Source organism: Mus musculus, chromosome X, assembly GCF_000001635.26.
Source record: "Mus musculus strain C57BL/6J chromosome X, GRCm38.p6 C57BL/6J".
NCBI lineage: Eukaryota > Metazoa > Chordata > Mammalia > Rodentia > Muridae > Mus > Mus musculus.
In genome coordinates, this window is record NC_000086.7 from 132,143,992 (window position 1) to 132,216,080 (window position 72,089).

The 72,089-nt window shown below is 37.0% G+C and overlaps 2 pseudogenes; both read right to left on the minus strand.

Annotated features, from left to right (window-relative positions):
* On the minus strand, window positions 25,218-26,128 carry Gm7058 (predicted gene 7058; annotated as a pseudogene).
* Gm14981 (predicted gene 14981) lies at window positions 43,325-44,360 on the minus strand (annotated as a pseudogene).

A 72,089-nucleotide genomic window follows, 5' to 3' on the forward strand; every position in this document is an offset into this window, starting at 1 on the left:
TCCCTACACACATGTAGCAGATTTGCAGCTTGGTCTTTAGGTGGGTCTGGAACAACTGGAATAGGGGCAGGGAATATCCTAAAATCTGTTCCCTGTCTGTGGGATGTGTTCTTCTATCTGGGCTGCCTTTTCTGATATCAGTTGGACAGGAAGCACCTAGCCTTTCAGAGATTTGATATGCCAGGGTTGTAGGGTTACTCAGGGGGCCCCACCTGCTCAGAGGAGAAGGAAATGAGGAATGGGGGGGAAGGATTGTCAGACAGGAATACCAGTATGTAAATGGAATAAATAATTGGCTTGGGTGTCTTCTGTCTTCCACAACGCACATGTAGACATGGATACAATGCACATACACAAGCAAACAAGTCCAAAGATTGATTGATAACTTCTTTTAAAAGAAATGGGAATGGAGTTACGCTCAAAGCAAAAGGTCAGTGTGGAAAATAGTATAGCAGTCATTAACTGAAGTACATTTAGTATGTTTTGAGTATATGGGACTATATGTAGATTGATATAAGCTGATAATGCACAGGTGAAGTTATCCAATTGGAAGTAGGTATAGTGGCTATTCCTGGTTGTCAACTTGACTCTATCTGGAATGAACTACAATCCAGAATTTGAAGGCTCACCTTTGCTCCTAATCTGGAGGCTGGGAGATAGAAGTTTCTGACCTGGATCTTGGCATGGAGATCTTGAGGCATAGTGGCTATGAATCCCAGAAGATTAAGACAGGAAGATCTCTGAATTTGAGGTCGTCTGCGACAAAGTATGTCCCAGATCCAGGCATGGTGGGCCACACCTTCTAACTGGAGAAGTACATAAAGACATTGGAAGAAGGAAGATTGATGCTCTTCTTTGCCTGCTTGCCTTGTGGGACTGAGCAACTGCTAGATTCTTGGACTTCCATTCACAGCTGCTACTGACCTTTGTTGGGGAGTTGGACTACAGACTGTAAGTCATTAACAAATTTCCTTACTATATAGAGACTACCCGTAAGTTCTGTGACTCTAGAGAACCCTGACTAATGCAGTAGGTATCTCAGCAAGCACTTAAAGCAGTTTTGGATAAGAAGGTGCCATGATACTCCAGAAACAGAGAATTTGAATTATAGTAACAAGAGAGAAGAGAATGAGAATATGAAAGTAGATGTTATAAAAATAGTCTCCTTATACTTTTCTACCAAAGCCGCTGAACTCAACTAAATTATATCTTGACCCAAATTTAACTTCAATACATTTATCTTTCCATTATTATGCAGTCTGAAACATTTATTGGTAAAGTAACATCAGTTTCCACTGTTCTTTAGGAAGACTAGTTAACACAATGTAAACGTGAGCTAAATGCTCATTATTCTTCAGAAAGGGCTTTTGGCTATTCTAGGTCAAATAACCAAAAACACCTAAGTCATCATTTATTGCCTGTTTTTGTTTTTTATCATGCTTCTCACTGTCAGAGTTACATTATTTATGTGTTCATAATCTATTATTTTCCACTGAAATGTGACACTGAAATACACTTAATTTTTCCCATAATAGGATATGTCTGACACCCCTATGTGCTCAATACAATATCATATATTAATATAAACTATAAAGTACTCAACATTGCATTTCCATTCATTTATTTATTCAAACTCAAATTAATGAACTGTCATTTACCTTCAGTTATACTAATTTCTTCTAGTTCTTAATGTTTCTTAAATTTCCATAGTATGTTTTTCAAATTTATTAATGTCTAATTAGAATATAATAAAATTAATCCATTTTCATTGTGAAGTTTAATATGTTTTGACAAACATATTCACTTGAATAAGCACCAAGCCAGTTATTGTCTTTTTCAATTAGTTGTCCCCATCCTGAAATAGTGGTAAAAGTGACAGTACAGATTTTCATAATTAGAGACTAATTTTACTCCTTCTCAGTCTTCAAGTGAAGTATGTATTCTTTGTATCTGATTTATTTTTTTATACACTAGTGGGCTTATTTTAAAAATGTTTTTAGTGAACACAAGTTTTCGTTTATTTGTTCAGAGGCCTCTGAGTAGGCTTGCTCAATAAGGAACTAAAACAGTCTCCCCAAATGGTTATAGTTTATGTGCTAACAACAATATATGAAACTACCATCTGTTCCTCATCTTCACTACCATTTCATGTGGCTACATTTTAATTTTTATACACTCCAGTCCATTCTAGTGCATGAATAATAATACCACAATGTGATTTCATTTCATTTTTCTAAAGAGCAAAGATGTTCAACATCTTTTCATGTACTTATTGCTCATTTCCTCATCTTAATTTGTACAAAATCTGTTCAAATAATTGCCCTTTAAATCACTAGATTGTTTCTGTAAGACACATAACAACATTCCTCCAAGTTGTCTATATCGTAATCCTAAAAGCCCATAAATACCTTATATTGCAAATAAGTTGTCAGATGTGATTAAGTTAAACACTTTATCATTTGCATATTATTCTAAATTATTCCAAAACACCAATTTAGTCATGGTTCTTATAACAAGAAGAGGATCAGTGTTAGAGAAGTTGTGATCATAGAGAGAGGAGACATTGATTATATTGGAGATGCTATACTGATAGCTTTAAACATGGGGTAAGTTATAAGGTATAATGTCTTATTCAATATGTGTATATAATTTGTAATGGTCAGATTATGGTAATGGGCATTTCCATTGTTTAAATATTTACTATATATTTGTATTGGTGCATTTTATATCTGCATAACCAGCTATGTTGAGATAAATTATTTATTATTGTCAAGTATGGATATTCTACAATGTTACAGAGTATTAGAAACACTTACGCTTGTCCAATTGATCCCATGTAGAAATTAAAGACCTACTTTTCTATTTTAAGATATGTTATTAGCTCATTTAATGTTCTATTTTTGATTATATTTGGTACATATCCACCCTCCTCTGCTATGTATTCAGCTTTGTGACCTTGTTTTTGAAAACCAATTACGACCATTTTGTGTTGCTCATATTTCACATATTCTTGGGTGTGCGGCTTTCCACTGAAGCATGGTCAACTCAATAGTGTCTAGAATCTTAGAGAAAACTGGTTCTCCACTCCCAGAAGCTAACAATTCCCAGTAATTCCATGGCTATGTGTCTTAGGGTTTCTATTTCTTTGACTAAACATTCTGACCAAAAGCAACTTTGGTTGGAAAGGGTAATATATCTATATCTATATCTATATCTATATCTATATCTATATCTATATCTATATCTATATCTATATCTATATCTACATCTACATCCACATCCACATCCACATCCACATCCACATCCACATCCACATCCACATCCACATCCACATCCACATCCACATCCACATCCATATCCATATCTATATCTATATCTACATCTATATCATCTATATCTATATATCTTTTACATCCACATCACAGTTCATCCTCAAAGCAAGTCAGAGCAGGATCTCAAGGCAGAAGTCTGGAAGTAAAACTAGATCCACAGGCTAGGGAGTAAAGTTCCTTGATTGCTCATCTTGTTTTTTTATACAGTCACGGACCACCAGGCCAGTGTTGGCACTACCTACAAATAGATGGGCCCTATCAATCATCAATCAAGAAAATTCACAAAAGACTTTGCCACAGAACAATCTGGAGAGGTTATTTTGTTAATTGACATTCCATCTTTCCAAATGGCCCTGGCTTGTGTCCAGCTGACATAAAATTTAGTAGTACACTATACGTGGGATTTCATGACCCACTCTTATATCCATGCTGGTGTTGCTCTGTTTTGGATTTGCACAGTTCATGTGCATACTATTGCCCTTCTATGACTAAAAGCTACTCACTCCTTCCTTGTAATTCTACACTGCCTCTTTCTTTCATATTGCTTGATCTTTCAGTTATACACGAGTATTACCTTAACTCTTAATGATTATCACTGTTCTCATAGAACAATATGTCTCTCAATCCTCATCTGAGAAGTTACTATTTGTAGTAGATGGTTAACACAATGAAGAACAACTGACCATGGTGTAGAATATAAGAGACTGTAAAAATGTTTAAACCTGAATAGAAATATATACCTCACCTATGCTTCCAAGTATCTCTGCTTTCTCTTTTATTTTTAACATGTTTTTCTACTTTCCTTTTTTATTAGCTACCTTTTTAATTGCTGGGATAAAACATTATGACCAAAGCACCTTATAGAAGAGAGAGTTTATTTTGACTTGTGGTTTCATGTTGGGGGAACAAAGGCATAGACACAGGGTCAGCCATGGTGGCAGAAGCTAGGAAATTAAGGCTTCACATCTTGAATCATGTGAAAAAACCAGAGATAGCAAACTACAAATGCCCTAGTTCTTTAAACTCTCAAATCTTGCCTCCAATGACAGACTTCCTCCAACAAGGCCACACTCCCTAAGCTTCCCCAACTAGCACCACCAAATGGGGACAAAGCACTCAAATGTTGAAAATTATAGAGAATGTCTCATCTGAACCACTCTCTTTTTGCAATCTTTTTCAAGTTTAACATTACAAAGATGTCCTACTACTTTTTCACATATCATACAAGCTTTGTGTTTTGCTTTTCTGTTCATTCTGAGTTTAGTTCTATAAGCAATATAAAATAGTATATGAAATGCTATAGATAATATGCACATAACTAAGTGTGGATATGTTCCAATAAAGTGTTTGAACACTAAGACTTGATATATTTTCATGTGTCATAATCTTTATCTTTTTTCAGAATTAAAATGTAAATATAAAAAATATTTTTAAATCTCATAGGCTATTTTAAAGTGAATGAGCCACAGTTAGGACGATCCTCCTTTGTGACTAAATTGTGAAAATTAGTTATAAATGTCAATTCTGTTTTCAACATTGCTTTAAGTAGTCATACATATTTTGTAACATACAAAGATGATTCCTTTATATTTAACTTACATATTTTTGGTTTTGGTGGTTTACATTTCTGTCATTTTGATTTTTCAACAACTATCCTCTCCATTCATCCAGAAAAAAAGTTTCTTTAGCATTTTTATAGTGAAGGTCTATAAGAATTATGTTAAAATTTTTGTGCATGAAAATAATCCTAGTTTACCTTTATACCTCAGTATAATTTTGTTTTATGTGGAACTCTGAGTGCAATTCGTATTTTTGGGTTTTCTGGTTTTGTGATTTTTTAGATACTTCTAGAAAGATGTCACTTGAGATTATTTTGGGTTCCTTTGTTTCAAATGATAATTTCATCGAGTGGTTAAATAAATTTTACTGAACATGTAAGACTTGAGTTTTTATAATTTCAAATTGTCTTCTTCGCCGTGCATGGTGGCACATGCCTTTAATCCCAGCACTTGGGAGGCAGAAGCTGGCAGATTTCTGAGTTTGAGGCAATCCTGGTCTACAAAATAAGTTCCAGGACAGCCAGAGCTACAGAGAAACCCTGTCTCAAAAAACCAAAACAACAAAAAACAAACAAACAAAAAACAAATAAAAAACAAAAAAACAAAAAAAACAAAACCAAGCAAACAAACAAATTTTCTTCTTCATCTTTAATGTTTACCAAAATGTCTGATATATATGTATGTATATATCATACTATTCATTGTTGGTTGGGGTTTATTGAAACTTGTGAATCTAATTTTTTTCAAATGCAAAAATTTTGTATTTTCAAATACTGTCATTAAAATTCTCTTCTAGTTTTATTCTCTTCAAATTGCATGAATGTTAAAGAACTTGATGGAGCTTTATAATTTCTCAATTTCTTTGGTGTTTCTATTTTCAATATTTTTTGTCGTCTTAGTTTTTGTATCAGATAATTTACATTTCTCTAGCCACAAATTCACTGATAATTTTTCTGTCATCTGTTTTCAAGACTTTCAATGAATTTGTCTGTTTGAGATACTGTATACTTAAATTCAAACAATTTTGTTTAGATTTTTTCTGTTTTTATCTTATCCATTTTAACTTATTATAGGTCTAATATATTTTGAGACCCAGAATACATATATAATAGCCAATTTTAATTACTGTACATGATTGCAACAACTTGACCATACATATTTTTTAAGTTCTTACCTTTTTAATTTTTTGATAGTTTCATATAAGCATATATGTAACCATATTCATCCTTCTTTCTTCCTCCTAACTCCTTCCTGATACAGTCCTACCTTTCCAAACTCTTTCAAATTTGTATCTTTTCTTTTATTAATTAGTCACTTAGACTAATTTGTGCTTCCTATGGAATCCTGTGTGGGGCATATCTCTACTAGAGCATGATTGATCAAGCAGAGTTCATACCCTTAGAAAAAAACCTTCTTCCTCTCTAAGAAGCTATCAACTATCCATAATTCCACAGTAAAGGGTATTGTCTCATGAATCCACTCCCCCACCCATGCTAGAATATTGACTGGATCTTGTGTAGGTCTATGAAGGCAACGAAAGCTGATGTGAGTTTATGAGTACAGTGGTCCTGTTTTGTCCAGAAGACACAGTTACAGTCTGGCTCTACCAAACCCTTGGCTCTTAAAATATTTCTGACAGTCTTCTGAGATACTTTATGAGTTTTAGAAGAATGGGTAGGATATGGATATACCATTTGTGACTGAGAAATCCACAGACATGAATTCTTTGCATTTTGACAAGTGGTATCATTCTGTTAATTGTGTCTATGGCACAGAGACTTTTGTGGCAAGATCTGAGCGCTACTCTATATCATAAGTAGAGATACATGAATTTGGAGGGCTGTTTTATACTATATTGATTAAAAAAATAATACTAGTAGTTTTATCCCTGGGACCCAGGAGCTCCCCATCTATTGAGTAGTGGCCAGATTTACAGTACCAGGTATGTATTTCCTCCTGAGAGTAGTCCTTAAATTGAACCAGGAAGCAGTTTTTTACTCCCTTGACATTCCTGCCTCTATAGCACCCATGAGAATATTTTGTGATCTCTTCATTTTTGTAGCTCACAGCATCACAGTTGTGTAAGACTGTTAACAAATGTTATTCCTATCAACCTATGTAGCACCTCACAGGGCTATGAAAGTTAGCCAGCAGGGATAGAGCTCCACAGTCAGGATCAATTTGATTTTTCCATGTCTTGTAACAAAGGTGTGCGGGGGGGGGGGGGGGTTAGCAACAGTTTTACCACCAAGCCATTATGGGCAAACAAGAACAATGACAATAATCTGTGTTGCCTTGGGATTTTCTAGAACATTTTCTAGTCAATTTTAAAACCTTCTTACACAGAATTGGGGGAATCTGTCTTCTGACTTTCCTGCCTTATAGATGTGACCACTCACTTTCCATACTAAAATTTTATTTTGTTTTAGAGAGCCAGTGAAATTGAATTTTCTATCTGAATTTTATCTACGTAACATAACACAGATTGGATACTGATTTTTATTCTTAAAGATATTAAAACCAGGTATGTTTATCAGTACAGTATCATCTTCCAAACTTTAACATCTAATTAAAAATAATTTAAGTAAATGTGTTTTCAAAGCAGTATAGTTCCACTAGAAAGTAATTACATCAAAAAAGGGTATTTCTGTTTTTTATAAATTAAACTTTGTTTTGTAACAGGATTATAGGAATGTTAATTTGTACATAATGATTTTATTTTCCTATATAAAATTTGAAGTAAATGTTGATAGCCTGTCATATTCCTGAAAGAACAGCTCTAATGATCTAGGCTGCAAATGTACTACAATGTACTAGGAACAAGAACCAACTGGACATCTTTACTCCAAATCAATAAATGTCTTTAAAGAAATAACTGGAAAGAAACTGAAAGAGATTCTAAATTTTGTTGCCTTAGGTTAGTAGTGAAAAATTTGATACTTTATCTTGATGGGCAGGTGGCACTTAGCAAATTATTTCAAATTCATTGTTCTACAAATTTTATTCTAGACATATAGTAAATTATTTAAAATATAATCTCATTAGATTTCAATATAGATTAAGATAATAAAATAGATTATTGTGAAAACTTGCATGGTCAGGAATTAGCTTAGAATAGAACTCCTCAAAATTGTCCTATGATCTTCTCATATGCTATAGCACACGTGCATCCATTTTCTTTCAATAAATGAATATAGTAAAGGTTTGTATAAGAAAAAGTCAAACCTTAGCCAGCAATTTGAGATCTAGAACTTATTTCAATGGGTATGTAAACACATTGTCTTCAGCATTTTCTCAGCTTCCGATAATTTGGTCTACTTTTTTCCTAGTTAGATTGTCTAAATCAGATTGGCCTGTTACCATATTTGCAAGTAATGGAGATGACTGTTGATTCATATGGAAAAGTCTAGCCTATTATGGGAGATGATATTAATTGTTGGGCATATTGGTCTCTGATAAGTAGGAAAACTAGTCATGCCATCCTGGAAGCCAGCAAGGAAGAAGCATTCCTACACGTTTTCTGTCTTGACTTCCCACCCTACTTTGCTCAATGATATATTTCTACTTGAAAGTATAAGCAGAAATAAAACTTCTCATTCCCTGGGTTATTTTTTTTCATTGTATTACTCATTGCAAAAATACGAAAGCAATCTGGAATGCTGTTTGTTGATGTAAATAATTTTCTACACATCTTCAAACTTGGACCATGTGCTGGTAAGTTTTATGTCAACTTGACACAAGTCAAAGTTATCTGAGAGGAAGAATCTTTGATTGAGAAAATGTCTCCATAAGATGCTGGATATAGAGAATTTCCAAAATTAGTGATCAATGAGGAATGGGCCAAGCCCATTTTTGGGTGTTGCAATCCCTGGGGTTGTAGCCCTAGGTTGTATAAGAAATCAGTCTGAAAAAGCCATGAGGAGTAAACCAATAAGCAGAAACCCACCAAAGCCTCAACATCAATTGTCTTCTACCTTCAGGTTCTAGCCATGTTTAAATTCTTGTCCTGACATCCTTCAATGATGGACAGTGATAGGTACGTGTAAGCCAAATAAACCACTTTTCTCCCCAACTTGCTTTTGGTCATTTTTTTTTAACATAACAATACTGATTCTAACTAGGTCAGTCTTCTTCTTGTTTGTTATAAAAATCTTCAGGTAGTTAAATGGAATAGACTTGAAGACCCAGAAATGAACCCACACACCTATGGTCACTTGACCTTTGACAAGGGAGCTAAGACTATCCAGTGGAAAAAAGACAGCATTTTCAACAAATAGTGCTGGCATAAGTGGCAGTTATCATGTAGAAGAATGGGAATCAATCCATTCTTATCTCCTTGTACAAAGCTCAAATCTAAAAGGATCAAAGACCTCCACATAAAACCAGAGACACTGAAGTTAATAGAGGAGAAACTGGGGTAAAGCCTCGAAGATATGGCCACAGGGGGAAAATTCCTAAACAGAACAGCAATGGCTTGTGCTGTAAGATCAAGACTTGACAAATGTGACCTCATAAAATTGCAAAGCTTCTATAAGGCCAAAGACACTGTCAATAAGACAAAAAGGCCTCCAACAGATTGGGAAAGGAGTTTTACCAATCCTAAATCAGATAGGGGACTAATATCCAGTATCTACAAAGAGCTCAACAGGCTGGACTCCAGAAATTCAAATAACCCCATTAAAAATGGGATTCAGAGCTAAACAAGGAATTCTCAACTGAGGAATACTGAATGGCTGAGAAGCACCTGAAAAAAAATGTTCAACATCCTTAATCATTAGGGAAATGCAAATCAAAACAAACTTGAGATTCTACCTCCACCAGTCAGAATGGCTAAGATCAAAAATTCAGGTGACAGCAGATGCTGGCAAGGATGTGGAGAAAGAGGAACACTCCCCCATTGCTGGTGAGATTGCAAGCTTGTACAACCACTGTGGAAGTCACTCTGGTGATTCCTCAGAAAATTGGGCATAGTACTACCGGAAGATCCAGCAATACCTCTCCTGGGCATATACCCAGAAGATGTTCCAACTGGTAATAAGAACACATGCTCCAGTATGTTCATAGCAGCCTTATTTATAATAGCCAGAAGCTGGAAAGAACCCAGATGTCCCTCAACAGAAAATGTGGAACATTTACACAATGGAGTACTACTCAGCTATTAGAAACAATGAATTTATGAAATTCTTGGGCAAATGGATGTATCTGGATGTATCCTTAGTGAGCTAACCCAATCACAAAAGAAGTCATTAGATATGCACTCACTGATAAGTGGATATTAGCCCAGAAATTTAGAATACCCAAGATATAATTTGCTAAACACAAGAAAATCAAGATGAGGGAAGATCAACCTGTGGATACGTCATTCCTCATTAGAACAGTGAACAAAAAAAAAAAAAAAAAAAAAAAAAAAAAAAAAAAAAAAAAACCATGAAAGGAGTTCCAGAAACAAAGTTTGGAGCTAAGACGAAAGGATGAACTATCCAGAGACTACCACAGCCAGGGATCCATCCCATAATCAGCCACCAGACCCAGACACTATTGCATATGCCAACAAGATTTTGCTGAAGGGACCCTGATATAGCTGTCTTTTGTGAGGCTATGCCAGTGCCTGGCAAATATAGAAGTGGGTGCTCACAGTCATCTATAGGATGGAACACAGAGCCCCCAATGGAGAAGCTAGAGAAAGCACCCAAGGAGCTGAAGGGGTCTGCAACCCTATAGGTGGAACAACAATATGAACTAACCAGTATCCCCAGAGCTCATGTCTCTAGCTGCATATGTAGCAAAAGATGGTCTAGTCGGCAATCATTGGGAAGAGAGGCCCCTTGGTATTGCAAAGTTTATATTCCCCAGTACAGGGGAATGCCAGGGCTAAGAATTGGGAGTGGATGCGTTTTGGGAGTGGATGCGTTGGGGAGCAGGGCTGGGGGAGGGTATAGGGAACTTTTGAGATAGCATTTGAGATGTAAATAAAGAACATATCTAAAAAAAAAAAAGAAAAAAATCTTTTCCTGGGCTTTCTTAATAAAAGATCCTCAGGGATTGCCTTCCTTTTTTTAATTTCTTGATTGAGGCTTCAGCAGTAGTGGTACTCTTTACTTCATTCAATGATTCTCCTAAAAAATCTGAAGAAAATGTCTGCATAGTGAAGTTAGTTATTTTTCAAAAAGAGTCAGAGTAAGTGTGATAGATAAAGGATAATGCTGTCATTGATACGTCAAAATCTTTCTCCAGAGGGCAATGTGCTTATGATGCTTGCATTGTAAAGTATTAATATATCTGGCCCCACAGCATCTAAATGTCAGTAGTAATCCCAGTGTTTATTGGAAAATGCATATTCTCAAATATCTCTGCAGCTTAATAACTCCCTGGTGTATGAATCACTGGTAACCTCTGTACTTGTCAACAAACAATAATTGAGTCATTATTCTTTAAAATAAATCAAATTCAATTAATTCTCACTGCAAACCACATAATACTCATTACTCAATCTCTGTTGAAAAGTACATGTGTACTTCTTAAATATGACCTCTTATTGCCTGTTGGGCATAGGTATTGCATATATTATTTAATCAATGATAATTGCTATTGGACTGATAGCATGTGTGCCATTTGGCTATAGAAAGTCAAGGGGAAATTATGGTTAAACTTATTCATCTCCCTCTATTACAGGTAAAATGAAAATTGAACAGTGAAACTGTAACTTCTTGCTGTCATTTTCTAGATGATCAGCATCATTAATGCAATATTTTTAGGCTACATATTTGTTATTGGCCATCTTTTCATTGCAATTCCTAGGACTTCAAGTCAAATTGTTTCTAAAGTTCTCTAGGATCCTTTTTTCTTTCAATTACTTTTCCAAGTTCATAAGATCTGAACTTTTAAATGGATAATAATTTAAGCATTAGGTCATTTGAAATTATTACAACCTAATATGGAACCCCACAGGAAAACTTGTTCAAATATTTCTAGTGTTGTATTCAGAAGAAATTTCTTTTTCTTTTCAACTTTAAATAAACAGCGCAGATTCTGAGTTTTGCCAGGAAAGTAGCCAATGAGACAGTTGCCTTTGGTTGGAAGATAAACTTACCTGCTGGTCCTTTATCAGCCATCATGCTATTGAAGCTAATGTTGCTGGTCAGGAAATATGTGTTTTACAATTAATATGATTTGATGTTATTAACCATTACATTATAAATTTCAATTCATTTCAAAACACAAGATTAAACAAATCTTCATGACTGTGAATGGTAAGTAAAAAGGTTAAGAGACTATGCCGGGCCCTAGCAAACACAGAAGTGGATGCTCACAGTCAGCTATTGGATGGATCACAGGGCCCCCAATGGAGGAGCTAGAGAAAGTATCCAAGGAGCTAAAGGGATCTGCAACCCTATAGGTGGAACAACAATATGAACTAACCAGTACCCCTGGAGCTCTTGTCTCTAGCTTCATATGTATCAAAAGATGGCGTAGTCGGCCATCAGCGGAAAGAGAGGCCAATTGGACATGCAAACTTTATATGCCTCGGTACAGGGGAACGCCAGGGCCAAAAAATGGAAGTGGGTGGGTAGGGGAGTCGGGGGCGGGAGGGTATGGAGGACTTTTGGGATATCGTTGGAAATGTAAATGAGGAAAATACCTAATTAAAAAAAGGTTAAGAATCAAAGCCTATTTCCTAGCTTTTATTGGTATGTTCATAACCAAGAAAGATGTCATATTTAATAGTGAAAATTCAAGCAAATAAATATAGCATGGACCATTATTTTGAATAATTCTTTAGAATAAACTAAGTATACATCATTATAGGGAAAGAAATTTGATAGAATTCCTTAAATTTAGAGTAAAGACAGTAGTTCATGCATGCTAAAAATGATTGATTATTGTATTCATTGCTTCAAAGACTTCTAAATCACTCCATTTTTAGTTACAATAGAAAAAGAGAAGCCATCATATCACAAAATATTGTAGAATGTATCTTCATTTATTATTATTATTATTATTATTATTATTATTATTATTATTATTGCTAAAACAAGTTACCAAGAACTTAGTGGCTTACAATCACACTGATTTTTGGCACATGACCTTGTAGGTTGGCAAGCACTATGTCAGTACTCATTGAGCTAAAAACAGCTGTTAGCAGCATGTCTTCCTTTTCTGGATAATTCAGGAGACAACTCATTTATTAATTTACTTATTTCAGTTTCTAGAAAGTACCAGCATTCCTTGACACTTTGTGTCTCCGTCAATCATCAAAGCCTGTAGTGTATCATTATCTGACCTTTATCTGACACTGACTCCTGTCTTTCTCTATCAATAAGAAAGTTTGCATCCAAGTACATCCAGGAAACATAGGTTCAATACTTTATTAAACATTTCAGAATTAATCATATCTTCCAGATTGCCTTTACTATACAGGGAACATATCTAGCTGAAGGAATGAATATGAATATTTTTTTCAGATGGAACATTATCTTTACTACAGAATAAACAAAGGCAGACTATATGGAAACACTTTTCTTGGGATGTGAACAGACCCCGTTGATAGATCATTTGTATAGCATGTGCAAATTATTTAGATCAATTTCAAGCACCACAAGAGGAAAATAATAATATAAAGAATAATGTCTGTGGTTGAACTTTTCTGTAATTTTATTTTCAGAAGTTGGAATATGATAAACTATTTCCCAGCTCAGACTTATTATTTTGAGTTTTAATCTATTAATTAACATCTACTAATCATTCTCATGCATGGGCCATAGTGTGATAGTTCAGCATATGTTTATAATAGGTTCTAATATAATCAAGGTAATTAGCACTTCTTTTTTTCTCCATAATTTTTTGTGATTGTGATCTTAAGTTTCCACAATTCTAGTTCTTAATATATCATTTAAAAAGCTGTCATGATGAACAACACTCTTCTCAATGATACCTTGGTCAAGGAAGGAATAAAGAAAGAAATTAAAGACTTTTTAGAGTTTAATGAAAATGAAGCCACAACGTACCCAAACCTTTGGGACACAATGAAAGCATTTCTAAGAGGGAAACTCATAGCTCTGAGTGCCTCCAAGAAGAAACGGGAGAGAGCACATACTAGCAGCTTGACAACACATCTAAAAGCTCTAGAAAAAAAGGAAGCAAATTCACCCAAGAGGAGTAGACGGCAGGAAATAATCAAACTCAGGGGTGAAATCAACCAAGTGGAAACAAGAAGAACTATTCAAAGAATTAACCAAACGAGGAGTTGGTTCTTTGAGAAAATCAACAAAATAGATAAACCTTTAGCTAGACTCACTAGAGGGCACAGAGACAAAATCCTAATTAACAAAATCAGAACTGAAAAGGGAGACATAACAACAGATCCTGAAGAAATCCAAAACACCATCAGATCCTTCTACAAAAGGCTATACTCAACAAAACTGGAAAACCTGGACAAAATGGACAAATTTCTGGACAGATACCAGGTACCAAAGTTGAATCAGGATCAAGTTGACCTTCTAAACAGTCCCATATCCCCTAAAGAAATAGAAGCAGTTATAAATAGTCTCCCAGCCAAAAAAAGCCCAGGACCAGACAGGTTTAGTGCAGAGTTCTATCAGACCTTCAAAGAAGATCTAATTCCAGTTCTGCACAAACTTTTTCACAAGATAGAAGTAGAAGGTACTCTACCCAACTCATTTTATGAAGCCACTATTACTCTGATACCTAAACCACAGAAAGATCCAACAAAGATAGAGAACTTCAGACCAATTTCTCTTATGAAAATTGATGCAAAAATCCTCAATAAAATTCTTGCTAACCGAATCCAAGAACACATTAAAGCAATCATCCATCCTGACCAACTAGGTTTTATTCCAGGGATGCAGGGATGGTTTAATATACGAAAATCCATCAATGTAATCCATTATATAAATAAAACTCAAAGACAAAAACCACATGATCATCTCATTAGATGCAGAAAAAGCATTTGACAAGATCCAACACCCATTCATGATAAAAGTTCTGGAAAGACCAGGATTTCAAGGCCCATACCTAAACATGATAAAAGCAATCTACAGCAAACCAGTAGCCAACATCAAAGTAAATGGAGAGAAGCTGGAAGCAATCCCACTAAAATCAGGGACTAGACAAGGCTGCCCACTTTCTCCCTACCTTTTCAACATAGTACTTGAAGTATTAGCCAGAGCAATTCGACAACAAAAGGAGATCAAGGGGATACAAATTGGAAAGGAGGAAGTCAAAATATCACTTTTTGCAAATGATATGATAGTATATATAAGTGACCCTAAAAATTCTACCAGAGAACTCCTAAACCTGATAAACAGCTTCGGTGAAGTACCTGGATATAAAATTAACTCAATCAAGTCAATGGCCTTTCTCTACACAAAGAATAAACAGGCTGAGAAAGAAATTAGTGAAACAACACCCTTCTCAATAGTCACAAATAGTATAAAATATCTTGGCGTGACTCTAACTAAGGAAGTGAAAGATCTGTATGATAAAAACTTCAAGTCTCTGAAGAAAGAAATTAAAGAAGATCTCAGAAGATGGAAAGATCTCCCATGCTCATGGATTGGCAGGATCAACATTGTAAAAATGGCTATCTTGCCAAAAGCAATCTACAGATTCAATGCAATCCCCATCAAAATTCCAACTCAATTCTTCAACGAATTAGAAGGAGCAATTTGCACATTCATCTGGAATAACAAAAAACCTAGGATAGCAAAAACTCTTCTCAAGGATAAAAGAACCTCTGGTGGAATCACCATGCCTGACCTAAAGCTTTACTACAGAGCAATTGTGATAAAAACTGCATGGTACTGGTATAGAGACAGACAAGTAGACCAATGGAATAGAATTGAAGACCCAGAAATGAACCCACACACCTATGTTCACTTGATCTTCGACAAGGGAGCTAAAGCCATCCAGTGGAAGAAAGACAGCATTTTCAACAATTGGTGTTGGCACAACTGGTTGTTATCATGTAGAAGAATGCAAATCGATCCATACTTATCTCCTTGTACTAACGTCAAATCTAAATGGATCAAAGCACTTCACATAAAACCAGAGACACTGAAACTTATAGAGGAGAAAGTGGGGAAAAGCCTTGAAGGTATGGGCACAGGGGAAAAATTCCTGAACAGAACAGCAATGGCTTGTGCTGTAAGATCGAGAATTGACAAATGGGACCTAATGAAACTCCAAAGTTTCTGCAAGGCAAAAGACACCGTCAATAAGACAAAAAGACCACCAACAGATTGGGAAAGGATCTTTACCTATCCTAAATCAGATAGGGGACTAATATCCAACATATATAAGGAACTCAAGAAGGTGGACTACAGAAAATCAAATAACCCCATTAAAAAATGTGGCTCAGAACTGAACAAAGAATTCTCACCTGAGGAATACCGAATGGCAGAGAAGCACCTGAAAAAATGTTCAACATCCTTAATCATCAGGGAAATGCAAATCAAAACAACCCTGAGATTCCACCTCACACCAGTCAGAATGGCTAAGATCAAAAATTCAGGTGACAGGAGATGCTGGCAAGGATGTGGAGAAAGAGGAACACTCCTCCATTGTTTGTGGGATTGCAGGCTTGTACAACCACTCTGGAAATCCATCTGGCGGTTCCTCAGAAAATTGGACATAGTACTACCGGAGGATCCAGCAATACCTCTCGTGGGCATATATCCAGAAGATGCCCCAACTGGTAAGAAGGACACATGCTCCACTATGTTCATAGCAGCCTTATTTATAATAGCCAGAAGCTGGAAAGAACCCAGATGCCCCTCAACAGAGGAATGGATACAGAAAATGTGGTACATCTACAAAATGGAGTACTACTCAGCTATTAAAAAGAATGAATTTATGAAATTCCTAGCCAAATGGATGGACCTGGAGGGCATCATCCTGAGTGAGGTAACACTTTCACAAAGGAACTCACACAATATGTACTCACTGATAAGTGGATATTAGCCCAAAACCTAGGATACCCAAGATATAAGATACAATTTCCTAAACACATGAAACTCAAGAAAAATTTAAGACTGAAGTGTGGACACTATGCCCCTCCTTAGATGTGGGAACAAAACACCCTTGGAAGGAGTTACAGAGACAAAGTTTGGAGCTGAGATGAAAGGATGGACCATGTAGAGACTGCCATATCCAGGGATCCACCCCATAATCAGCATCCAAACGCTGACACCATTGCATACACTAGCAAGGTATTTAGCTCATTTACATTTCCAATGCTATACCAAAAGTCCCCCATACCCACCCACCCCCACTCCCCTACCCACCCACTCCCCCTTTTTGGTCCTGGCGTTCCCCTGTACTGGGGCATATAAAGTTTGCAAGTCCAATGGGCCTCTCTTTGCAGTGATGGCCAACTAGGCCATCTTTTGATACATATGAAGCTAGAGACAAGAGCTCCGGGGTACTGCTTAGTTCATATTGTTGTTCCACCTATAGGGTTGCAGTTCCCTTTAGTTCCTTGGGTGCTTTCTCTAGTTCCTCCATTGGGGGCCCTGTGGTCCATTCAATAGCTGACTGTGAGCATCCACTTCTGTGTTTGCTAGGCCCTGGCATAGTCTCACAAGAGACAGCTATATCTGGGTCCTTTGAGCAAAATCTTGCTAGTCTATCCAATGGTGTCAGCGTTTGGAAGCTAATCATGGGATGGATCTCTGGATATGGCAATCACTAGATGGTCCATCCTTTCGTCATACTTCCAAATTTTGTCTCTGTAACTCCTTCCATGGGTGTTTTGTTTCCTATTCTAAGAAGGGGCAAAGTGTCCACACTTTGGTCTTAGTTCTTTTGAGTTTAATGTGTTTAGCAAATTGTATCTTATATCTTGGGTATCCTAAGTTTCTGGGCTAATATCCACTTATCAGTGAGTACATATTGTGAGAGTTCCTTTATGATTGGGTTACCTCACTCAGGATGATGCCCTCCAGGTCCATCCATTTGGCTAGGAATTTCATAAATTCATTCTTTTTAATAGCTGAGTAGTACTCCATTGTGTAGATGTACCACATTTTCTGTATCCATTCCTCTGTTGAGGGGCATCTGGGTTCTTTCCAGCTTCTGGCTATTATAAATAAGGCTGCTATGAACATAGTGGAGCATGTGTCCTTCTTACCAGTTGGGGCATCCTCTGGATATATGCCCAGGAGAGGTATTCCTGGATCTTCCGGTAGTACTATGTCCAATTTTCTGAGGAACCGCCAGACTGATTTCCAGAGTGGTTGTACAAGCTTGCAATCCCACCAACAATGGAGGAGCGTTCCTCTTTCTCCACATCCTCGCCAGCATCTCCTGTCACCTGAGTTTTTGATCTTAGCCATTCTGACTGGTATGAGGTGGAATCTCAGGGTTGTTTTGATTTGCATTTCCCTGATGATTAAGGATGTTGAACATTTTTTCAGGTGCTTCTCTGCCATTCGGTATGGGGCTCAGAACTGATTTACTAGTTTTAATGTAGTAAATATTTATGTTGTTCTAGCAAATCTGTGGTTGTAGACTCCTTTCTAAAGTCTATCACTTCACTCACTTCAGGAAGCTGTATACATTTCTAGTACCAAGCATGATTTTTCTCATATGGAGTGGGTCTTAAGTCCTATTAAACAGCTGTTGGTTGCCACTGACAAGTCAGTACATCTTCTTTAACCTTAATGCATATTTTCATATATTAAAATTAATGTATTTATTAGAACTATTAGAATTAAAATTCCCTGTATGTTAACCAACATTTATGCCATGTCTAGGTTTAATATGAATGCTTTTATGTCTCTTGGCAGTATGTTTTGCTTCTGAAATTACAATTTTGCAATTATTTGATATTTTATTTTTTTTGTAATTTTTCAAAAGCCAAATCTTTTGAGTAGGACAGTAGAAACTGAGGTCAATGATTTTGATGGCAGATATCATTGCTTTAATATTACTTAGGAAGGTGCTTGCTGTTAATTTGGAGAAACACTTGGCCCTCATTTCTTCACCTCTTTTCTCAGCTTCCTTCTGTCTATGTTCTTCTATAGAATTAATATACTAGTAGTTCTGTGGTTCATGTTATTATAATTAGGAATTGGGATGGACTTGTTGCTATGGTTACTCTTTTGTAGGCTTTAGGCTCTACATTCTTTTAGTGATACCTTGTGTTTAGAGTGGAAACTGGATTTTAAGGATGATTTTATCATTATGTGTTCCTCCCTCAGCCATTGCCTTTCCTTTATGTGACTTCTGTGTCTCAATTTTGCAGCTTTTTATAACAGAGACTGCAAGACTTCTCCATTGTTCTGACTGAACCCCAGCTTTAGGCCAGCAGTGTTTCCCTAGTTTCCAGTAGAGGCTCCTTTCTCCATGTTCCCTGCTCCTAAGGCAGTGATTCTAAAACCTGCATGTATTTTGCAGCTCACCCCAGAGGTAGCAGGTTGTTGTTTTTTCTCATTTCCTTTGTGATCCCCTAAGGACAATGGTGTTTGTTGGTCTTTTCTACCTCTACTGCGTGCAGTAAAATCTTTTGCTCCCAGGGCTGATGAGAAGGAAAGTCCCCATGGAGTTTTGTACTGTTCTGTCAGGATCTGCTGTGCCTCATTCCCACTTCTATACTTCAAGCGAGACTTTCTTGGAACTTTAAAACTTTTTAGCAAATTTCTAGTTGAAGCATGAAGCAAAACCCTGAAAAAGAGTATATACTCCTCTGTTTGAAACCCCAAAGGCTTTTACATTGCAGGCCTCTGTTAATTCTAAATCAGGCATCCTAAGAAAACTCAGAGATTTCAGGGGCTGCCTCCTTCCCTTGTCAGTCAGTGCCTTGTCTGTCTCTCCCTGCAGACATGTGTGTTTCTTCTGACTGACTTTCAGTATGTTTTCAACTTTCCATGTTTAGCAGTCTGATGAGTTTCAAGAAAAATTTCAAATTTGCTCTTTTTGACTTTCACCTTTGTAAAGTTGGGAGTGTAGATCCTTCTGGTCGTTTTTACACACACCTTCTTTATACTTAGCAGAAATATAATTCGAAATTGCCACTTTGAAGCAAAAGAAATCTTTTTTTTCCCTTTTGCTTGAGTCAGAGTCACTTTATAAATTCCATAGACAACTGTATCAGAAATACTTATGTGCTGACAAAAAATAAAAATCATCAGTCTACTGCAAACTCAATAACTCAATAAAACTGAAAGAGAAGACCAAGAATAAGAACTTCATTAAAAAGTCCCACATTAATCCTATGTACTCAGAAATGAGAGAGGCTTCGGCAAATAAAGCAGATATAAGAGGAATGTTCAAGCAGCTATCTGTTGATTTTTATTTCCAAATTTCTGTTTTTCTGTCTTTCTAGGTTTCTTCTTAAAGGGGCATGGCAAGTGGCATGAATGTATCTCTTACCACAGAATGTCAGGCGTACAGGAGATAATAGCAAGCCAATCTGAAAATCAAGACTATTTCACTGGTTGTTGAGCCACATTATATTAGTAATAAAGATGAATATGCTTTTTCAAGTGATATATTTTCAGGGACATAGATAGAAATGGAGTCTGGCTTGCAAACACCAGAATACAGTCTAGGATTCATATAAATTTTATTGGATTCACTGAGGAGTCAGCTTATATGCGTTTTTCTACAAAAGCAAAACATGGTTGCCCAAAGTAAACTAATTAAACTGAAAGAAGGGGAGGGCACGTGGTTTCTACAGTAAACAAGAAATTTCTGAATTTTTAAATTAATTATCTGAAAGAACAATATCCCAAGAATTTTGTGGTCATATCAATACAAGTCCATTCTCAAATTATTCTTCATCCATTCATTTACAGAGAGAAATACTGTGAATGATGGGGAATGAGATTGTAGATTTAAAGCTTAGATTTGAAGAGTAGCATTAATATTCCTGACAATTTCTAAAGATGCAAACCTCTATACAAATTTAACTTTTTATACACATACACTCTCTATTTACAGATATAACAAATATATATATATATATATATATATATATGTATATATATATGTATATGACAGATTAAGAAACACAAAGCATTTCTTTTTTAAAAGTGTTCTTTTTTATATTTTATTAGGTATTTTCTTCATTTACATTTCCAATGCTATCCCAAAAGTCCCCCATACCCTCCCCCCCACTCCCTTACCCACCCACTCCCACTTTTTGGCCCTGGCATTCCCCTGTACTGGGGCATATAAAGTTTGCAACTCCAATGGTCCTCTCTTTCCAGTGATGGCCGACTAGGCCATCTTTTGATACATATGCAGCTAGAGTCAAAAAAAAAAGGGGGTGTTCTTATTACAGAGAGGCAGAGAGGTTTCTTAGTTTACTCTCGACTCAAATGTTGCTAATAATACTCTTTAGATGGATTTGTATAACAAAACCACCAAAAGGGTATCATTTGACAAATATAATATGTATATTTCCCTCCTCTAATTTAAACAAAGGATAATAAATGAAATTTTATACTGAATTTTGGCAAAATAGATCATAATATATTTCTATCCTTGATACAGTTACAGTCTTGGGTAAGGGCAACTATTGATAATATAGGTTTGTTTTTTTCTTTCCTAGTAGATCTGTTTTGTTCATTTATCATGAAGTACAGCTATATAAAATAAAAATTTTAACTTCTATCAGGCTGTTCTTCTAAGAGAGAGGAAATGTGAACAAAGAATTGTAGTACCTGTATATGAGCCAGTAGTGAATGCACAAAGATGTAGCAGGGCATGTTTATTGTGTTGGAGATAAAGGAAATGTCCTAATGGGAAGAGAACTGGTCCTTGTTTGAGAGACATTTTGCCTTAAATTTAGCAAACATTTATTGAAATCTTATTATGAGCTAGACATGAACACCAACATTTTCTCATCTAATTTTGTTTAATCTCATTTGATCTTAGTAAATATATGAAGTAGGTAATATTTATTTTTATGATTAAAAGGGTGCAAATGGAACCTTAGAAAGTTGAGGCAACCTGAAAAATAGATGCTAGATTCTAGAACTATTTTTCTGTGATAACGATATGGTTCATCTTGGCAGATAAAATCACATATTTGGGTTTATACATATACATATATATTTTTTCCTTCATATAAATCATACAAGATAGTACTAAGAGTGTGTGATGGTTTGTATATGTTCAGCCCAGGGAGTAGCATTATTAGAAGATGTGGCATTGTTTGAGTAGGTGTAGTCTTGTTGGAGTAGGTGTGTCACTGTGGGTATGGGCTTTAAGACCCTAATTCTAGCTGTCTGGAAGCAAGTATCCTGCTAGCAGCCTTCAGATGAAGATGTAGAGCTCTCAGCTCCTTCTGCGTCATGCCTACCTGGACACTGCCATGCTCCCACCTTGATGATAATGGACTGAACCTTTGAACCTGTAATCCAGCCCCAATTAAATGTTGTACTTTATAAGGCATGCTTTGGTCATGGAGTCTGTTCAAAGCAGTAAAATTCTAACTAAGACACAGTGTAAAGCCAGTGGACTGTGTCCTTTCTTTTATTCCAGAGAGTTTTGTATATGGTATGTTTTATATGACATAGCTTGGTAATGTGTACTCTAAGACTAGAATTGTCAGTATATCATATTTCACTACCAAAGAGTGGTAAAAGTAGCTATACCATCATCAAATTGGTGCCTCATCTCCCTGGAAATTCAAGTTAGAGTATTACAATAACCATTTTAGTAGTCATTGAAAATAGACCAGCTACCCAATATCTAAAGAACACAGTAAACCAGACTGTTGAGTGGAGACAGCAGCATTTTATCTGAGGCAAAGAAAACCCATTAATGCAAAATCCAGGGGAAATAGTTAAAAAATGGATTTTAATGGCATAGTTAATTTCTGCATTTAGAACTGTAATCTGGGTTAATTGATGTGCAACAGTGTCAAACCTTGAATTCTGACCTTTAAGCTTTTTTTGTCATTTACCATTCTAAAGAAGACCACTACTCTTTCATAATCAATTATAATAAAACTGATACAAAAACAAGAATCTGTAATGTGATATTAGTTCTCTAGCTCAACTTATCAACTATACAAAGTTGTTTATACTCACAGACATATATTTATACTTTTGTCCTGGTTTTTCTACTGTTGCTTGGATAATAGCTAAGTGTAATTGATTAAAAACTGTTACCTTTACTTTTCTTGTGACCATTGCACTATTATGCCTCAGCTTTTCCCACTTCAACCATTGTATTCAATCTTTGTATGATAATTCTTTAAAAAGCTTCATGGCTGTATTCTAACTTTTATTTATTTTATTTTTCTATTTTATTATTTATTTATTTATTTATTTATTTATTTATTTATTTATTTATTTATTTGGTTTTTTGAGACAGGGTTTCTCTGTATAGCCCTGGCTGTCCTGGTACTCACTCTGTAGGCCAGGCTGGCCTCGAACTCAGAAATCCACCTGCCTCTGCCTCCCACGTGCTGGGAGTATTCTAACTTTTATAATCCCAAGATTATATTCAGTTTTATCAATCATCCCTAGATTCTAATGGAATCATAGACCCTTTTGTCAAAAAGTATAATTTGGCTCATGAAACTTTGCTAATATCTTATGTTAGCATAGCAATGAACATGACAGTATTCAGGTTTCACAACATGCCAATTGTTCTTTTCTGGTGAGTTTGATGAAATTCTAATATTTTACACAGTAATAAATAGAAATTAATATTCAAAGTCATTCTCTGCTTTTGTCAGATTTTTGCTGATATTTTAGTCTATTTTGAATGTAAGTAGAGTGTTGATTCATGCCAACCCTTGAGAATTACCTGGCCTAGCAAACACATGGTCAAAAGAAGAAAATTATTCCATGTAAATTTCTTATAAGAGTTTTCTTTACTGATTTCTTGTCTCTAACTACCCAATTAGCAATATCTGTTTGCTTCTGGTGTAAAGTGTTCAAGCCCTCAAAGCTACCTTCATCATTTGATAATATTGTTTCCTTTGGAATTGACAGAAACAAAAACAGCTTTAAGGTATGCTTTCAGCCTCTATCATTACTGCTAATTAGTTTTTTCCCCTTAGACTCATATTACTTCTAGCACTTTCTGCTGATTAAAAAGAGCTTAGAAAATTCACTGCATAATAATATCAAATTTGAGGATGAAGCATATTTGGATTGCTATGTTTAGATATTCTATAACTTTCATAGATTACAAAACAGGTATTTTGATTGTAAATGATAGAATGATTGTGGTGTAAGCCATACAACTGTGCTCTTAAAAATAATAATGTGGTATATATTAGAATATCATTAATAATTAAAAGAATGGAAACAAGAGGCAAAACAAAAGTGATGATTCTCTCTGCAAAGTAGTCATTAGACCCTGCCAAACTTTATTCATTTCTACTCATACTATGCCACAGGAAATACACATAAAATCAACTTATCTATTGTTCACTATTAGTACAAGAATGTATACAGTAATAATAGCTTAAAAGAATTAAGGCTATTTTGGATCGAAAAAGAATTATTTTCTGGTGACCCAATTACATCTTGCAGAATTATTAAAATATTTCAAAAATTTAAATCAAAGATCAGTTATTTTCGTTGGTATTCAAAAACTAGCAATTAGTAAATGATATATTGCCCACATTGATATCCACTTGAACCACTGTAGACATGGGAAACCAAGTCTGAGCAAAAACAAAACAGTGCAAAACAAAACAACACAACAAATTTACTCAAAGTGTCAAATATTAAACTAACTTGGGGATAATTAGGTCACAAAAGGCTACTTTCATTTCCCTGTAAGTACCCTTAGCACACACAGTATCACATTGAATGTAACTCACTGGCACTCATTCCTAAATATATCAAAACTTACAACTCACATGGCAGTTCAGAGAAATCACTGTTGTCCATTAGGAAGTACTTCTGTGTGATTGACAATGATAATTTCATTTCAGTTTAGGAAACACATGCAGTGATATAAAATTATCTGTATTCCAGGTTTAATTCCAACAATTATGATGTGACTCTGTACAACCAGCATTTGTGCTTTTGTAAATATGAGATTAGTCACGTATACTTATTTTTGTGATAAATATGATAACTCAAAAAAACCTATTTTTTTAGGAGAGACTTTTTTTTTTCATTTTGGGATTATTTTTCCACTCTTAAAATAGTTGTTTATTGGCAGTGGGTTGTAAGGGATGGAAGAATTAGCATTTATAGATAGCATCACACACCAGTCATCAGGGCAGCAAGAGTGATGGGAAAGAGCCTGAAGGCCCCTCTCCTCAGTAGCAAGTGAGTAGTAAGAGGCCTGGAGTGTTGATGAGTTAGCCTTAGACCACTTCAGCTCACTAGGAATGGTTAGAAATAGTTTCACTGACTCTGGCTCCAGATTGAACATTTGAGATGTACTTATCTTGATAAGCAAGCCTTTTGTTCAGAGGTTGCTTGATGTACTCCTCCTGGGAAGATGTTACTTTCTCCTTCTTCCCTCCTCCGGCCTCCAGAGCAAAGGCCTGCATAGCTTGGCCATGGGAGAAAGTTAAAGCTTCAGCAGGGACCACTTACTAATAGCATTGAAGTTGATGGGAAACTTTTTGTCTCTCTTCTCTCCAGACATGAAAATGACTCCAGGGTTTGGAGGGGGCATTGTGTGATGAAGTACTGTGATAGTTGTCATGGCAATTTTCTGGGTGAAAGTATGGCTGGGGTTCCCATGTTGAGCTCCAGAAATGTGCCTTCCAGATAGACATGGCAGTCACTTGTAGTCTTGTATCCAGCCAATAGCTTCAATCCATGGTCCCCATCACAGAGGATTTCAGGCACCACTATGGGTACAATGTCTTTCTGGTAGCCAATCCTGGCATAATGAGCCAGAACATTTGTATTTTCCATGATGCCAAGGGCTGAGAGAGTATGTTAGCCAATCTTTAACATGCAAAGACTCTTGACAGACTCTGCTCTGTCCTTCTTATATTGGGCACAGAGTTTAGACTACCCATCCAGCTTACAATTGGTTCCTGCAAGGGACACCATACACTTATCTACCTTAATGCGTGCAACACTGGCCTTGGACTTAATAAACTGGGGAGAAGGCAAGTTCATCACTTCTCTTCTGATATGCTGTTTGATGGAAGAGAATCACCTACACACACCTGAGCCAGCACAAGGATTCACAAGGTCCCCAGCAGTCAGCAGTAGCTGGAGGTAGGTAGAATCATTGTTTCTTAGTGCCAAAGGACTGCAGTCGCTTGATAGTACCTGACCCAGAGCAAATTTGGACCCAGCACTAGTGCTGTGTGTGTGTAGGACATGGACAGCACATTTCTGGCACAGGAGAGGGTGAATCTGCCTGGTATAGTAGTGGGGACATGAAAGGACTGAGCAGTGAACAAGGCTAAGGTCACCAGAACCCTGTTCTGAAGGGGGGGGGGTGCTTTGTTTATTATTAGAAGAAAAACAAAGATACAGGTGCTCAGATAAAGTCCTGCTTGGGAGAAGCTAAATGAGTAGTAGATTTTTTTTACTGCAGTATTTCATTTGATATGTACTACTTATGAATGAGAATATACTTCTTACATGATTATAGAGAAGAAAATGCTACCAAGTAGAATTACTTGAATGTGACCAAGGAATATTATGTGTGCACAGCATATATTTTGTCTATGCAAAATACCTAAATATCTCATGGAAATAAGAATTATTGTTTTGGCTATCAAGGATCATTGAAAAATGGTTATCAATAATTTCTCCAAAGTTTCAGAATAGTGAAAAAATCTATACTGAAATAGCATCCTGAATACAATGAATATGGTTATAACCAGAGGTTTTACAAGACAGTTAAAGCAAAAAAAAATGTCCATTGTGGATCTTTATTCAGGCAGAAAATGAAAAGTAGACAAGTTATTGAAAGAACTGATTATTAGTCCAAAAAGTGAAAATTGAAAAATATATAAAGCATATTCCTCCTGTAGCAATGAGAAAGGAAAATATCAGAAGTCTCCTAGGACTTTTTTCTGCACAGTAATACAAAGAAGGAAGAAATAAAGAATGGTTGAGTCTTTACTGCATTAAATAAGAATATACTTGCAACTTTTTTTTTTTTTTAAAAAAAGTGGTTGTGGTTATCCCTATGGAATAGTACAATGTTCTAATTTTCTAAGTTATACTTGTAAAAAGGAAACACCTAGCATTATAAAGAGAAGTACTAGAATAATGGTCATGAAATTAGAAATGCAAAAGCCCAATTGCTCTATACATCAATCCTCAAGAACCTGTGAATGATTGCCCGCTCTGTGTATTCCCTAGTGTTTCATCCAGGCCAACTTTAAATAGCTCCAGCAATACATTTCTGCCATTTCTTCTGGGAAGCTATTCCACTACCTAATTAAATTTGTGGGTTGACAACTTTTCCTGACATTCAGACTAAATTTTCCCATGTTCAATTTCAACCTGCTATTCCCATTTCTGCAGTACATGCTTGTATGAGCCTATGTAATCCCCCTGCTTCCTCACTGCCTACAACTCTCAATCCTGTCCCTAAATTTTAGTAGCCTGTTGCAGTGAATTCCTTTGAGAAAAAAATTACTATTAGAAGATCAGGGAGTATACACAGCTTTTTATCGACATAAAAGCCAGTTTGTTTTGAATGCAAAGAGATCAGTTAGTGAGTAGAAAGGCAAGATATTAATAGAATCCCAAGCCATTAAAGAAATTGAAACTCAGGACAGAAACAAATGGTGGACATCCTTTTCTCTTTCAGGCCAGATAAAACACTATGTGTTTTAAAAGCCAGTCAATCTTCCTTTTGCCTTTTCTGGGCTTACTTAACATATGGAGTTGCACTCCCTCCTATCTGTCCCCATAAACTAATAGAAACAGGGAAAAACAACCTAACCCTAAAACCATGTTTATTTGTGAATGAGGTTGCTCAGATTCTCTGTGTTCCTTCTACACTATCTATTTTCTTGACACTATTGGACAGGGATCTAGTAAGTAGAGTTTGTAGTTTTTTTTTTCAAACTTACAATCACTCACTCCATTTATTTTATTTTATTTTATTTTATTTTATTTTTTAGGTAGGAACTCTGGATTTTAGTTGTCAGTACTTGAATAGAGAAAATAGTGTTCAGTATTTCAACATTGCTTATAAGTGTGTAAATATATATTGACGTTATTTAGTTGTGATTTGTTATTTTCAAATTAAACCAGTTGTCATGTGATTCATCTATGAGTTATACTCTAGCTATGAGTCAGGAATTACAGAGTAGAATATTTTGGGTAATTTTTAAGTAAATAGGATAATTTCAGGGAAAATATATGCAAACTCCAGAGTGTTTTGGCAGAATGTGGGCAGAGAGATTTCTTACCATTGTAGGAAATTGCCTGGTAGGCAGGAATCATATTAAACTTAGAATGTTTAAAACTTCTGCTTGAACATAGTTGTTGAATTCTTAAAATATAAGAGTATAGGCAAGAATGTATTTCTAAACAATAATATGGTCTTTTAAAATCTACCAACATTTGGCTGATTTTTCTAAGAATTTCCATTAATATGTGCTCAAAAATATAAATTGTTCAAAGAAAAATACTGTGACATATTTTTGCTAACATTTTGGGAAATGCTCTATATCCAAACATGATGTACCTCAGGCAACATCTATTTTTATTTAATATCTTGCAACAATATAATTCATAAAAGGAGTTAATTTGTATATCCTGCAAAGAAAAGCACATAGTTCTAGTCCTCTTGAACTTTTGATTGAGGACATATCAGATATAGAAATTAAAATAGTTAAGAAAAATTGTAATTGACCTTCTGAAGCCATGGCACCCTTGGGATTTCTAACTTTACATCACATGATTTTCACTAGTTATCTTTTATACTGAAAATTAGAAATAAGACAAGGAAATATAAATTTCAGGAAAAATACATAGGAACAATGTTAAAAGAGTAAAGAGAAGAGCTGAAAATGAGAATATTAGGTATGCAAAAGTAAAAATAACACAAATATAACTGACATAAGAACATAGACTATAATGGGAACCTTATTATTTGGGTTATTAGAAAGTTATTAAGTCAGCTAAAAAATAGATCAGGAAGTATTTTTATTGATAAAAGAAGCACAAAATCAGGTTGAAGATCAAAGAGAAAAATCACTAAGATATTGAAGATACCAATGATACAAATTTTCACTAAACAGAGATGAGGTGAAGGCTTGGGTCTTTTGATCTAGGTCCGTGGTTACCCATGCCACTGGGGTAATCTGGATTTCAGATGTGGGTCTGTGTGGGTAACCAGCTTCAGGGAGTTGGAATGCAGTATCCCACAACCCAGCATGGGTGTCAGGCTGCAGGGAAGCACTCAAACACCACTGGGGGCATAGTGAGAAAGGCTGGGACTGTGGGGTTCCCAAACTCTTAGACATCCAGGAGCTATTTGGTGTCACAGAGGAGCAGAGAACAGATTTGGGTTTGTGGATTAGGGACAACTTCTAGCCTGAGGCAGGGGATGGAGGTGTGGGGGAGGGAAGGTAAATGCAGACTTATCCCAGCAGGAATAGCCCTTATCTTGGAGGTGGCATGTTTGTTGGCAGTTGTGGCTGGAAGAAAAGAGAAGCCTTCTATGGGAGATTAGGCTGCAACTCTGTAGAAGAAATCCTTCTTCATGACTCCCCACTATGTATCTTGGTGAAAAGAGACAGTTCATGGTTCTAAACAGTTTATTGTCACAGCAGAAAATTGATGCATAAAACCATACTCCAAGTCTCAGGGTGGGTCTGAGATTGAGTACCTTTTGCAAAGAGGAATGTCCAGGAGGGAAGCTTATTGGCTAAGCTCTCTGGGCTTCTAGGTACCTCATTAGTGTTGAGAACTCTGTTTTGGGCCTGCATGACCACAGGTCATGCCTCTTTTATGTAAGAAGTGCAGAATATGTTCTGGAGTCAGCAGTCTGGCAGGGAGCTGGGAGTCACCTAAGCCTCAGGTCACATTTTTCCCCCTAAGGAAAGACAGACAGGATGTAGACACAGACAGATCTGGAGATTGGGGAAAACTAGGAAGACTAAGAGGAGGGAAAATCATAATCATAATGCATTTTGTATAAAAATCAATTTCCAATTACAAAATAAGGAAAAGAACAAAAGAACAAAAAAGTAAAGAAAAAGAGAGAGAGCCATGCTCATAATGCCTATTGGCCTCATCTCAGGAATACTGTTGAGTCTCTTCTGCCTTCCAGGAGGATCGGAAGATTCTACAGTCATTTCTACAAAGATTTAGAATACAGTAGAATATAGTTATATTTGTCAGCTAAGAAAGCTGCTACAATACAATACAGCAAGAAGCAACAAGTGAGTAAGTCATGTTTCTGTTTGTTGGGGAGTGATTCCGGAAGGATTTTGTTTCCTAAAGCAAAGCACTCACCAGGGACATTACATTTTTACAGAGGTGTGGTTACACCTAAGGGTATCTATAATGTTGGAGGAGCTGAGTATGTGTATACACACAGACACACACAGGCACTCACTCACTCTCTCTCTCTCTCTCTCTCTCTCTCTCTCTCTCTCTCTCTTTCTCTCTCTCTCTCACACACACACACACACACACACAAAAGATGACAAAGTGTTTAACAAGCTAGTTTGGAGTTTAGCTTTGATGCCTTCTTTATTCATAGTCTTTCCAACATTTTAAACAACATGGAATTTTTAAATTGAAATAAATTAAAGTAATTTAAATAATTATATCAAAATGTTTTAATCAAAATAATGTCATAAATAGAGTGTTTTAAAAAGAAAACACAATACAGAGAAGAATTATAAGAATAACTGTCAGTAAAACCTCACATTGGGTGAAATCAGGTGTTTGTGAATCTTCCATATAGATGTTCACTTTTGGTTCTACAAGCCGGATCTTACAAAGATGGCTATACTCCAAATCAATATCTACAATAAGCCCTTCTCTCTCTGTCTCTGTCTCTCTGTCTCTCTGTCTCTTTCTCTCTCTGTGTCTGTGTGTGTGTTGGGCAGGGGGAGTTTTTGGAAGGTCTCAAATTTTGTTCTACCTTTCTGTTAGGTGCTAATAATAACTCTCTGTAGTAGTACCATTTCTGTGGCAAGTGTATTCAATGGACCTGGGTGTTTCTTATGCATCTTAAAAACATTGGTAGAGGTAGCCATGCTACCACATGTTGCATTTATTTATTTATTTATTTATTTATTTATTTATTGCATATTGTTTACTTGAAAAGTGAATTAGCTCTCCATAGATACCACTATGATTCATCACTTAAGCATTCTGGGCAATAGCTTGTGCAAAACTTGTCCCCAATTGTGTCACAGGCCAGTGGCTGTAAGTTCTATAGAGAACTTTGTATGTGATTTGTGGGGCATGCATTATTCAATATACTTGAGGTCCCATACATCACCGAATCTCTTCCCTTATATGGTTTGTCCTTCAATACTGTGAGTGTTTTAAATGATAATCTGTAGGGGAACATGATCAGGTATTTGTGGGAGGGGGGATCAGAGATAGGAGAGAAGCACTGAAGGCCAGCAGAATGAATGAAAATATGCAATATCAGGGGATGGTTCATGGAGGGACCCACTAGAAACTTACCTGAGACTCTCAGGATTCAATGTGAGGGTCCTTTGATGAAATGCTCAATAGTGGGGAGAGGGAACTTCCTGTAGAAAGACAGGGCATCAAGTGGAAGAATAGGGTTGCTATCCTGAAGAACGAAGACCAAAATATGGACACTCTGACCCTTCTTAGAATTGGGAACAAAACACCCATGGAAGGAGTTACAGAAACAAAGTTTGGAGCTGTGACAAATAGATGGACCATCTAGAGACTGCCATATCCGGGGATCCATCCCATAATCAGCCTCCAAATGCTGACACCATTGCATACACTAGCAAGATTTTGCTAAAAGGACCCAGATATGGCTGTCTCTTGTGAGACTATGCCAGGCCTAGCAAACACAGAAGTGGATGCTCACAGTCAGCTATTGGATGGATCACAGGGCTCCCAATGGAGGAGCTAGAGAAAGTACCCAAGGAGCTAAAGGGGTCTCCAACCCTATAGGTGGAACAACATTATGAACTAACCAGTACCCCGGAGCTCTTGACTCTAGCTGCATATGTATCAAAAGATGGCTTAGTCGGCCATCACTGGAAAGAGAGGCCCAGTGGACTTGCAAACTTTATATGCCCCAGTACAGGGCCAAAAAGTAGAAGTGAGTGGGTAGGGGAGTAGGAGGGAGGGTATGGGGGACTTTTGGGATAGCATTGGAAATGTAAATGAGGAAAATACCTAATAAAAAATATTAAAAAAATACTCTGACCTAGAATTGTTCCTGTCTAAAAGAAGTTCAAGGACAACAATGGAGAAGAGACTGAGGGAAAGGCCATCCAATGACAAACCCAATCTGGGATCCATCCCAAGGGGAAGCCCCAAGGCCTGACACTACTACTGATGCTATGGTGTGCTTACAGACAGGAGCATAGCATGGCTGTCCTCTGAGAGGCCCAACAAACAGCTGACTGAGACAGAAGGTGATGGCTGTGGTTGAATTAGAGAAAGGCTAGAAGAAGCTGAGGAGGAGGGAGACCTCACGGGAATACCAGTAGTCTCAACTTACAGGGGCGAAGAGGAATAGGATGAGGAACTGTGAGAGAGAAGGCAAAGATTGGACTGTACAAATTAAAAGTCACAAAAATTTAGACAGGCATCAAATGAGGGAGGGGGTTGCCATCCCACAGTCAAAACTGTGACCCATAATTGTTCCTGTCTGAAAGAACTACATGGATGATAATGGAGAGAAGCCTGAGGTAAAGAAGGTCCAGTGACAGACCCAAAGTGGGATCCAGGTAAAGGGGAGGTTACAAGGCAACAGAGCATTCACAAAAAGAAACCTAACATGACTGCACTCCAGAAGACCCAACAAGCAGCTAAAAGAATCACATGCAGATATTTGCACCCAATCAATGGACAGAAGCAGCTAACCCCTGTTGTTGAATTAGGGAAGGCTGAAAGATATTTGCACCCAACCAAAGGACAGAAGCAGCAGACCCTGTTGTTTAATTAGGGAAAGGCTGAAAGAAGCTGAGGAGAAGGGTGACCCTGTAGGAGGACCAGCAGTCTCAATTAATCTGAACTCCTGAGATCTCTCAAACACTGGATCACCAGGCAGCATATACCAGCTGATATGAGGCCCCCAACACATATACAGCAGAGGACTGCTGGGTCTCTGTTCAATCACAGATGATGCACCTAACCCTCAAGAGACTAGTGGCCCCAGGGACTTTAGAGGTCTAGTGGGATGTGGGGTGTAGGTGGGGATGTCTTTGTGGAGACAAGGGTTGAGGAGGAGGTTTGGGATATGAAACAGTCAGAGGGTGGACTGGGGTGGAGAATAAAATCTGGAGTGTAAAAAATATCAAATAAATAAATATTTTAAAATGATAACTTGTTTTTCTTACTATACATATTAATCTCCTCATTTTTTTGTCATACTCCTGTTTTTACCTTAGATGTTCTAATTAACAATTCCCCACAAAGTTTCCAATTTAGTTTTGAATACTGTATTTAAAATGCTTATGTCTTATAGCACTTTAATACATGCAGTAATTAAATGCAGTGAATCATTCCAAAGGTTGTCTATCAAATATCATTCCTGAGTGATACCTTCCATAAAGGACAAGTTTCAGGAGAAACTCGAGTGTGTACATTTTGCTACCCTCCTGAGTCTTAGGGAGTCTCCATCTTCCCTCTAGGAAGGAAAATTTTAATTCTGAGGAAATTATACAAACCTGGCAGGATAAGTGGCTGCCTAAGGCTCAACTGGTTTTCCTTCATCTCTCAATGTCTTCCCATCAGTGGCAGAGATGGCACACTAGGCAAGAACTATCTTGCTTTTTCCATTCCTACTTTAGACGGGTTTGTCTTTGGTTCTTTTAAAATTCAGACTTTGCTGTTGTGTAATAAGGACACAATTTTTCCATAGCTGTCAATATACTAATCTTCATTTTTATTTGAGACCTCATTACCATTCCTTTGCAACCATATATGGACCAACACAGTGCTCATGACTACTTTAATACTATCTTTAAAAGTTCAAGTTTATGTCTGGAGTTTTTATTCTATGTCCTTATCAAAATTGCACAAAGGATCCAGTTGTGGTTTTAAGGTTTGGGTTGGAAATGTCCCCAACATTAATATGTGCTGAGAGCAGTGATATTCAGAGGTGGAAATATTAAGAACTAATTGAAGGCTCTCACTGACTGTACTATTGTGCTTAATAATTGATCCATTTTTAGTACAATAGGTTATTGAGATGTTATAATGTTTTAGGGAGTGGGGTGGAGTTGAAGGAAGTGGCTTTCTGGGAACATGCCTTTAGCATATCTCCAGACATTCTTTTTCTTGGTTGCAATGTGGCCAAGAAAGCACCATCTTCATCTGTGGATTCAGGACTCCATGACAATTACCTTACCTAATGTTCAAGACAGGAAGCCACAAAACACATTCTAAAATCTCTGAATCCACCAGAAAAAAAACAAACTTTTAAAATATTAAAATATTTATTTGTTTTATACACTGAGGGAGGTTGTGGAACCTAAGATTTAGACATTAGAATATTTTTTAGTGTTTTTGTTGGGGGTCTGGTTTCTATTTTTATAATAAGGCTATGGGTGATACATTCTCTAAAGGAAAGAAGTGTTCCTTTCACACAAAGAAAGTAGAACAGTAGGAAGATCAAACTTCTGTACCTAATCCTTTTGTAAGGGCATTACTATTTATCTACAGTTTTCATTAGCATTTGTAAATTATGCATAATAAATGATTTTAATGACATTTTCATATGTAAACATAATGTATTTTGATCTTATTCACCATATATTACCCAAGACAGAACTAAATATCTTTGAAAAGCAGACAGTTCCTAACATTGTTGCCTTGAGAATAAAATTTCAACACATTTTTTTGAGGCACATTCACTCCATAACAAACCTTAACCTCTAACAGTGAAACACAGTTATCAGGAAATGAAAGTGAAAATAATTGAGAAAATATGTTCGCATATTAAATTTCCTTCTAAATATTTAAGCTTATTTCTATAATCCTGAGCTATTCTCAACCTTAGACAGAGAAAGAAAAATCAGTACTAAATGAAACATCTATATTGATCACCTTTATCATCAAGACTTAGAAACTTTGCACAGGGAGACTTGGAAACAATCTAAGAGCTCAAGGATGGGTAGGAGTGCTGTTCTGGATACAGCATGGTTTTAGCACTCATGTATTCACAGTAGTTGTGGCTGCATGAATAACAGCTGCCAAAGATCAAAACAGACAAAATATTTGTGTAGATGGGATAAATAATCTTCAGGACCTATCCCTGAACATAATTACATAGAGGAGTTATTGACATTGGAGTTTATAGAAGATGGAGAGTAATTTTTTTTAAAGATGTGGCCACTGATAGGTTTCCCATAATCCAGTGGATAAATCCATATTCATGCACATATGAATTACATTAACTGAATTTAGTGAGTTTTCAAAGAAAGGCATAGAAGAAATTTGGGTGAAGCTACTTGGAAAAATATGGAGAGAACTGAAAGTGGGGAATATGATATATAGTGGGGCAGATATGATCATAAACATGTATGAAAATTTCAAAAATAATATAAAAATGAAAAACCTTAAAAATTTAAAGACTTGATACACTAAATATTCTTTGTTCCTAAAATGATCTGACCTGTGTACTTCATATATTTCCATTCAAATTCCCCCCAATTTATCTGGAGTAAAAGGTTGACTGATTCTAACATTAATATAGAAATATAAATGTACTAAGATATGTGAAATAACAAACCAAGATTGAAGTCATATCACACTCTGCCCAATTTTATGTAAAGAATTAAAAAAAGTAAACATACTAATTGTTACAAGGATCTTTTGAAAATTATATCTCTGAAAGAAGACATATCTAGAAAACATAAAAATTATGTAAGCATAAACTGTAAAGAAGCAACCCCTTTTGCCCAATGGCTAAAGAAAACTTCAAATGCTATTTCAAAGTCTCACCAAAGAAGGATTATGAATATCAAAGGGGACTATTAAAAGATATTCAACATTATGCATAATTGCAATGGTTAATATAAAAATATTAACAGGGAAATTGTGATGAAACTATCCTATATTGAAGGTTGATGATAAAATTATTATATTAGTCTGGAAAAGAAGAGTTAGCAGTTTCTTACAAAATTAATCAAACACTATATGACCTGGTAATTATTCTTTTGGCTATTTATAAGTAATAATTGAAATTTTATCTTCAAACAATGTGCCTTCATGATTATAGAGACTTGTCCATATTGTAATGAATTTAGATTTCCTTCAACAAGTACATAAATCAAACTGGCAATTGTTCTAATAGGCTAAGAATTAAGAAATAAACAGCAATGAACTAATGACAAGAACAAATTGGGAAAATGCACATGTCAGTATACTAAAAGAAAATTAAAAACATCAATTTCAAATTGCTACATATGATCTGATTCAGCTTATATGTGTTTGAAAGACTAAACTATTGTAACCAATTATTGAATATCTTCAGTTTTCTTGTTAATATCCTTCAGTACAACTGGAAATTTGACAAATATAATAATGTAGGTTCTAGTCAATCATTTCTTTCTACTACTACTAAGAACTAGACCAATTGTTTTGAACAACATACCTGAAACAAATAACAAATATATGAAAGTTCTTTTAGATTATGCTGTTATTCCATTCTCAGTTGGATTCAGTTGGGTCTATGGTAAAAAGAAGCATCATATTCAGTGCATGCCTTGGAAGATGATATTCTCTCTGCCATAGATGAGAATGGAATAAAGAGAAAAGTTTCAGGTTCCCTAAAGTACGTCTATGTGATTTGAATTCCTCCCATTGGTTCACACATTCTACTAGTCCTATTATATCCCATCTCGCAATTTTACTTCTTGTTAATGACCTGTCCATTAGTATATGATTTCCTGAGGTTCATGAAAGACAAAAACAATAAATAACAAGGGGAACATGAAACATACCTCGATTTGTTATACTTGAATCCCATTTTGCAGTTATGTAAATGTTCTAAAGGTCAAAATAAATGACATCTAAAATTCTTCTCACCTCACACATTCCAATAGTGAGTACCAATCTTTTCTATTTTCAGAATAGAGGACTATTAAATCATAGAATTATTACTAGTTCTTTTGTTAAGAAAAACAAAATCAGATCAATGAAAACAGTGCATAACAAGTTTTATGCAAATCAACAGAAAGAGATTCTAAAATTTTTGTCAAGTTTTGACCTTATCTTTTTACTTTAGATAAATTTGTAGGCTGTTATGTAGCATTGCAGAGCAGATGTTCTAGAAAAATAAAAATTATAAAGTAAAACACAGGTATAATATCCCAAAATGATTAAATAATTTTTGAATTGAATGTTTCAATACTTTGTCAGAACATACTTCCTGTTACACTCTTACTTAATAGTTGCATTTTGGATAATGATCCCTAATATGACAATGAAGCTGGAAAACATACATAATTATAATGATCAAGTGCAGACTTTTATAAATACTAATGCTAACTTAGGCAAGTAGAAAAACACACTGTCATTAGAAATATTTTTTTTTGTTTTTTTTTTTACACTCTAGATCAAAAAAATTTCTGAGTAAAAAGACACTTAGAATTCAAAAGAAAGATAAATTCAAAGCACAACACAGATTTTAAGATATCTTAAAAATAATTTCTTCCTATTTATTCCTTTCTCAAGAACAAAAATAAATGTGAACATTGTCAAAATTTCAACACTTAAAATCAGATCACTCTAGATTTATGAATAATTTTGCATTATTTTTCTTCCAAAACATTTCTATTTATTCTGTGTCAACATCTGAAAGCACACTTTGCTTCCTCCCTTATGTGGTAGATATTTTGTAAATAAGGACTCAAGCAGTTCTGTTTCCAACCATTTTTTGGAGCTCTTCCCCTCACTAATTTGTATTAGAAATATTTCTATATATGAGACTACAACTGTGGCATTAACAAAATGTGACAAAGTTTATGGCCTTTTGAGGAAATAGGTAAATTAGATACATTCTGCTATTCAAGTTTATGAACTTTTCAGCAAGATTATTTTCTACTCTTTCCTCATTTTAACAAGTAACTCTTTATTCACTACCAGGATGGTTATAACTACTTTCAATTACTGAATTGACCTTTTATTTTGTAAACATCACTGGATCACCTATTAAGATAAAATGAAAAATTGTAACTTCAATTCATCTTGAAATTTATAGAAAATGTCTACAGAGAAACACATTATTAATCACAATGGCAATTGAAGTTCTTCATGGAATCAAGCCTACTGACAGGGGCGAATGATTTGAAGCATTTTTAGCAAAAAAGTTAAAATAGGTCACAAATCTGGGCTCTCCTGGAGAAAAACAAAAGAAGAAACTATGGCTATGACAAGAAAAACTTATAGATGAATATGTTTGATATTGAGATTAAAAGATAAATTTTACTTTGTTGTAATTATATGAGGTTAGAGGGATCTGGATAGTTCTGAATTGTCAACATACCTGAATCTTAAACTATTAACCTTTATTCCCATCTTGGAACTATTTATTCAATTTTTCTATGTATACATTTTTTTAAATTTATTTCCCGAGTGGATGTACAAGCTTGCAATCCCACCAACAATGGAGGACTGTTCCTCTTTCTCCACATCCTCGCCAGCATCTGCTGTCACCTGAATTTTTGATCTTAGCCATTCTGACTGGTGTGAGGTAGAATCTCAGGGTTGTTTTGATTTGCATTTCCCTTATAATTGAGTATGGTGAACATTATTTCAGGTGCTTCTCAGCTATTCGGTATTCCTCAGGTGAGAATTCTTTGTTTAGCTCTGAGCTCCAATTTTTAATGGGGTTATTTGATTTTCTGGAGTCCACCTTCTTGAGTTCTTTATATATATTGGATATTATCCCCCTATCTGATTAAGGATAGGTAAAGATCCTTTCCCAATCTGTTGGTGTGGCCTTTTTGTCTTATTGATAGTGTCTTTTGACTTGCAGAAGCTTTGCAATTTTATGAGGTCCCATTTGTTGATTCTCCATCTTACAGCACAAGCCATTGCTGTTCTATTCAGGAATTTTTCCCCTGTGCCCATATCTTCAAGGCTTTTCCCTACTTTCTCCTCTATAAGTTTCAGTGTCTCTGGTTTTATGTGGAGTTCCGTAATCCACTTAGATTTGACCTTAGTACAAGGAGATAGGAATGGATCAATTCGCATTCTTCTACACGATAACCACCAGTTGTGCCAGCACCATTTGTTGAAAATCCTGTCTTTTTTCCACTGGATAGTTTTTGCTCCCTTGTCAAAGATCAAGTGACCATAGGTGTGTGGGTTCATTTCTGGGTCTTCAATTCTATTCCATTGGTCTACTTGTCTGTCTCTATACCAGTACCATGCAGTTTTTATCACAATTGCTCTGTATACAGCTTTAGGTCAGGCATGGTGATTCCACCAGAGGTTTTTTTATCCTTGAGAAGAGTTTTTGCTATCCTAGGTTTTTTGTTATTCCAGAAGAATTTGCAGATTGCCCTTTCTAATTCGTTGAAGAATTGAGCTGGAATTTTGATGGGCATTGCATTGAATCTGTAGATTGCTTTTGGCAAGATAGCCATTTTTACTATATTGATCCTGCCAATCCATGAGCATGGGAGATCTTCCTATCTTCTGAGATATTCTTTAATTTCTTTCTTCAGAGATTTGAAGTTCTTATCATACAGATCTTTCACTTCCTTCGTTAGAGTCCCGCCAAGGTATTTTATATTATTTGTGACTATTGAGAAGGGTGTTGTTTCCCTAATTTCTTTCTCAGCCTGCTTATCCTTTGTGTACAGAAAGGCCATTTTGACTTGAGTTAATTTTATATCCAGCTACTTCATTGAATCTCTTTATCAGGTTTAGGAGTTCTCTGGTGGAATTTTTAGGGTCACTTATATCTACTATCATATCATCTTAAAAGGTTATATTTTAACTTCTTCCTCTCCAATTTTTATCCCCTTGATCTCCTTTTGTTTGCAAATTGCTCTGGCTAGGACTTCAAGTACAATGTTGAATAGGCAGGGAGAAAGTGGGCAGCCTTGTCTAGTCCCTGATTTCAGTTGGATTGCTTCCAGCTTCTCACCATTTACTTTGATGCTGGCTACTGGTTTGCTGTAGATTGCTTTTATCATGTTTAGGTATGGGCCTTGAATTCCTGATCTTTCCAAGACTTTTATCATGAATGGGTGTTGGATTTTTTCAAAGGCTTTCTCCACATCTAAGGAGATGATCATGTGGTTTTTTACTTAGAATTTGTTTATATACTGGATTACGTTGATGGATTTCCATATATTGAACCATCCCTGCATCCCTGGGATGAAACCTACTTGATCAGGATGGATGATTGTTTTGATGTGTTCTTGGATTCTGTTAGCTAGAACTTTATTGAGGATTTTTGCATCGATATTCATAAGGGAAATTGGTCTGAAGTTCTCTATCTTTGTTGGGTTTTTTTGTGGTTTAGTTATCAGAGTAATTGTGGCTTCATAGAATGAGTTGGGTAGAGTACTTTATGCTTCTATTTTGTGGAATAGTTTGTGAAGAACTGGGATTAGATCTTATTTGAGGGTCTGATAGAATTCTGCACTTAACCCATGTGATCCTGGGCTTTTTTTTTTTTTTTTTTTTTTTTTTTTTTTTTTTTTTTGGTTGGGAGACTATTAATGACTGCTTCTACTTCTTTAGGGGATATAGGACTGTTTAGATTGTTAACCTGATCATGATGCTCACTGGTTTTCTAGTAAAGCTGAATCCCACCTGCCTAGGGATTGTGTTGGCCACAGCAGGCTAGGCTCTCCCATATCAGGCATCAAACATGATAATATCTCACTGAATTGGTCAGAGGCCAGTCTGCTCTGTGCAAATCTTTACTTGAGGTTCTCGTTCACCACATGACTCTGAATTGTGTTAAGCTGAAAATAAAAACAAAATAATACACTTGTCTTAGAATACATCATTTTATAAACATTAGCAGATCAATCACTAATTACATTTTAAGTCCTTGATAATGGTTCCTAATGGTATATTTTGAAAACTACATTTTTGATTCCTGGAAATAACACAAAATAAATAATTGACTTCTGTCTATTTATTACCCTTCATTGTGCCTTTTCTCTTATCCTACACATGTATATTTACAAAGACAATAAAACTACACTTATTTAATTGGTTCTAACAGTAACTAGTACACACACACACACACACACACACACACACACACACACATGTGGGGCATTGAGCTATGCACAGATAGTATGGTCTCCAGTCAAGCTGACATCTGAACCACGAAATGGTGGTAATCCACCTACATGGCATGGTAGGCATTCCCTCATGTCTCCTGGACTCAAGACTCCTGTTGAAGTTACCTCCCCTAAAACCCCCACAGGAGAATCATGGTTAGTATTCATGTTGACAATGCCCCAAGCTTCTGACCTTCATGCTAATCTCCTCCCAGTTACCTAGCAATACCAAAGATAACAGCCCACCATAAGAGGGGCTGCTTGGCCCCACCTCACTCTCTCCTCTCACTCTCTTCTCTCCCTCTTATTCTAGCCTTTCTTCTCTCTCTCCTTTTCCCCTTTCTCTCCTCTTGGCCATGGCCAGTCTCTCTCTCTCTTCTCTCTTCTCTCTCTCTCTCTCTCTCTCTCTCTCTCTCTCTCTCTCTCTTACCTTCTCTCTTTTCTCCCTGCCTTTCTACAATAAAGCTCTAAAACCATAGACTGTCTCTGTTCATCAAGGCCCGCTGTGCTTGAATGATGGGATAGGCTTTCCTCTAATCTCCCAATGGAAGGCCTTCCTGTGCTCTAGTCAAGGCCCGGACTAAGGACTCTTGCCTGCACAGGAACCTCTCTCCCTCTGCCCTCATTCGTATAACTGTGGTGTGGAGGGTGTCACCCCTGGTATCAGAGACTGCCCCTTGTCCACCCCTCCCCATCATTGAGTGGAGTCAGTGGCTTAGATGCCCACCTGGGGCGATTGGAAAGCATCTGGCAGCCCTCCACTGTGTGCCTGCCCAGAGCACAGGAGGAACTCTGGCCGGACATGGGCTCCTCCCTTCCCCCTCAGTCCCCTTCACCCCTTTAGTTCACGCGCGCACACACACACACACACACACACACACACACACACACACGTGTTCCATCATCTTTTGAACTAGACTTCTCACTCTTTATATCATTTAACGCACATAACATATATTTGAGCTATAATTATTTTGATTTATTACTGATATATAAAAGAAATTTCATTACAGACATGTTTATCTCCTTAAGTTTCACCTTCTAAGAGCTACTTCCTTAAAACAGTGCATTTTGTATCACAGACATTTTTGATAACATGATAAGATTTTTCACTTTTTTATTTTGTAAAACATTCAGTTTTGGTTGATAGCCAAAGAGGGTTCTACTAGAAAATTGAAAGTATTAAACACATTTTATACCAAATATACACAATATGTTTTTGTTTATTGAGACATTATACCCATTCTGTTTATATATGCATAAAAATATGGTTAGGCACTCCAGCCAGGAAATGAGGTCCTTTGCATATTTATTATGGCTTCGAGTTTAGTGTTTTTATGGGATTTCTGACTATATGAACAAGGAGGAGCCTGCTTCTTGTGATTTCTCTTGAGCTCTATTCCTTATTTTTTCTTTGTTTTGTCAAGTTCTGATGTGCTTGTTCTTTTTTATCTTATTATATTTAATTTTATTATTATTCCTTAAAAGCCTGTTTTTTATTTTTTCTATTAATTTATTCAATATACAACCTGACCACTGTGCTCCTTTCCTTTGAGCATCCCCTCACATGCCTTCTCGGTCACAACCCCTTGCCTTACCTCTAAGATAAGGAGGCTCCTCTGGATACCAACCTATCCAGCACCTAACTGCACTGCAGGACTTGGTGCATCCTCTCACACTAATGTCAGACAGGACAGCTTAATTAGGGAAACTGGATCCACAGGCTGGTAACAGAGCCAGGGTAAGCCCCTATTCCAGTTTTCCTGGAGCCACATGAAGACCAAGCTGCACATCTGCTACATATGTGGGAGAGAGGGTTAGGTCCAGCCCTTGTATGTTTTTGATTAGTGGTTATCTCTAAGATCCCCCAAGGTTCCAGGTTAGTTGACTCTGTTGGTTTCTTGTGGAGGCCCTATCATCTTCCCATTTCTTAGTCTTTCTTCTACCTCTTGCACAAGACTTCCTGAGCTCAGTCTAATGTTTGGCTGTGGGTCTCTGCATCTGTTTCAGTGAGCTGCTGGTTGAACCCTCTCAGAGGACAGTTATGTTAGGCTTCTGTCTCTGAATCTAGGCTGACATATACAAACACAGCCTGAGGCTGAAAAGGTAGTTGAAGAAGGAAAGCAAGCCTGCAATGTGTTCCTTTGACTGTCTGTGGACAGCTCAGCACATTTCCCCCCACATTGACAGAGGTTGCTACTGCATTCATTTCTGTCTATCTCACACAAAGCACCTATGTATCCAGGCCAGCAGTGACAAACATAGCTGTCAACAGTGTCTTAACATGTTGTATCATTGTGAAAAATCTTTGACCAACAAAGAGTCATCACAGTCTTACAGTATGTTTCTATGAATCCACTACCTGTGTAGCCATGGTAGGGGTTGTTTCCTCCATCTACACATAGACCTCCATGGAGACAGGGCTGATTGGTGCATTCATCAAAGTTGAGCTCAAGTGTCCTCCAAGGAATCCAGCTAGATAGTCACAGAAGTAAACCTCATGAACATCCTGACATGTGGACATGGCTAGGATCTACATTCATTATTTTCCAATTCACAGTTCACAACAGAATACTCGGGCAGACAAACACACATGTATCTTTCTATCTCTGTGAAGAATACAACCTCATTCACGCAGGGATCAGAAATACATTCATCTACTTCTAAATCACAATGAATTAGAATGCCTTGGTATTCAGGCATACAATAGCAGAAGTAGCCATTGATCCCATCATGGCAATGGATAGAAGCACATTCCTTGTGATCTGTCTCACAGAACTTTCCAGTATATGTAGCAGGCCAGATACCCAGAGGGTGCTCAATGACTTTATGGCAGGTGTCTCCATATTGGCAGTTGTTCCCTCAACAGGAATTAGTGTCAGTTTCACAGGTCAGTCCACTGTACCAATAAGGATATTCTCACAGGAAATCCATTTATTTTGGAGTATTCATACAAGTAGTGATTCCTTGGCAGGGATTGGAGAAGCAAGGGTCTTTTGAATCTTCATAGTGTTGTTCAAATTGTTGGCTAAGTCTTAGTAACAATGTTCTCTTGTGGGAAACCCTTGTTCACAGATTTTTTTGGCAAGAATTTAAGAGATGCTTGGCATTACTTTTTATTGAAAAATGATTCCTGGCATCTCAACTCAGTACAGAACTAGGTACATCTTCTCCCACTTAGGCCAGGCAAGCCATCACAGATAGAGGAGCAAGGTTCACATGGGCAGGTAACTGAGTCAGGGAAAGTCCTTGCTCCAGTTGTTGGGGGACCTACATGAAGACCAAGCTGCACATCTGCCACATATGTTCCTAGGTCCAGCTTATGCTTGCTCTTTGGCAGTTTAGTCTGTGAGAGCCCCAAGGGTCGAGGTTAGTTGGCTCTGTTGGTCTTCCTGTGGAGTCCCTATCTCCTATGGGTTCCTTAATCCTTCCCTCACCTCTTTCACAAGACTTCCAGAGTTCAGTCTAATGTTTTGCTGTGGGTCAGCTAAACTGACTCCCAGAGAACAGTTATGCTGGGCTCCTGTCTGCATGAATAACAGAATATTAGTAGTATTAAGTATTGGTTCTTGCCCATAGGATGAGTCTCAAGTTGAGGCAGTCATTGGTTGGCCATTTCCTCAGTTTCTTCAAGGTATTTGTCCCTTCAATGCTTATAGGCAGGACAAATTTTGGGTCAGAAATTAAAATCAGAAATGGGGTGAATCTGGATGGGAAAGGATGTGGAGAGGAACTAGGATTTGTAGAGGGAGGGACAACCATAACCAGGTTACATTATTTGAAAAAAATGTATTTTCAAAGGAAAATATGCTTAGATAAATACAGTATAGTTAGTGTTCTGAGAACCAGCCTTATGTATAGCTTACATAAAGATAATATGAATCAAAATTTTATGGAAATACTCGTTAGATTACCATAAGTGCAAAAAATAGAAAGATATTATATATAATATTTTATTCTTTAAGTGTCTTTTTCATAGCAGTTGCAAATAAACACACAAAATATTGAGACTCCCTCTGCCTCTTCTTGCTGTAGGTCAGGAATTGTCTTACTTTTTCCATTCAGATGTTCTGTTAAGTAATTTAAATACCTACCTGTGACCAGTTAGAAGAAGTAATTCTTCTGCTATCATGTTCACTTATTTGATCAACATCCAAATAATGGTCTTATAGGTATATCTTTATCCCCTTAGATATTGTCACCTCAGGTAAGGCTTGATGAATACAGTCATGAGATGCTTTAAAATCTCTCTGTGTTAGTTTTAACAATGTGGTGTTTTGCATAATGAGAATAGATGTGAGTGTTTTAATATATTGTTATGATTGTTCAGATAATGCTTGATGACCAAATAAAATCTTAAGTTTACTTTCTCATCACAGATTTCTAAAAACTGTCTTTCTCCATTGGACTTGAATATATTTGTGTAGCACAGATAACTTTAAACTTGTGACTTTCCTATCTTAGTCTCTCCATTCCTGAGGTTATAGGCTCACCATGGTTAACTCTATACATTTTATTGGTTTTGTTTTTACTTTACTTTGAAAGCATCTTAGAAATAATACCCATTCCTCTTATTAATGAGAAAGAAATTTTGAAAATGGAAAATATTTAGGTAAATAATTTACTATAAAATTTTCTTTTCTATATACCACATGGCATCCAAAGGTAACTCCTCTCTTAAATTGTAATAGTAGATGTTTTTAATGTATGGTACATAAAGTTCTAGCTAGAGCAATAAGGTAACTAAAGGATATTAAGGTGATAGAATTTGGAAAGGAAGAAGATAAAGTATTGCTATTCTCAGATGATATGATAGTATACACAAGTGAGCCCAAAAAGTATACCAGAGAATTTCTATAGCTGATAAACACCTTCAGCAAAGTGGAAAGTTACAAAATTAACTCAAAAAATCAGTGAATATATGTGTGTGTGTGTGTGTGTGTGTGTGTGTGTGTGTGTGTATGTATATCTCAAGACCCTGCTACAACATTAACAATCCTGGGCATATACCCAAAGATGTCCTACTATACTACAAGGACACATGCTCCACTATGCTCATAACAGCTTTATTCATGATAGCCAGATACTGGAAACAATCTAGATGTCCCTCAACTAAATAAAGATAAACAAAATATGGTATACCCACACAATGGAATTCTATTTAGCTATTAAAACTAAGACATAAGAATATAGTCCTAAGTGAGGTAATGGAGACCCAGAAAGACACATATGGTATATACTTACTTATACTTGGACATTAGCCCTAAAATACTGGATAACCATGCTACAACGCACAGACCCAAATCAACTGGCCCAACGGAGGATGTGTGAATCTCACTTGGAAGGTGAAACAAAATAGTCATCAAAGGTGGATGAAGCGAGGGAACTGGGTGGTAGAGAGGATGAGGAGGGATATGGGTATAACAATCATTTGGGAGGGGCAGGAAATGGCTAGGAGTGAGAATGGAAATCAGTGTAGGGTATCTGAGACTAGCTGGAAAACTATGATGGCAGAGGCAACAGAGCTCTCTGAGGGTTATTCTTGCTGAGATTCCTACCAGCAGGAAATGTAGAGTCTACAGTAGTCACCTCCTGTAGCCAGGCAGGACTTCAACATGAGACCAATCTCATGGAGAAAGGCAATTCCTGACACTATTTTTGATACTCTTCTATGCTTGCAGACAGAAAGCTTGCATAACTGTCTTCTAAGAGGCTTCATCCAGAAGCAGATAGAAACAGATGCAGAGATTCATAGTCAAAGATCAGGTAGAACTTAGAAAGTCTTATGGAAAAGTATGGGATAGAATTGAGTCATCCAGAAGAATCAAGGACACCACAGGAAGACTTACAGAGTCAGCTAGCCCATGTAATTCCATGGGAGATCACAGAGATTGAACCACAAACCAAAGAGCTTGCAGGGACTGGACCTAGGCCCCTCACACATTTGTAGCAGATGTGCAGCTTGGTCTTCCTGTGGGTTCCCTATAAGTTTGTGTGGGATCTGTCTCTGACACTTGTCTGCCATTGGATCCTCTTCCCCTACCTGGACTGCCTGATTGGGCCTCAGTAGGAGAGGAGGTGCACAGTCCTGCTGGGACTAGATGTGCCAGGGTAGGGTGGTATTAAAGTGGGGCTTCCACTTCTTTGAGGAGAAGGGGAGTAGATAATGCAGGAAGGAATTTCTATTTTATTATTACTAATTATTTTATTTATTTACACTCCAAATTTCCCCCCTTCCTGGTCCCCTTCCCCTAGTTATTCACCCCATACCCCTTTGCTTCTGAGAGGGTACTTCCCTACAAACCCACTCACTCCCACCTTACCACACTAGCATCCCCTTCCCTAGGGTATCAAGTTTCTACAGGATTAAGTGCATACTTTCCCACTGAGGCCAGACAAAGCAGTTCTCTGCTACATATGTAGCAGGGGCCACAGACAAGCCCATGCATGCTCTTTGGTTGACAGGGAAGGATTTCTAAGAGTAGGAGTAGATGGAGAGGAAGGAGAGAATTGAGACTGGTATGCAAGGTGAATAAAAAATAAATTATGGGAAATATATTTAAATTTCAAAATTGTTTTAAATAATGAAAAATATAATAACCAAACAACAATATTATTTAAGAAATAAGAAAAAAAATGTTATCTTCTTCCTTCATGACCCCAGCTTTTATTGAGGTAATTTAATTACTAGTGAGCAAAATGAATTAATAGACAAATTAATTATCAGAAAATATTTTGGCTATTTGTATTTAATGTCTGTTACTTCATCCAGAGTGTTAGAATATCAGCATGATTAGCATTAAATTACAAAAGGTCTGAAATTACTAGAATTTTCTTACATTTGCCTGATGCTTGAGTCTTGGTTAAAAAAAGTAAACTTTCACAAATCACGAACAATTTTTTGTTGATTAATGAAATTTGTCTTTGATTAAATAATAAAGCCACTTAAGAAAACTGAAAACTTAAAGACCTATTGTAAGGTATTCAAAAACAAAGGTTTGTTTTTTGTTTTTTGTTTGTTTGTTTGTTATACAAAAGAGGTTAAATTTAAGTAATGAGAATTGTTATGTGTCCTTGTTTGAATACTGTCTTCTCATCTATTGGAAGTTTTTGGCTCTCACTCCTTTGAAGCCCTATGTATATTTCGCGATATTTTATTTTTTATTGCAATGCTCAGATGGATTATACATCAACCATCAGCAGTCTGCTTATGAAAGAAGGAACACTCGGGGAATTGTCAGTAAGATCTTCTTCATATCAGTGCATACTAATGAACATTTGCTGTTCAATAAAACTGCTGGGGTCTGCAAAAGAAGATGCTTGATAATATATTTATTTTCCTATTTAAAAAGGATTTGTATTTACAGGAAATGGTAGAGGGAATAGATAATCATATTTTATACTTCTCTGGGTAAATATTTGGCAAGAAAAAAAGTCACATAAAAGGAAAAGAAAGAATGCACATCAAAAGCGTGCACTAATAATACATAAAATATTACGATATGTTGGAAAAGTAAAATGTTAACAACTTTTCACGTTTTAAAGGATAAAATCCTTCAGTAACTCTCTTTATGCAAGACTGCATTTTTCTTTATGTCTACTTAAGCTTACAGGTTGCTATGCTTTCTCTTAATTTTATTTCTGATCTTGCAGTTCTTTCCTGAGATATTTATAAGACATTTCAGAACATTAAAAGTATAGTAAGAATTTACCATGAATTTCTACTTTAATATTTGAATAAGGGAGACTTCAAGCCAAAGTCATATCACTTGCAATTTATACAAAAGGGAAAAGACAGGTAGGATTTTTGTTTTGTTTTGTTTTTGGTTTTTGTTTTTTTTTATTATACGTGTGTCCACATGCACACAAACAAGTGATAATTGCTTCTGTCCCTCCCAAACTTTGTTTTAAATGAGGTGTGACCTTTTATCTAACTTAAGATTCAATCCATAACAAGATTTAAAGGGACGTAAAACTTGTGTTTGTCTTCAATGGTTAAAAAATTCAAGACTAAGAAAAACACAGTAAGAAGCCTCAAGCAAACCGTGAACCTATATCTCAACTCCAGTCCTTTTGCAATTATATAATTATGAGTATTTCCTAGATTTTAAAGTATGATTATCATACAATACAAACAAATTTTAATGATAGTGTATAATACCAAGACTGTACTGGGATTATCTTATTAGATTCTTTTGTTCATTTCTTTGTATGTTTAACATGAAATTATCTTTTAAAAATAGAATACATGGCTACACACACACACACACACACACACACACACACATGTATAACATATATACCAAACCAGTGTAATTAGCATTTTTTCTTATCATTAGTGATTGCATGTTTGAACTTCCATTTTCTCAATATTCACAAAATGTCTGATAGGTCATTGTGAACAACAGTTCTCTTCTTGCACTATGGAATGCTAGCACTTCACCCTTTTACTCTGCTTTGATGTCACTTGAAGTCTATACCTTGGTTATTATTGTTACTCTACAAGAAACATGAGGGTGAAGCAGAAACTTAAGAGTTTTTTGGAAAGTCGATTGGATGGTGTTTTGCTGGGGCTAACATGTGAAGGAACATTTTGTTAAAGTGGACACAGGTGAAAGGCTAAGGCCAACTCGTGAGGCCTTAATTGAAACAGATACAGGAGAGAGGATGTTCTGCTAAAGCAAGCATGTGAAAGGACACGTGACAAAGGATTCTTTGTGAAAGACACGGTTGTTTCCGTCTGCCTTACATTGCATAGTTGAGATGCATTTGTGGGGATGCCATAGAGAGAAATTCACCAAAGAATTTCTGGTTGATGTACTGTAGTTTCTTACAGGTTACAAGGACTCAGGCTGATTAGATGCACATGCTGAGCCACAGATCTGTGTTGAGGAAGAGCTTGATGAGGCAAGACCTGTACTGAGATAAGAGCTTTGCTGAGGCAAGGCATGTGGAGGACACGTGATGTTTGGAGGGTATAAATAGGACTACATGGAGTGATGGAAAAAGAGCGTGGCTTTCTGGTCCAACTAGCTGTGAAATGCTTGTGGATTTCATGTCTTTGCTGATCTTCGCTTCCCTGAGAGAGGCACAGCTGAGAACTTCTCCTGGTGTCCCTGTTGATCTCTCCTGCTGACTCAAGCCAACACTGAGGCCTGGCTGTCTTTTCTAGGTCATTCACCACTGTTGCTAACACTACTTAACCGAACTGAACGGGTAGTGTATCCCTTAGGTGTTTACGAGTGGATCAAGCTGCTCCTGCTAATCTGTGAAATGAACTGCTGATTTCCAGACAACACAGATGGGAGTGCTCCAAAGAACCTTTCTAAACAGGTTCACTTCCTCCATATCTTTTCTTTTCCACTACCTCTGGTGGGTGGAGGGATAGAGGGGTGGTTAAAGCATTTGAGGACCATCATTAAATACATAATAAATATATAAATATTATATAATGTAAACATTACTTGATATATACATATTTCTGTATATGTATACATTACAGCATTATAAAATTTAGATAATTTTGAGAACTTATATCTAGTTTCTGCTTCTTTATATCTAGTTTCTGCTTTTTCTGGTTATACTCAAGAATAAGACTAGAACCTGATCATACAAAATGTATTTTGAATGAAGCAATTTCCTGAGTTGTTGAAACTTCTGTAATTTATAGACACCCTAATACTACGTGGGGGATACTCGCCCATGTACTTGGGTGTAATAAAGACAGCCAAAAATGTGTAGGTTATCACTCTCTTATTGGTTGCTCACAAGAATTTGATAGTGAGACACTATTTTGAAAGTGCCTTGGTGGTAGGATTTGGAGAAATCAAGGTAGTAGCATTAACCTAGAAATTCTCAAAATCATTCATTTGGAAAAGATAGACTGTTCTTGGGCTAGCATTTCTTTGCATTTCTAAATTCTATGAAAATATAATCCATTTTACTTATAAGAAATTATATTTTAAAACAGTTTTTGTTTATATTTTGTCAGAGACAGAAGTTATATATGAAAGGGTACCTTAAACACTGTTTCATTGAGGTGCCACTATTTTACAAATATTTGTAAGAACCACTCAGTAAAAGTATCTTCCTAGAAATTTTTCATACACTCTCTCCCATTCTCTACTCTATCCCCATCAATTTGACTTACGTGTTTAGTAAATGTTCTAAAACACACAATATCAGAATTACTTTGTAATAAATTGTATATATCAAACAGTACAGTTTTTTACAGCCATGCCATGTATTTTATGATATGGCATATACTAGTCAGATTTCCCTGGAGGAATGGAATATACATGTACACTTGACTATAAAATGAAATTTCTTAGACTAGCTACCATAATTGGAGTTTTGATTTACTGAAAATGACCATCAGAAGCCTTATGAGTCAGAGACCATGATATGTGATTGGTTCAAGAAGAAGAAACCTAAAAATAAGGAGTAATAAAAATGCACTTCTAGTCTGAGGCTCAAGGATTTAAAGTGCCTTGGAAAGTCTTTAGTGTGATTCTGTGTTGAAAAGACACTGCATAGACAATGTGATCATGCTAACTCAGAACAAATGAAACTTGGAGACACCACTAGTTTCTTTTATCGTTTCAATTTATTCTTTACAGGGTTCCAACCTATCATATTCTGAGTGAATCTTTCCTGTTCAATGTGTCAATCCTCTTCAGAGAAGCTCACATATGATGAAAATAACCTATACATCTATCAACTGATAAGTATATATATATATGTGTGTGTGTGTGTGTGTGTGTGTGTCTGTGTGTGTCTGTGTGTGTGGTGTGAATGGATCTTATTATAATATTTGTATTTTATAAATATAATATTTATATACTAAGCACACACTGTTATAAGTTGTAAGGAAAACTAAAATAATTAAATTCACAAGTAAATGGATAGATCTGGAAATAGTGATTCTGAGGAAGGTTATCCAGACTCCAGTAATATAGTATATGCTGTCTCTTCCATGTGGGTGCTAGCTTTGACTCATTAGATATGTATATTTCAATTATAGAACCCATAGAAGGCTGAAAACTAGTAAAGGACCATGGAGAAGATTTCAAGGGATGTGGGATAGAATTCAGGTGATATGAAGGGTTAAAGAGGAATAATGGAACAAGAAGGTTCAGATAGAATAGGATCTGAGATAGAATGGGAGGAGGAGTATAGAGATGGGTCACTAACATTAAGATCTTGCAAAAAGTCAAATAGAAGTTTAGTATTGTAGAAGCTTCATAAAACTCTTACTATCCAAATAGACATGGATATATTTCTATATAGCATGAGTATAAATATGGTCACCCTGTATTATGTGTGATACCAACTATTTCACCAAATACATACCATTAAGATATATATGCATACACACACACACACACACACACACACACACACACACACACATATATATTTGCAGTATCTCTTGGTTATCTGCCACAACTTGAAGGTAAGGCCTGATTGCTGATGACATCTAATAACTGAGTCATAGGACATGGATAAATCAAACTGTTAGTGACCTCTAAGTTTCATCCTCTCTGGATAGTTTTCATAGTGCTGAAATTTTCTATTCATGCTACAAGAGGAAAAAAAATAATAATCAGGATTTCACAGCTGTGATATGAGCTAAAGTACAAATCCTTGGAAAGTTCAGTGTATTGATTTAATGGAAGCAGTAACATTATGGAAGAAGCCCATAACTTTCTGAATGCATTTAAATCCTACCACACAAGATGAAACTCATTCATGGTATCATGAACTAGGTCAAAACACAGTATTTGCCTAGGTCATAGACCCTTGGGAAGAACCTTAGATTACTATTTGGGTAATAAGTATAATAATAACTTTTCACCAACATCCTTATTTTTATACCATGAGAGAGATTCCAAAGCAGTTAAAGCAGAAATAAGTCCCTTGATAGATGTCTATAAATCAAGGATTTGGGGAATATGTTGCTGTATTCTCTTCTACAAACCTTCAGTATGTGTCTCTGTCTGCTAAAGCAGACCTTCCAAAACACCAGCCATCTTGTCAGCTCTCTCTACTTTCATGCTATTTCTACATATTTAGTGTATGCAATATTCTATCTGGACTGTGTTATAGGTAAAAATCAAAACAAAATACTTTCTTCCCACTCATATTTTGTCTCTACTTGGAACCTCTGTGAACAGGAGTATACTTTCACTTGTTTCACACTGAACTGGTGGGGAAGAACTATGAAACATAAGCACATCTTTATCTAAACCATTGTTCTTCTCAGTGACCTTCAACATGGTGCTCAGGCATAGGTAATTACAAAGCAGTCTTTCAGATATCACTCCCAAAATTCTATCAATTAGATTCATGTTTTAGTCTTCCATGATCTTTGCAACAAGACACTAAGAGCTACGGTTTATCTCACTATCACATGGGTAGTAGTAATAAGAAGAAGGGATTTATATGTCATTTTATAGCCATTGTAAGATCAGTAACTATATTTGGGGTACAAATATATTTTAACTTTTTGTATAGAGCAAAGTTCTGAAATTTTTCATTTTTCATTCATGCTGATATCTTTCCAGTGTAATGCTTTTAAAATTCATATGTGCCCCTATATGTTTAAGAATAAGGTATTTTTTTTTTCTCAGCAGTGTACTGTTTTATGGACATACTATATCTTTTCAATACAGTTTACTTTAAACTTAACATATTAAATTATTTATCCAATTTATGTCTTCTAAACGAAACATGAAGCATCCCCAGATAGTATTTGATTGAAAATTCTCTACTAGATCAAAATTTAGAGGTAAGAATCAGGCTTTAAGATTTTAAGGTAAAATATCAATTTCATTTCCTGCTATAATATGCTGAAGTAAATAGAGTCTCTAGGTAGCTCATTAAAATAGTATGAGTTATGCTATCTTCTTTCTATTCTCTGAATAAAAAATAGTTTTACAGTAATTCAATCTAGAGTAACAAAGGAAATACATCTTCATTGATTGCTTTAAAAATGTGGATGCATAGTATGTTTAATTTCTTACATGGATCAATATGATCTAATACATGAGTTAGAATGGCACTGAGAATTTGTCTTGAAATACCAGTACCATATAAGTATTAGAAAATTCCACCACAGAAACTAAAATTATAATAAATGTTTGTTTATCTAATGACTCTGATGAGAATATCATGTAGTTTTGAGGTCTTACAAGTTCCTTTTATTTTATCTAGCTGTAAACATGAATATGAACACTTCAATAATAAGGTGAAATTTAAATTTTAAATTTTCTAAAATTAGTGGGAGTAGCATTTAAATTTTCTTGAAAAATGTTTAGCATATTTTCCATTGTTTGCAAATATAAATATGAATTATACCAAACATGTAAAAATACGGAAATCTATAAATTAAAAATAATAGTGTAGTAAGGAAAGTACTGAGCAGAAATGTTCACTCTTCGAAGTATTTAAAAGCAACAGCAACTTTAATTTTATTTATAATAATCGACTCACATGGAAACCTGAGGATTAATGTTTTAGAAGAGCAGAAATAATGAAATTCTTTAGTGTAGCTGACAAACTTTTTAGAATAATAATAACAATGTTTTTAAAGTTAAACAATTCATTAAAGTTTATTTAATTACTTATTATTTAAGTATGTATATAAGTATATATATGTGTGTGTGTGTGTGTGTGTCTATACTTTATGCACATTTATGCACCTGTGCACACCAATGCATAGGCAATTCTGGCCTCAGTGACAAAAGATGGACCTAAACCTCCAGAGACTTGAAGATCCAGGGAGTGGGATGGGGTGGTGCGGTGAGGATGGAAGTAGTAGGGATATCCTCTTGGAGACAGGGGAGGAGGAATGGGATGTGGAACAGTCAGAGGGCAGGCCAGGAGTGGGATAATGACTGAACTTAAAAAAATAATTATTTATATAAAAATTTATTAAAAAATTAATAATAGTAACTAACATAATTCAAAAAAGATATTCTATTTTTGCTACAATTTGAATAATATTCTGAACCCTGCTATCTTCCACAAATTTCTATTAAAAGTTACATGCATGACAGTAATAATCTTATGGTATTGTCCCTTTCACACATACTCACTCTTTCATTTATCAATAAGCCTGATATTAATAATAACCAAATTTTTAAACCACAAACTAACTTTAATTTATATCATATCCACTTCCTTTCCCAAGTATTTAATGTCCAGAATTTCATATGAAGTTGAAGAGGAATTGTCCTCTGTTTTTCCTAATGGAACTTGAACTGGAATGGAAACTGAAGGGATATTCCTGAATTTTCCAACTAAAAGAAGTAAGCACACTTTAAATCACAGAAAGACCTTCTTTTTTTTTTTTTTTTTTTTACGTAGCTGAGGATTTTTATTTGAATGATAACAGAAAAATTTTCCAGGGAAGAATGTGTTTGAACCCTTTTGTTTGCTGGCTTATTTTTCATTATTGAATTTGTTTCCTTTACATCATCATTAGAGCTTCTGCTCCCTCCTCTCCTCCCAGTCCAGCCTCACCTCCCCTTCCCCCTTACCCCCACCCTTTCTCCTCAGAGAAATGGAGACCTTCTGTGGATACCAACCCACCTTGGCCTATTAAGCTGTAGTAGGACCGGGGCCCATCTTCTCCTGTTGAGGCTCGACAAGGCCATCCAGTTAGAGTAGAGGGATCCAAAGGCAGGCAACAGTCAGAGACAGCCCCTGCTCCTTCTATCAGAGATCTCACATTGAGGACCAAGCTGTACATCTGTCATGCATGCTCTCTGGTGAACTGTTCAGTTTCTGTGAACCTCTATGAGCCCAGGTTAGTTGCTTGAACTCCAAGTAAGGTGTGTATGTTCCATCAGTGATAGATAAAGGGAAATAGAGTAATTGGGTAGAACAGCTGAGAAATATGGAAGTTAAATAAGTGAAATGGTGTGGTAAGAAAAGGGATCTGTCCCTGTCTCTGGGGTGATTGGCACATAGAATGAACAGGAGTTGGAACACGGAGCATAAGGAGTAAGGGAGAGGAAAAAAATAAAAGGACTGAGACTTCAAGTTGAGTTGAAACAATAAGAACAAGGCTAACCTAGTGTTCTCCTTTAACAAACACATTTCCTAATGTTTTTATCCCACATGCAATTTTATATTTATGGAAACAAGTAAAAATCCTATAAAAGTATGGAAATATTTGAATGTATCATGGTTATAATGTCATAAATATTTAGGAGCCTCCATGACCCCGTGCATGGCATGGAGAATGAAGTTTGAAATATGTTATTTATATAAAATATCAAATTGTGGTATTAATTTCATTCAAAGTTATAAGAGATATTCCATCATTTGTTTCTTTACTACTGTGTGATGAATAATAAGATTCATGGGTTAGATAGACTGCATTGAGAACAGGTTTTTATCTTAATTGTACCAATGTTTGACTACTTGTCATACAGTGTTATCAGATCTACATATATAATGTAGATGTCAAGAAAACTAAGTCTGCAATACCCAAGCTATAGAAAGGACAAATTTATACAGCTTTATAATGAGGTTATATCCCTTAAATCACGTAGTATATTTGAAAACATAAAAAGTTAGGAGCTGTGACAAATGGATGGACCATCTAGAGACTGCCATATCCAGGAATCCATCCCATAATCAGCTTCCAAACGCTGACACCATTGCATACACTAGCAAGATTTTGCTGAAAGGACCCAGATATAGCTGTCTCTTGTGAGACTATGCCGGGGCCTAGCAAACACAGAAGTGGATGCTCACAGTCAGCTAGTGGATGGATCACGGGGCTCCCAATGGAGGAGCTAGAGAAAGTAACCAAGGAGCTAAAGGGATCTGCAACCCTATAGGTGGAACAACATTATGAACTAACCAGTACCCTGGAGCTCTTGACTCTAGCTGCATATGTATCAAAAGATGGCCTAGTCAGCCATCACTGGAAAGAGTGGCCCATTGGACACACAAACTTTATATGCCCCAGTATAGGGGAACACGGGGGCCAAAAAAATGGGAATGGGTGGGTAGGGAAGTGTGGGGGAGGGTATGGGGGACTTTTGGGATAGCATTGGAAATGTAATTGAGGAAAATATGTAATAAAAATATTAAAATTTTTAAAAAGTAAGTCATAATAAACACCATAGCTAAACAGTATATCATACTGTTCTGCATCACACACACATTGACCTTAGAATTATGTTGATATTCTGGAGCTAGAGCCTGCTGCTATACAAGACAGTACTTTCACTAATAATACAGAAATCTCAGTCTATGCTTTAATGAAAATTTTACCATATTATAAAACATGGTGAGAGCACTGAAAGTAAGAAAGATTTTCCATCTGAGCTCCATATATGTCAATCAAATACTTCAGACATTTCATATGTACATCTATAGTAGTAATGACTAGAGTCTTTAGCCATTCCTTTGATACCAGGCCATTGCATATTACACTTTTGTATTAGTTTATTCCAATCAGAGTAATAATTTATTTTCTGGAATGGAAGTTGCATTTTCATAGTATCATAGTGATTATTTAGTGGCAGTATGTCTTTTATCAATTGTTTTAGCAACCCCTCATGACACTATAATGGAGATTCTTTCTCTTTTAATTTATCTACTTATTTATTGTATATGAGTACACTGTAGCTGTCTTCAGGCACACCAGAAGAAAGCACCAGATCCCACTACAGATGGTTCTAAGCCACCATATCATTGCTGGGAATTGAATTCAGTACATCCAGAAGAGGATTAGATGCTCTTAATCATGGAGCCATCTTTCCAGCCCATAAGATATAAATGAGATGATGCTTTGATGTATTTGAGGACAAGGTTTACTCTCTCCCGCCAATGACCAGCCTCAGCTTTGAGGGGAGTTCTGAGAGAAATGGTGTGTGGGAGTGACAAAACAAACCACTCAAAGTCAAAATCAAAATCAAATATTGGTTCCAAATTGACAACCTATTTTCTGTTTGAGACAGCTTTCAGATTGCTCTCTCTGGAGATCTCAAGATTCTTTCTCTCTGTCTCTCTGTTTCTCTGTCTCTCTGTCTCTCTCTCTCCTTCCACCCCTCCCTACCTCCTCTCTCTGCCTCCCTCCTTCCTCTCTCTAAATAGCTTTCTCATGTTATTCTCTGCTCAAGACAGTTCTACATGCAGTTCTGTCTTTCTATTTTAGCACATCTCTTGCAGATCATAAGCCCGGTCTTTTATTTTACATAGCAATCTAGTTATTTACTTTTGATTATCCTATGAATCAGCATCCAATGACTCCAGCCCCTTAACTCTTAGGAGACAACAAGCACACATTTTCTTTTTCCTTTAACATTGCAACAGAATTCAGAGATCTGCCTGCCTCTGTTAAGCACAGAAGATAAACTAGCTGGATGGGACCCTGTACTAAAATTATCATTTCTATCACACTTGGGTCTAACCTTGTTCTGTCCCAGGCTGATCCTGAACTCAGGAATCTGACTGCTTTTGTAAGAATAAACAAAACAAAACAAACAAACAAACAAAAACGTAGCTGGGTGGGATCTCCTGTGATTACCATCTCCCTATTTTGCTATCTCCTTCCTTAGTATCTTTCTGACATGTTGGCTCACATCACTGCTACTTTTGCTCCTTTAGATATATAAAGCCCCTCATGTAGTACATATTGAATCCTTATTTTTGGAGAAATTACATATATTATGTGTCTTTGTATGTGATATATACATTCATTAATTTATTTTTGAATGTATGTTTGAGATGGTATGTAGGCACTCATATAGGGTTCTCATGCATGGGTATGGATGTGTAGAGAAGCCTCTATTGCTCTCCACATAATACATTAATTCAGGGACTCTGAGCTGACCCGAGAGCTCACTGATTTGAGTAGCCTGGTTAAGCAACTTGCTCCGGAGTTGTCTTGTCTCCGCCTTCCAAATGTTGGAATTGTTGCATGTTATGATGTCCCAACCCCAGCTTTTATGCGCAGTCTAAGGATCTAAACTAATTGCATTGGCAAGTGCTTTCACCAGTGAATAATCTTCCCAGATCTAAAGCTTCTAAATTAAGTAAAAAGGAATGAAGGAGAGAAGGAAGGAAGGAAGGAAGGAAGGAAGGAAGGAAGGAAGGAAGGAAGGAAGGAAGGAAGGAAGGAAAGAAGGAAGGAAGGAAGGAGGGAAGGAAGGAAAAAAGGAAATACATAACTGGATGCTGTGTTCTATGGAAAGCATTTACTAAATATTCAATGAAGGATTAATATATTCAATAATTTTTGAGTTTTCTTATTTTCTGAAAAGAAAATAAGAGATTCATCATTAGTCAATGTAATAGTACAAGAAAGAATGTAAAGTATGTTTAAAATATGCCTTTTATGCCTAAACAAAGGAGCATATCTGAAGGATAGTGTTATCAGGGAAAATACCACGAAGGAAACTGCAAGTCACGTTGGCTTTTCAGTGTAGATGATTTCAGCTAAGAACAAACAGTATCTCAAGAACCAGTCTTTATATTACTCTAGGGTCCTTCTGTTTGTTTATTTGATTGTTTGTTTGTGTTGGTACCAGTTTCAAATGAGGTTCTTGGTACCTTTAGATTTATATCAGAGTATCATCCTCCTAACAAAAGCAAGAATAAAACTCTCAACAATGTCATCATAAATAGACAGATAAAGAGAGATTAACATGAAAAAATGTCTATATAGCCCTGACTGGTATACAACTCACTATGTAGATCAGTCTAACTTTAAAATTACAGGAATCTTCCTTCTCCCTCCCGGGATTAAGGGCATGCACGACCAAATAAGTTACTATTGCTAGAGTGATGTAATCCTTTGATTATCTTCTCCTGAGTTACACCTTACATTAAATTAAATTAAATTAAATTCTGGGTCTAGAAGTAGAAAGGAAAATGTAAATCAAGCCACCTTGAAAATTCATTACCAGATGAAAGAGGGGCTAGATTCTTAGTGTTAACATTAAAAAGAAAAAAAAAAAAAACCTCTACATGATGTGGCATTATAGAAGTTTTTCAGTGTATATATCCGCTTTAGGGTTTTTTCTTCTTATAAAGAAAAATGGCGTACAATAGAATAAAAACTTATTTAATGTTGCACATGTGATTTTGTTTACTGTGTTGTTAAAGTTTGTTTCCTTCTCCTATATTCCTAAGGCATTCTAGAGTTCTTAATTGACTTAATAGTAATGCAATGGCAGATATAAAGAGATTCACATTTTTACTATACAAAATTGTAATCATACACACAGAATATTTTCACATGATTTGGTGCATGTACCCCATGCTATAATGCATGGTTTAAATTTCTACTTTAAACTTGTAGTTCTTTCAATCACTACTTTTGCACTTAATCAAATTGAAGCAAAGTTGATGCTCTAAAACTCTTCAACTTTTGAACTGGCAATTTGTTCAATGCATGAAAAAAATAGAAGCAGTTAGTAATTCTCAAATTATACTCTTTGATAGATTTTCTTTTATTATTATTATTATTTAAATATTTTTATTACATATTTTCCTCAATTACATTTCCAATGCTATCCCAAAAGTCCCCATACCTCCCCCCTACTCCCGTACCCACCCATTCCCACTTTTTGGCCCTGGCGTTCCCCTGTACTGGGGCATATAAAGTTTGCATGTCCAATGGGCCTCTCTTTCCAGTGATGGCCGACTAGGTAATCTTTTGATATATATGCAGCTGGAGTCAAGAGCTCCCGGGTACTGGTTAGTTCCTTAATGTTGTTGCACCTACAGGGTTGCAGATCTCTTTAGTTCCTTGGATACTTTCTCTAGCTCCTCCATTGGGGGCCCTGTGATCCATCCAGTAGCTGACTGTGAGCATCCACTCTTGCACACACTCAACTGGCCATGAAGAACGACTCTGCAACAGGATCCTTCTGCACACGTTTATTCAGTCCTGTTTATTCTTGTTTATATATCCCTTGTTTATATCTCCCTTGTTAATATCTCCCTTGTTTATATCTCCCTTGTTTATATCTCCCCCGAACCCTGGGCCTCTCACTCTTTTATACTCTCAGTTCCCATCCATGCACAGCAGGCCATGCCACCTCACCAGGCAGCAGCTTCAGCTAATCAGGGCAGCAGGGGCATATCTCCATCAAAATGGATTCTGGTACACCTGCACAGCTCTCAAGATGTTTGTGGCTTATATGAGGAAGTCAGGTGCAAATCATACGACTTAGCTGCAGTCCCTGGCGCCTTTGGGACTGCTGCCACACCTGCTCCTCACATCTCCCCCCTTTTTCATTTTTGGCAGAGAGAATGTCTGTAGATAGCCCCCTGCAGCCATGCCCCTTACCCGTCCTTGGGAGACAAACAGCATTGGTTTGATCCCTGTCTTAGGTTGGTGACATGCCCAGGGAGTCTTATCACTGACTACCTCCCTATCATGCCAAGCCACACCTGGGGAGATTGTGTTTTGCTTGTGGCAGGTGCATCAAAAGGCCAGGGTGTTGATTAATCTATGGCCAGATCTTAATTGCTGCAAGCAAGCCTCATGGGTGAAGGTAGAGGTCTGATCCCCAGTGTGCAAGCATAGGGGCCCTACACAAAACCATCCCTTGGGCTCATCACCCAGAGAGGTCTTGGCCAGCTCCCGTGTCATTTTTCCTGGGGGAAGGGAACTAGGACACTGAACCTTCATGCAATCAGACATGCCTTCCACAGGATGCCACCAGCAAGCTATCCTCTATGCAGTGCTTAGCCTTGCACCCCACGGCATAACGCAGCATAATTTCTTTTAGAGCGGCAAACCGAATCTGAGGAGATTGTCCCGCCTCCACTGCAGCAAAAGCCTACGCTACCATGGTGAAAGTGCGGGCCCGCACACTCTGCACCTAATACATGTGCCAAACACACAACACACACACACACACACACTATAACAAGCATACATCCCAGGGCTCTCATCCCTGCTCATCTTCCCTAAAGCAAGGGATATATAGCCAGAGGGGCTATCTCTTTAAGGGGAATCCAGGGATCAAAAAGGCATGGGAAAATTTTAACGTCATGTCGAGCTGGTATTGGCTTCTGGAACACTGAAAGGATCTCCCATCTCGGCTCCATCGTTTGTGCTTGTGGGACCATCTACCACATCCACAGGGGCAACTGGATCAGGAGCCTCATTCTTGCAGCATCTCACCAACCTCTCCAGCACCCAAAGAGGTTCCGTCTGGTCCTGTGGAAACACACAAACAGACCCTTTCGCCCATGTCAACACCTGATCTACTCGATCCCCAGGGGAGATGGATAAAATACGTCGTGGTGATGAGACCATAACCTCAATCACCTGTGTATCCATTGGGGAGTCAATACAAGAGTCAAGTTTTCACTAACTTCCCCTCTGATAGCAATCTGATTCACCTGCTCAAACACTTGCAGTGGACAGTGGATATCCTATTTGTTGTCGTGCAAATCGACCTTGACCAAGCATCATATCTCTATCCCATGCAAATTCAGCTTGATCAGTGAAAATAGGACATCCCAGCAAGGAGAATCTAATCTCTCTCCAAATCTCTGGACAGAAGGTCCACCTATAGGTGGCTGCTGAGGAGGCATAGGGAGGAGGCACAGAAGCTAATTCGCCTTCCTCCTCTGCCTCGACTCTTTTATTTTGTCCTTTCTGTCCACCTGATAACACTGTGTCTCCTTTCTTTTTCTTTTTTCTTTTTAAGCCCTTCTCCTCTTCCAACATACTCTTGTTGCTCTGTAAGGATTTTCTGACCTGTCTTGACTGTCTCTACACACAGTTTCAAACAGTAACAGAGTCCATATATCAGAACAAACAAGACCAAAACTATCAGACCTACCCACAAAGGGTCAATGGGAGAAAAAAGCATAACTACACAATGAGGATAACTTGTCCCAAAACCGTGAACCTTAACTTGTCCCAATGCCGGGAACCTTATCGTTACTTTGTGCCTGCTTCCTGGCAACTTTATATTCGCCTCTATTTTATCAGAGGTCCTTCCCAAACTCCTGGGGTCGCAAGTTTCACTCACCATGAACTTACCCTGCCTGCAACCACTGACTGCTGAAAGTTCTGAACTCGGTGGGGGAGTCGGTTCCCTGTACGGGCCGGGCCACCAATTGTCGCGTCTGCTCTCAACCAGCAAGAATGACACAACCACCAGTCCTTCAGAGCAGTTTATTCAGTCTTCATCTTTCTTCTTTCTCTTCATCAGTACTGTTCCCCAGCTGAAGAGTTCTGAATCCACGCTGGATCCTTCTCAATAGTCTGTATTGCAGGAACACTTCATTACCACCGTTCCCCAGCTGAAGAGTTCTGAATCCACGCCAGATCCTTCTCAACAGTCTGTTTTACAGGAACCTTTATTAACAGCTCCTTCCCCATGATGCAGTTCTGAATCCTCCCTGTAGCAGGGGGTCTTCGCTCATGCCTGAAGATGTTTCTTGTCCCGGATTTTCAGCACCACTTCTTGCACGCGCTCAACTGGCCAGGAAGAACGATGCTGCAACAGGATCCTTCTGCACACGTTTATTCAGTCCAGTTTCTTCTTGTTAATATCTCCCTTGTTTATATCTCCCTTGTTTATATCTCCCTGGAACCCTGGGCCTCTCACTCTTTTATACTCTCAGTTCCCATCCATGCACAGCAGGCCATGCCACCTCACCAGGCAGCAGCTTCAGCTAATCAGGGCAGCAGGGGCATATCCATCAAAATGGATTCACTGGTATCCTGGTACACCTGCACAGCTCTCAAGATGTTTGTGGCTTATATGAGGAAGTCAGGTGCAAATCATACGACTTAGCTGAAGTCCCTGGCGCCTTTGGGACTGCTGCCACACCTGCCCATCACAATCCACTTATGTGTTTGCTAGGCCCCGGCCTAGTCTCACAAGAGACAGCTATATCAGGGTCCTTTCAGCAAACTCTTGCTAGTGTATGCAATGGTGTCATCGTTTGAAGGCTGATTATGGGATGGATCCCTGGATATGGCATTCTCTAGATGGTCTGTCCTTTTGTCTCAGCTCAAAACTTTGTCTGTGTAACTCCTTCCATGGGTGATTGTTTCCAATTCTAAGAAGGGTCAAAGTGTCCACACTTTGGTCTTCGTTCTTCTTGAGTTTCATGTGTTTTGCAAATTGTATCTTATATCTCCGGTATACTAAGTTTCTGGGCTAATATCCACTTATAAGTGAGTACATATCATTTAAGTTCTTTTGGGATTGTGTTACCACACTCAGTATGATGCCCTCCAAGTCCAACCATTTGCCTATGAATTTCATAAATCCATTCCTTTTAATAGCTGAGTAGTACTCTATTGTGTAAATGTACCACAATTTTTGTATCCGTTCCTCTGTTGAGGGGCATCTGGGTTCTTTCGAGCTTCTGGCTATTATAAATAAGGCTGCCATGAACATAGTGGAGCATGTGTCCATCTTAGCAGTTGGAAGATCTTCTGGATATATGCCCAGAAGAGGTACGGCAGGATCCTCCGGTATTACTATGTCCAATTTTCTGAGGAACCGCCAGACTGATTTCCAGAGTGGTTGTACAAGCTTGGAATCTCACCAACAATGGAGAAGTGTGCCTCTTTCTCCACATCCTCACCAGCATATGCTGTCAACTGAATTTTTGATCTTAGCCATTCTAAGTGGTTTGAAATGGAATCTCAGGTTTGTTTTGATTTGCATTTCTCTGATGATTAAAGATGCTGAACATATTTTCAGGTGCTTCTCAGCCATTCGGTATTCTTCAGGTGAGAATTCTTTGTTTAGCTCTGAGCCCCATTTTTAATGGGGTTATTTGATTTTCTGGAGTCCACCTTCATGAGTTCTTTATATATATTGGATATTAGTCCCCTATCTGATTTAGGATAGGTTAATTTACTTTCCCAATCTGTTGGTGGCCTTTTTGTCTTATTGACAGGGTCTTTTGCCTTACAGAAGCTTTGCATTTACATGAGGTCCCATTTGTCAATTCTCAGTCTTACAACACAAGCCATTGCTGTTCTATTCAGGAATATTTCCCCTGTTCTTCGAGGCTTTTCCCCAATTTCTCCTCTATAATTTAAGTGTCTCTGGTTTTATGTGGAGTTCCTTGATCCACTTAGATTTGACCTTAGTACAAGGAGATAGGAATGGATCAATTCACATTCTTCTCCATGATAACCACCAGTTGTGCCAGCACCATTTGTTGAAAATGCTGTCTTTCTACCACGGGATGGTTTTAGCTCCCTTGTAGAAGATCAAGTGACCATAGGTGTGTGGGTTCATTTCTGGTCTTCAATTCTATTCCATTGGTCTACTTGTCAGTTACTATACCAGTACCATGCAGTTTTTAATCACAATTGCTCTGTAGTAAAGCTTTAGGTCAGGCATGGTGATTCTACCAGAGGTTCTTTTATCCTTGAGAAGAGTTTTTGCTATCCTAGGCTTTTTTTTTATTCCAGATGAATTTGAAGATTACTCTTTCTAATTCGTTGAAGAATTGAGTTGGAATTTTGATGGGGATTGCATTGAATCTGTAGATTGCTTTTGGCAAGATAGCAATTTTTATAATGTTGATCCTGCCAATCCATGAGCATGGGAGATCTTCCCATCTTCTGAGATCTTCTTTAATTTCTTTCTTCAGAGACTTGAAGTTCTTATCATACAGATCTTTCTCTTCCTCAATTAGAGTCATGTCAAGATATTTTATATTAATTATGACTATTGAGAAGGGTATTGTTTCCCTAATTTCTTTCTCAGCCTGTTTATTCTTTTTGTACAGAAAGGCCATTGACTTGTCTGAGTTAATTTTATATCCAGCTACTTCACCGAAGCTGTTTATCAGGTTTAGGAGTTCTCTGGTGGAGTTTTTAGGGTCACTTATATATACTATTATATCATCTGCAAAAAGTGATGTTTTGACTTCATCTTTTCCAATTTGTATCCTCTTGATCTCCTTTTGTTGTCGAATTGCTCTGGCTAGGACTTCAAAAGCAATGTTGAATAGGTAGGGAGAAAGTGGGCAGCCTTGTCTAGTCCCTGATTTTAATGGGATTGCTTCCAGCTTCTCACCATTTACTTTGATGTTGGCTACTGGTTTGCTGTAGATTGCTTTTATCATGTTTTGGTATGGGCCTCCAATTCCTGATCTTTCCAGGACTTTTATCATGAATGAGTGTTGGATCTTGTCGAATGCTTTTTCCGCATCTAGGGAGATGATCATGTAGTTTTTGTCTTTGAGTTTGTTCATATAATGGATTACGTTGATGGATTTCCATATATTAAACCATCCATGCATCCCTGGAATAAATCCTAATTGGTCAAGATGGATGATTGTTTTAATGTGTTCTTGGATTTGGTTAGCAAGAATTGTATTGAGTATTTTTTCATTGATATTCATAAGGGAAATTGGTCTGAAGTTCTCTATCTTTGTTGGCTCTTTCTGTGGTTTAGGTATCAGAGTAATTGTGGCTTCATAGAATGAGTTGGGTAGAGTACCTTCCGTTTCTATTTTGTGGAATAGTTTGTGAAGAACTGGAATTAGGTCTTCTTTCAAGGTCTGATAGAACTCTGCACTAAACCTGTCTGGTCCTGGGCTTTTTTTGGCTGGGAGACTATTAATGACTGCTTCTATTTCTTTAGGGGATATGCCACTGTTTAGATCGTTAACTTGATCTTGATTTAACTTTGGTGCCTGGTATTTGTCTAGAAATTTATCTACTTCATCCAGGTTTTCCAGTTTTGTTGAGTATAGCCTTTTGTAGAAGGATCTGATGGTGTTTTGGATTTCTTCAGGATCTGTTGTTATGTCTCCCTTTTCAGTTCTGATTTTGTTAATTAGGATGCTGGCCCTGTGCCCTCTAGTGAGTTTAGCTAAGGGTTTATCTATCTTGTTGATTTTCTCAAAGAACAGCTCCTCATTTGGTTGATTCTTTGAATAGTTCTTCTTGCTTCCACTTGGTTGATTTCGCCCCTGAGTTTGATTATTTCCTGCTATCTACTCCTCTTGGGTGAATTTGCTTCCTTTTGTTCTAAAGCTTTTAGCTGTGTTGTCAAGCTGCTAGTGTGTGTTCTCTCTAGTTTCTTTTTGGAGGCACTCAGAGCTATGAGTTTCCCTCTTAGAAATGCTTTCATTGTGTCCCATACTTTTGGGTATGTTGTGGCTTCATTTTCATTAAACTCTAAAAAGTCTTTAATTTTTTTCTTTATTCCTTTCTTGACCAAGGTATCATTGAGAAGAGTGTTGTTCAGTTTCCACGTGAATGTTGGATTTCCATTATTTATGTTGTTATTGAAGATCAGCCTTAGTCCATGGTGATCTGATAGGATGCATGGGACAATTTCAATATTTTTGTATCTGTTGAGGCCTGTTTTGTGACCAACTATATGGTCAATTTTGGAGAAGGTCCTGTGAGGTGCTGAGAATAAGGCATATCCTTTTGTTTTAGGATGAAATATTCTGTAGTTATCTGTTAAGTCCAATTGTTTCATAACTTTTCTTAGTTTCACTGTGTCCCTGTTTAGGTTCTGTTTCCATGATCTGTCCATTGGTGAAAGTGGTGTGTTGAAGTCTCCCACTATTATTGTGTGAGGTGCAATGTGTGCTTTGAGCTTTACTAAAGTTTCTCTAATGAATGTGGCTGCCCTTGCATTTGGAGCATAGATATTCAGAATTGAGAGTTCCTCTTGGAGGATTTTACCTTTGATGAGTATAAAGTGTCCCTCCTTGTCTTTTTTGATAACTTTGGGTTGGAAGTCGATTTTAATCGATATTAGAATGGCTACTCCAGCTTGTTTCTTCAGACCATTTGCTTGGAAAATTGTTTTCCAGCCTTTCACTCTGAGGTAGTGTCTGTCTTTTCCCCTGAGATGGGTTTCATATAAGCAGCATAATGTTGGGTCCTATTTGTGTAGCCAGTCTGTTAGTCTATGTCTTTTTATTGGGGAATTGAGTCCATTGTTATTAAGAGATATTAAGGAAAAGTAATTGTTGCTTCCTTTTTAGGCTGTGTTCTCCTGTATTTCTTTAAGTGAGTTACTAAAGTCCTTCTTGATGTCCTCTACCACCATCATGAGATATGTTTTTAAATTCGGGTCTAGCTTTTCGGGTGTGTTGAGGTGCCCAGGACAAGGTGGGATGGGAGTGCTGTGTTCTGATGATGGTGAGTTGTCTTGATTTCTGTTAGTAGGATTCTTATGTTTGCCTTTCACCATCTGGTAATCTCTGGAGCTAGTTGTTATAGTTGTCTCTGGTTAGAGCTTGTTCCTCAGGTGATTATGTTAGCCTCTATCAGCAGACCTGGGAGACTAGCTCTCTCCTTACTTTCAGTGGTCAGAGTACTCTCTGCAGGCAAGCTCTCCTCTTGCAGGGAAGGTGCCCAGATATCTGGTGTTCGAACCTGCCTCCTGGTGGAAGTTGTGTTCCACTCACCAGAGGTCTTAAGATCCCGTGGAGGGTCCTGTGGGGTTCCTTGTGGGTGTCCGGAGACTTCGTGTTCAAGGAACCCGGTGCTGGTGTGGACCAGAAGGGACTTGTGACCCTGATCAGGCAGGGTTATCTGCTTCCCTAATTAATGCAGTCTCAGGTCCTGCACAATTGGATTGGAGAAGATGCTGTGTTACACTCACCAGAGGTCTTAAGATCCTGTAGGGGGGTCCTGTGGGGGACCTTGCGTGTGTCCGGAGACTCTGCATGCAAGGAACCCCGGTGCTGGCGTGGACCGGAAGGCCAAATTACTCTTAAATTTGAAATTAATTCTGTAAAAATTGTTTCATATGCTGTGGTTAGGGACAATACTACTATAATCTGTGACATAAAAAAAAAACAAAACAAAACTATGCAACTGAATATTTAGCCCAAGAATGTCTATATATTAGCTGCAAAGAGGAGGACAATGAGTTCTGAATCTTCATTTAAGAAAATATCACCAAAATTGAATAGATGCTGTACAGACTAGACTTACTAATTTCTATTTCCTGTGTGAAGGCTTCAGTTTGAGGCCACTGTGTTTCTGGCACAAGGTTTGTATTTAAGAAATATGTTAATTTTTTTCTAGCTCCTCTTTAGGGGCCCTGTGTTCCATCCAATAGATGACTATGAGCATCCACTTCTGTATTTGCCAGGCACTGTCATAGCCTCACAAGAGATAGCTATATCATGGTCCTGTCAGCAAAATCTTTCTGGCGTATGCAAATAGTGTCTGGGTTTGGTTGTTGTATAAAATACCTAAGGAGGTAAAGGGGTCTGCAACCCTATAGGAGGATCAACAATATAAACAAACCAGTAACACCCAGAACTATGTCTCTAGTTGCATATGTAGCAGAGGATGGCCTAGTTGGCCATCAATGGGAGGAGATGCCCTTGGTCTTGTGAAGATCATATGCAGCAGTACAGGGAAATGCCAGTTCCAGGAAGCAGGAGTAGATGGGTTGGGGAGCAGGGTGGGGGGAGTGTATAGGGGACTTTCAGTATAGCATTTGAAATACAAATGAAGAAAATATCTAATTTAAAAAAATAATAAAAAAAAGAAATGTGTGAATTAAAAATAACCTGCCAAGTTGCACTGAGTCCCCACTAAATCTTATAGATTCCAAGATATTTGGAGGAGACATCTTCCACACAATGTTACACAACAAACATAGACTAAAAGTGATAGTGAAAATCCTGCCTGTAAAACTTTCTAACTAGTTGGTTATTTTATAACAAATTAAAACTATTACAATTTTTGCTTTCTGAGACTGATGATGAAAAAGTGAAGCAGTGCTTTGTAAGCACCAAACCTTTGTTGGGTACACAGTAGTTCTCTTATTGTTTTCAGAAGTGAATGTTCAAAAATAGTTTTGAATATATTGTGTATATCAAGTATTATGTAGAATACACACATATATGTTATGTTCTCTTATTTCTAGCACTTTGTGATAAACGTAATGACATATCAGATGTTTCCCTTCTCATGGTAAAGTCTAAGCATACCATGATTTGCAAAACATGGGCAAAGGAATAGTGGATAATAGATAGTGAGAGCTATAAGGAACTCATAGGACAAGTGTGTGTGTGTGTGTGTGTGCGTGTGCATGTCTGTAATAAAATGAATTACACTACATTATGAAACAAGGAGACTCCAAAGATCCAGTTTAGTTTGTCTTCTGTTGGCATTCTCCTGCTGGATGAAGTGGAACATTTTGGTTTCTTTGGAAACTCAGTTGTGTCATACGATCTTTTGCTGGGCAGACACGTGAAAGAATGTTTTGCTGAATCAGACACAGGTGAGAAGAGGTTTTGCTGAAGCTGACACATGAGAGCACAAGTTAGGTTTAGAAAAAATATAAAAAACCCACAGACAATGGGAGAAAAATCTATCTCATAGGTTCATCTTGCTCTGCTCCACTATTTTTCGCCGAATACACTCATGTATTGTGTTGCTGATCTTTGTTTGTCATAACTTAATAGAGAGCAACTCTCCAAAGAACTTCTCATGATACTCTTGTGGCTTCAAGGGAAAAAGGCGCGCACAAGGGTGGGGTGGGGGCTCACAGTTTGTCTGTATTGAACTGCCATTGCTGATTTATGAGTGCTGATTTTTGAGTGTAGTGGACTGCTGCTGCTAATTCATGTTGATGTTTTGCTAGAAGACTGGACTTTTGAAAATCAAGATTGGAATAGCCCCCAAGAACTATTTCTAAACTGGTCCACATCCCACTTTGTCCTATTAACCTTTCTTTACTACTACCCCTGGTAAGTGGTGGGCTAGATGGGAGGTTGAAGTATTTAAGAACCCTTTTAAAAGTAGGTTTTGAAAATTCTAAGTTTATAGCTGGCCATATAAACTACTCTTTAGAGGACATCTTAGTGTCATCCATCACCCATGGCTATTACACACTGTTCACTTCCTCTTTCCTTGGGGCTCTCTGATACCTGAGGAGAAGGATTTGATAGAGATATCCCATTTAGATCTGAGTGTTCCAAGGTTTCTCATCTCTTATTGTGTGGCTATGCATATTTGCATTTTTTCCCATCTGCTGTAGAAGAAATCTTGTCTGATGATGGCTTAGTAAGGCATTGATATATGAGCATAGCAGAATCCCATTAGGTGTTATTTTATTGATACTTTTTAAGAATAGTAGTATTTTGTTCTACACTGTTTCTCAGCTAGCTAGTCTCAGGTTCTTGGTTATCCAAGCAGTATCAGGTATGGGTCCAATGTCATAAAATATACCTTGAGTCAAATCAGATATTGGTTGGTTACACCAACAATATTTGTGCCATTTCCCTAGCACATCTTTCAGGCATGGCACCATTGTCAATCCACAGGTTAATGGATGGTTTGGTGTTTATGGTTCTGCTTTGGTAACATGCAGATTACCTTCCTGTACCAAAAATGCAATCATGTAGGCATAAAGGATTTAGGTAGGCACAATCTGAGCTTCTCCATGTCCAATGTGTTTTGTAGTTGTTGTCTTCAGCAATGGGGCTTTGCTATCTGTGGAAAGCAACCTACAGTTTTGGCAACAGCTTGGGTTGTTGTGGGCTCCCATGGGACCTCTTTGGCCAACAACTCAATTAAATATAACCCAGTCTAAGTACTTGAAGATCCAGTGCTTTTTAAATAAAGAAAGCAGGAAGGGTCAGAGCTAGTCAAACACAGTTCCAGCACACAGCTTGCGTAGAACCAGTCCCATCTCAATACAGATCTGTTTTTGCAGAGTTTGCTTTTCTCCCTATCCGTTCTCCAATGCTGCTAGTATTAGAAATAAATCATTTAGCTGTTTCTCCCTGAGTATTCAGAACTTCCCTTATGGCAATTCCATCATCACTACTATGAGAAAATGTGGTGTACATAATAATTATCTTTAA